This window comes from Carcharodon carcharias, chromosome 4 (genome assembly GCF_017639515.1).
Source record: "Carcharodon carcharias isolate sCarCar2 chromosome 4, sCarCar2.pri, whole genome shotgun sequence".
Classification (NCBI taxonomy): Eukaryota; Metazoa; Chordata; class Chondrichthyes; order Lamniformes; family Lamnidae; genus Carcharodon; species Carcharodon carcharias.
In genome coordinates, this window is record NC_054470.1 from 190074461 (window position 1) to 190146549 (window position 72089).

Consider the following 72089-nt stretch of genomic DNA (forward strand, 5'->3'; position numbering starts at 1 on the left):
ATCTGAGAATAACAAGGTCAAAAACGAGTGGACTGGGGCTAAATTAAACAGGAAAAATGACGCTTGTGATGTTATAAAACTTTGCAGCATTCAAACACCACCCGAATGAGATGTGTTCAGTGGTCCGAGTCTCTGTTCTCTGAAGGAAAGCTGGCTGATTGAAGCCTGCTGATCATAGTGTACCCCAGACATTCCACAAACTTTGCTTTAATGTTGGAAATTGAAGCCTGTTCCCAAGTGATTTCTATAAGTGCATATATTTCAGGTTATCCATTTATGTTTGCCTGTCCACATGGTCAGTATTAGGACCACTGCTCTGCTGATTTTAATATCCCTTACAAATTTATTTTCATCATCCTTTTTTGGCTCTCATTATCTGTTTTGTTTTGTCACCCTTTGCTGCAAGAACAGCAAACAGTATTTTTTCCATTCCCAGGATCTGTGCTAATTTTTTGCGTTTTTGCATGTATTTTCTTTTATCTCTTATCTCTTTAGTCATCCACGGCTGGGTTTTTTTGGCAAACGGAGCTTTCGCCCCTTAGGGATATAAATCAGAAGCACATTTTTTTCCCGAAAGTATACTTTATTCATAAAATCTCTAAAAGTACATTCCAAAATATTTCAAATGGGATATTACAGAAAGTACAATAAAATTCAACTTCACAGCATAAATGGATAACCTGAAATATACGCACTCCAAGGTGTCTCAGAGCAATTGCAATCCACGTGATACTTACTATATACATGCAATGTCAAGCGTATGGCCCGAGGGGTTCTACACAGTTTCCGGCCCCTCGATTTACTATGGCTGAAAGGCCTTGGATAGTGGCATGTCCCCATTGCGCCTTTGCAGTGGCTGCTCTAAGCTTTTGTGCATCCTTCAGTACATAGTCCTGGATCGTGGAATGTGCTGGTTTGCAACACTTGGTTGTGGACAACTCTTTGCAGTAGGAGTTCAACAAGTCTTGGGCAGACCAAAGAGTGTCTTTCACTGAGTTGAGGACCCTCCAGCAGCAGTTGATGTTTGTCTCCATCTGTGTGCCTGGAAATAGCCTGTAGAGCACAGAATTCTGTCATTTTTTTTATCATCTCCCACTCACCTTCTTTCTATTCACTCATTAATAGATTTTCCCAGTTTACTGGGGACAGCCTTTATCCCATCACATTGAAGTCAATCTTACATAAGTCTAGAAACTGTATAGCTTTTTCACGTTTCTCCCTTGCAAATATTACATTGAGCTGATCTTATCATGAAGGGACCGCCTGAAAGGAGACATATTCAATAGTGACTTTCAAAAAAGATTTGGATAAACATGGGGAGAAGACAGGGGAGTGGGACTAATTGAATAGTCCTTTCAAAGAATCAGCACAGTGGGTAGAATAGCCTCCTTTATTTTTCAATTCATTCTTAGGATGTGGGTGTCCCCAGCCTGGCCAGTGCTTATTGCATATCTCTATTGCCCATGAGAAGGTGGTGATGAGCTGCCTTCTTGAACCCCTGCTGTGTATCTGATGTTTGACTTTTCTGTAATGGTTTGGTATAACTGAGCAGATTGCCAGGCCCATTTCAGAGGGCAATTAAGAGTCAACCACATTGCTGTGGGTCTGGAGTCACATGTAGGCCAGACCAGGTAGGGATGGTAGGTTTCCCTTCCTAAAGGACATTAATGAACCAGATGAGCTTTATTGACAAAGCAGTAGCTTCATTATTAATAAAACTAGTATTCTATTCCAGAATTTTTATTAATTGAATTTAAATTCCATTAGCTGCTGTAGTGAGATTTGAACTCGTGTCTCCAGAGGTCTAGACCTCCGGATTACTAGTCCAGTAATATAATCAGCATGTTACCATTCAGGTGTGGCATATAATTCTGATATTGTCTATTCAGATGTATGTCTTTTTTTTCAGATGTATGTGTTTTTTTTCTTCTCCGCCGATGCTGCCAGACCTGCTGAGTTTTTCCAGGTAATTCTGTTTTTGTTTTGGATTTCCAGCATTCGTTGTTTTTTGTTTTTTGTTTTTATCAGATGTATGTCATGTCTGTTAGGTATGCACATCACTCCTTTTACACAAACAACATTGTATATTTCTAACTATAGAAACTGTTTGCAGATTCTTCCTGTAAATCTTAGAATGCAAATCTCCATTGTCTCACATAGATTTTAAAATATGAGGATCTTCCTGGTCCAAGGCTGATCTGCCTTTTATGGAGGAGAGCAGTGAAAAGTGCATTAATTTAGTAACTTGGTGGATTCTCCAACTAGCAGTGGGCAGCGATCTTTCTTTTCAAAAAGTGGCGAAGAAACGAAGGCAGCAAAGGGCTCAGAGACAGAGTGTGTGTTTACACTATACAGCGTTGAGGGAATGCTTTTGCAGGCTGCATCAAAAGGAGGACCCAGACAGCCAGAGGCACGAGCATCCAGGGATTAGGGGTGTGTTCACAAAAACTCACCATAATCTCCAGGGATGATCATAACGCTGTGAATGAATTGTAAGGCCAGCCCAGCTGATTTCTCCAGTGGCAAAAATCATGTCAGTTCCACCAGCTTGCATTTCTGTATCACCTTTTACAACCTCATGATGTCCCAAAGCACTTAGAGAATCATGAATCTTACAGCACAGGAGACCATTAGGTCTGTCATGCTGGCTTCTTGAAAGGGCTCTCCAATTAAGTACTTTTCAAATATTGTCACTATTGTGATGTTGGAAATGCGACAGGCAGTGCGTGCACAGCAAGCTCCCACTAACAGCATTGAGACAATGACCAGATAATCAGTTTTAATGATATTTATTGAGGGTTAAAAACTGTCCAGGGCACTGAGGAGACTGCTCTCCCTTCTCTTCTTTGAAATAACGCCATGTGATATTTTATGTTTTATTTTATGTTCGCCCAAGAGGGCAGTTATAGCAACATTGTATTCAGTGGTGGACTAGTATTCTATTCCAGTATTTTTATTAATTGAATTTAAATTCCTGTCAAAAGGGTTGGGATTTTTTATTAGAGGGCCATTAACAATCCAACAGCATGGGACCATTCATGGGGAAACTCAGACAAATCTCCAAATTCCCACAAGTCAGTTCATTCCCACCCGGGTTCATCCGAAGGATGGTCTCTCTCTGGCAATGCAACACTCCCTCAGCACTGCATCAGCTTAGGTAATGGGCTCACATCCTGGTTTGGGGTTCAGTTTGTTTGTACTGGTTAAGATGTCAACCCGCTGATTTCCTCTTCTGTGACTATGCCCACTTCCCATAGCTACTCCTTGTAGCCCCTACACCTTACCCAGGGTTCAATCTAGCCACCCATCGCTGAACAATCTGCAAAAACCAAGATATCTAATTTAGAATGAGAGAGGAGGTTTTGATGTGGATGCAAATATAAGATAGTCACCAATAAATCCAATAATGCATTCAGGAGAAACTTTTTCGCCCAGAGTAAAACAATACAAGAACAAGGTATATTGAACTTGTATATGACATTAGTTTGGTCTCAGCTGTCCCGTTCTGGGCCCAACACTTTCGGAAAGATGTGGAGGGAGTCCAGAAAAGATTCACAAGAATGGTTTTGGGGATGAGGAACTTCAGTTATGAAGATAGATTGGAGGAGTTAGGACTGTTTTTCTTGAAGAAGGCTGAGAGGAGTTCTGATAGAGGTATTCAAAGTCATGAGAGGTCTTGTTCCCACTCATGAAAGGATAGAGAACAGGAGGGTACAAATTTAAGGTAATTTACACCAGAAGCAAAAGCGATATAAGGAAAGATTTTTTTCAAGTAGCGAGTGGTTAACATCTGGAATTGCAGGGGGGGGGGTGGCAGCAGGTTCAATCGAAGGATTTAAGAGGGAGTTAGACTGTTATTTGAAAAAGAATGTGCAGGGTTACAGGGGGAGGATGGCAAAATGGCACAAAGTCAATTGCTCATTCGGAGAGCTGGTGCAGACACGATGGGCCGAATGGCCTTCTGCACTGTAACAATTCTGTGATTCTGAATGGTTAGAATGTGGAACTCACCACCACAGGGGGTTGTTATGAAAGGTTACCCACCTGAAATATTAAGGCAGGTGTTGCCTGGCCTGCTGAGCGTTTGCTTTCTGCTTCCTCTTTTTAACTCACCACCACCTGGAATAGTTGAGTCGAATAGCAGGGATGCATTTAAGGGTGAAGCTAGATAAACACACAAGGAGAAAGGAAATGAAGGATATGCCGATAGAGTGAGATGAGGGGGCTCATGCGAAGCAGAAATACCGGTTGGACAGAATGGCCTGTTTCTGTGCTATAAACTCCATGTAAGAATTATAACCAGGTTTCCATGGGGGCAGATCAATGCTTAAAAAGAAACCTCAGTAGATGGTTATGTATGTATCACTTCCTGGAATTGATCAATGAGAGAGAGAGAAAAAAGTACGCAAGTAAATCAAATGATTCTAATACAAATACTTTTGAGAAACTTTTTCGAGTCGGCGGGTTTATTTACATGTCATTCCAGTAAAATTTGCTTGCAACCAGCCCGTTCACAATCCCACCCTCCCACTGCTCGTTCATTTCCCAGGAGATGTCTCATTGTCCGCTGTGTTTGCAACCTTTTTCGCATGAAACCGAAATGAAATGAAATGAACACAAGGACGAAACGGATGTTGCCGTAACAACAGCCAGCCCACGCCTCCAGGGGCCAAGAAATAATGTACGATGGAGATAAATATATATTTATAACTTTTTTTTCTGAAAGAGTAAGGAACCAGGCTAAAGATTGTAAATCCCATGCCTAAAATTAAAAAAAAAGAAAAAGGTTAATCCTATTTGCGGGGCCAGAACAGGAAACGTCAGAACGTCAGACGAAAAGCGTCCGTGAATGAAATAGTTCCTTCTAGTCAGACACGAGTAAATTTTTTTATAAGTGTGGGTGCCTTTGTCTTTTTAGATCATAAAAATGACTTTACTGGAGCTGATGATGAGAAAGCATTAATCAGAGCAAGACAGACACGTGCGGGTGAAGCGGAGCAAAAGCTGGACTCTTTTTTTTTTAAAGAGAGAGAAAAGTACGAGAAAAATCCGTAGAGACGGAGAAGGAGGGGAATCCCCCGGAGAGGAAATTCCCTCCTGGATGGAAACACGCCGATTGCGAAATGACATGGAGCGGACGGAATGGATACAGTCAGTCAGTCACTGGCCCATGAGGAGGGGGGGGTGACAAGGGTTGATCCTCTCCCAGTCTGCTCAACTGCCTCCTTCGGTTAGAAAAACAAAGCCTTCAGCAGCCTCACTGAGAGATTTTAAGACACAGGGTCTTTTAAAGGCTGCGCGGAAGCAGTTTGTTATTGCAATTTTTAAAAAGAAATATAAAAGGATTGAAACTTTTATCTCGGCTGAATCAAGATTATAAAACATTGTATCAAGAGGGGAGATTAATTCATAAGTTCAAAGTCTGTGCTTTTTTAGGCAACATTTTTAAAAAATTCGACATTTTACACAATGTCCTGATCAAGATAATTTTCTCCCACTTCTTGTTCAGCTTTTAGTAGACTTTTTTTTAAAAGGCCTGCTGATTATTTTATATTTTTCGAGGGGGAAAGCGGGGGTTTAAAGATAACTTGACGCTCTGGTACGATGTCTGTGGATTGCGACGAGAATGCGGAGAGGCTGGTGCTGAGTTTCACCCAGTTGCAGGACCTGGTGGGTCGGCTCCAGAAGGAGAACCGGCTCCTGAAGAGCCGGCTGAAAAGCTACCACACCATCGGCACCTTCTACCACGAAGCCCAGCAGGAGGTGGGCAACCTGAGCCGGCAGCTGGCCCTGAAGGACGGCCTGGTCAAGGAGCTGCAGGCTCGTCTGGCCGCCCACGAGGGCGGCGCGGTCAGCTTGGGCCAAGAGCCCTCGGTCAGCTTCGGCCCCTCCGGCTCCCTGGTGGACTGTCTGCTCCAGGAGGTGGGCAAAGTGAAAAAGGAGCTGGCGGATTCGGCGAAGAGCTGGCAACAGGAGAATGACAAGTTGAAAGAGGTAAGAGAGGGGTTAGGGGAGAGGGGGTAGGGGGGAGAGTGGGTGGGGGGGGGGGGTGGTAGAGGGGAAGAAATCTTTCTTTTGTATCAAAATTATAACCCGGTTTGATTGGCAAGTTTTAAAAGAACAGGACGAGGAATGATCCTGCTCAGAAACAGGAGAATCTGTAACTTTGAGAGGGAGATGAAATCAGTCTGTGATCCCCACCCCCCCAAAAAAAAACCAAAGGTGACTGAGCGGACAAAGAGCCAGCACAGGCTGGATGGGTCAAATGGCCTCCGAAATTTAATGTTTTTTTCCAGAAAACGCGGGAGGGGGACAACATTACAGAATTTGATTCCCCCAAAATGCTAGGAAAAAAATCTGAAATGTACCTTAAAGCAGGTTGTGTGGCTCCAGGGGTGATGTCTGTCCGGCGGGGCCTCGGTAACCACTTTACATAATTAACTGTACGTGTACGTAAATCACTTGGAGATCAAGACGCCATCTAAATATGTAAGGCAACAATCCCCCAGCTGGTTCCTTGAGGGAAGAAAACCGGCCCCCTTCCCGGACTGGGCTGTGGGCCTCCAGTTCCCCACCAATGCGCTTGACTCTTAATTGACCCCTGAAGTGATTGGCAAAGTTACTCCGTTGTATCTAATCGCTACCAGCAATTTACGAAAAAGACCCACCACTACCTTCTCAAAGATGGGCAGTAAGTGCCAACCTTGCCAGTGACGCCCACCTCACGAGGAGGAAGGAACATTAAGTATCTTTATTCTAAGGCACATTAAAACAGAAGCTGTTGCATTTTTTCTTCCTTATTTAAATGTCAGCTAGATTAAAGTTCGTACTAAAGGAATTATATTTTTATTACATGGTTTTGCTCATTGGTGGGGAGGGGGGGGGGGGGCAAAAAAAACTTGCATTTATATGGCGCCTTTCACCCTCTTGTCCCAGAGCACATCACAGCTACTGAAATGCCATCACTGATGTAATATAGACAATGCAGCAATGCCTCTGTGAAATTTGTGCAGAGCAAGCTCCCATAAACAGCAATGTGATAATGATCAGAGTCTGTTTTAATAATATTGGTTGAGGGATAAATAATTGACCAGGACACCAGGGAAAATTTCCCCTACTCCTCTTCAAAATAGTGCCGTGAGAGCTTTTATGTCTGCCTGAGAGGGCAGACAGGGCCTTGGTTTAACGTCTGATCTGAAAGATGGTGTCTCCGATTGCGCGGCACTCCCTGGGTACTGAGAGTGTCGGCCTATACTCTGTGCTCGAATCTCTGGAGTGGGTGAACCTAGAGGTGAGAGCTAGTGCTGAGCCACAGCTGACAGTTCAATGGGAGCATGTGGCAGCTGGGCCCCATTATATATGGTTCACTGAGGTTTATAGCATCATCCATCATGCAGAATCCTTGCTGATGTATATAATTAATCTGAACACCGGTTGTACGAATCCCAAAGGCTCAATTTGTTCCCTGAAGCCTTTGATGTCAGGGAAACCCAGCAATTGCATTTTCCTAAATTCCACAGTAGTGCTCTGTGTTCCCTCCCAATCCCCACTCAACCACCCATTCTATCCTCAGTGGAACCAACAAATAGAGAAGTAACATGTACTGGGATAAAAAGCAAAATACTTTGGATGCTGGAAATCTGAAATAAAAACAGAAAGTGCTGGACAAGCTCAGCAGGTCTGGCAGCATCTGTGGAGAGAGAAACAGAATTAACAGTTTGGGTCTGTATGCCTCTTCAGAGCTAAAGAGAAGTAGAAATTTTGATGGATATTAAACTGTTTAAGAGGGGGTGGAGCAAAATGAAAGGTCAGGGATAGGTGGGAGTTCAGGAGAGATTGACGAATTGGTGGTGTTAATGGGGAAGCAATTCATAAAATTTTATATCACAGAAGGAGGCCATTCAGCCCATCTTCCCTGTGGTAGTGATGAGTTGAGTGCACCACAAGAATTGTATTAGCTTATGAACTTTGTTTTCTGTGGTGCATTGGAAAAAACATGTCAAGTAAGCCCAGATATTACATAGATATTTAATTAGGAAAGTACTGTCTGCCTGCCTATCAATTCATGAAATGAAATCAAATTGCCAGAGGAAAGGATGGGAACAAAGGGGGGAAGATACTAGATACTAAAACATTGAAGTTATAGACTAGAAACAGGTCATTGAGCCTAAATGGACTGAGCCATTGTTTGTGTTCCATACAAACCTCCTCCTATTCCTCTTCACCTCACCTAATCAGCATAACTTATCCCTGTCTCCCTCTTGTGTTTGTCTAGCTTCCCTGAAATGTACCTATGTTATTTGCCTCAGCTACTCCTTGTGGTAGGTAGTGAATTCCACTTTCAAACTGTTCTCTGGGTAAAGACTTGTATTTATAAAGCACCTTTCACAGCCTCAGGACATCCCAAATAGCTTTACAGCCAAAGAAACACTTTTGATGCGTAGTCATTATTGTAATGTGGGGAACACAATAGTCAGTTTATGCACAGGAAGCTCCCACAAATGACAATATGATAATGACCAGAAGGTTTTTTTTTTCTTGTCATGTTGATTGAGGGATGAACTGGGCACTAGGTAAGCTGTTCCTTCAGAGAGCTGGCACAGATATGACAGGCCAAATGGCCTCCTCCTGTGCTGTAACAATTCTGAGATTTTTGCAAGACATTTCTCATGAATTTCCTATTCTATTAAGAAGTGACTATCTTACATTTATGCCCCTAATTTTGGTCCCTCCTACAAGTGGAAATATCATCTTCAAATCTACCCAGACCTCAATTTGGTTACCCTTTATTTTTCCAGTGAAAAGAGCCACAGCCTGTTTGAGAGAGGATTGCCTACCTCAGTAAGGCCAAGGGTGAGACATCTTCCTTAGGGGAAGGGATGGGAACAAGAGGGACAGACAACTGAGAACGGGCCACCCTGTACCCAACCCCTGCCCAAGTCACATATCTGGAAGTGAGTTCCTGCTTTGTCAGGGGAATGATGTTGAGCAACAACATTACCTGAGAGTGAATACTATTCAGGGTCATTTTATCTCATGACTAATATCAGGTGAAGGCACTCATCTTCTGGTAAACAGCCATTCATTATTACTTGCTACAATTCTAGTCATATCAACTTAACTGACCATAAATACCACAAGACCTCATCATAGCTCATTTCCTTCTGTTACCATTCACAGTCAATGTCAGGTTTTCTCATATGAAGAAAGAGCAAATTTGCATTTATAGAGCACATTTCATGACCTCAGGACATCCCAAAGCACTTTGAAGTTCTTTTGAAGTTTTTTCACCTGTAATGTAGGAAACACAGCAGCCAATTTTCACACAGCAAGCTCCCTTGATCAACAATGAGGTGATGGCTAGATAATTTACTTTATTTATTCCTCAACCAACATCACTATTGTCCAGGACACCAGGGAGAACTCCCTTGTTCTCCTTCAAAGAGTGGCCCTGGAATCTCCTATGTCCACCCGAGAAGACAACTGACACTCTGCACCCTCTGTGCCCAGAATGTCTGACAAAAATTAACTGCACCGCTTTTAAAAAATTATTCACCCTGGGATCACTGGCAAAGCTGGCATTTTAATGGCCATCACAAGTTGACCTGAGAAGGTGGAGCTGGGCCACTTTCTTGACATTGGTGGTTTAATACAACTGAGTGGCTACTTCATGGGGAAGTTAAAAGCCAAACATTGTTTGGTCATGTCTCAAATATGCGATGTGATATAAAAACAGAAAACACAAAATATAGAGCAGGTGAGAATACACTATGGCCTCTCCAAACCATGTCCTTTTGAACTGAGAGCTGGGGAGTATACCAGCATATTGGTTATGTTAGTAAACTAATGATCCTGAGTTCATATTCCAGCATGACAGCTGGAAAATTTTAATTCCAGATTTATTTAATTAAGTAAATTTAAAGCTAGTTTCAGTCATTATGACCATGAAATTACTGGGTTGTTACTTAAACATCTGGTTACAAATATCCTTTAGGATTCGGCCACCCTTATCCAGTCTGGACTGAAGGCAGCAAGGCAACTGACTTTCATGCCCTCAGAAATGTTCAGATAAGACACTCAGTTGAATAGGGATGTGAATGCTAGCCTTGCCAGAAATGCCCACTTCCTCTTGAATGAATAACAAAATATGAATTCATCATCCAAAATTGGATTGTGTCTACAGAGATTCTGGTTCATTCCAAAGTCAATTCGTGGCTGCCTCAGATGGACTTCCCCCACCCACCAGATCTCTGTTCCTACCCATGCGTAAATCAGACTGATCTATTAATACTTCTGCAGGACTCAGGTAGATCGCTAGGGTAGGGTAGAGCAGTGGTGGAGCAACTTGAGATATTATGCAGGAAACGCACTGGCAAATTGAAGACTCTTAATTTAAAGTTGACTAACTCAAATGACCTGAAGAACACTTCTTTTTTCTATCACTCCGTTACCCACAGAGTGGTTAGAATGTAGAACTCACTCTCACAAGACATGGCTGAGGTGAATTGTACTGAAGGGGAAGCTAGATAAACACACAAGGAAGGAAAGAACAGAAGGATATACTGAGAAGATTAGATGAAGTAAGGAGGGTCAAGTGGACCACAAACACTGGCACAGACCAGTTGGGCCAGATAGCCTGCTTTTGTGCTGTAAATATATTTACAAACATCACTTAATTCTAATTATTGGATAATTCAATTATTCCATGGCCTTTGAATTCAGCAGTTCGTACTGGGTCAGCTCTGCTCACTGGTAGCACACTCACTTCTCAGTCAGCAGGCCGTGGGTTCAAGCTCTGCCTATGAGCGTGAGCAGGTTATCTCAGCTGCTACTCCACTGCGGACCTGAGGGGGCGCTGGACCTTCAGACCTTTGGTAAGATATTAAACCAAGGCTGCTCTTGAGTGGATGGAAAGGATCCCACAGTGTTGTTTCGAAAAAACTGAGAGAGTTCCTAGATATCCTGGTCAGTATTTTATCCCGCTACCAACTGCCGTTGGTGGGAGCTTGCTGTGTGCAAATTGGCTGCCCTACAAAACATTAGGGGCTACATTTTAATCGATTGGCTGAAAGGCGCTTCAGGGCATCCTGAGGATGTGAATTATGTTGTTTAAATGCAAATTTGTTCTTTATTGGCTCAAGTGCTTTTTATCCAATACATTAACTAGCTGGTGACAGTGCTTACCCTGCTGCCCACAGGTCTTGAGAAACTTTCTATAAAATACCAACAGTGATGAAGCAGATTCTTAGCCATGAGTAATTCAATTAACGTTGAAGTCAGACAAGTGAAACTACATAAGATAATGATTTAAAAAACTTACTGACAACAGAGGGAAAAGGATTGCTCCAAATAAATGTGTTACACAGGGTGGAGAAAGAAAGCTAGGTTAGGACATGTATTGACAGTGCAGTGAGAAGTATAGGGAAGGGCTTGATATGAGTGACAGCTCAAGGCTGCAACATTGAAGGCTGAGGACAGTCTGGAGCTTTGGAAGTTGCTGAACATGGTATCTGATCAAAATGTTTTAATTAGTTCATTCCTGGAATGTGGGTGTTGCCAGCAACACTTATTACCCATCCCAACTGTCCTTGAGAATGTGGTGGCGGGTTGGCTTCTTAAACCACTGCAATCCATGTGGTGTAGGCACACCTGCAGTGCTATTAGGAAGAGAGTTCTAGGTTTGTGACCAAGTAACAGCAGCAAAGGGTGAAAAAAAGAAAGTTGCATTTCTATAGTGCCTTTCTTAAACACAGGACAACCCAAAGTACTTTACAGCCAATGAAGTACTTTTGAAGTGTGACTGCTTGTAATGTGGGAAACAGCAGCCAATTTACACACAGCAAGCTCCATAGCTAACTGATAATCGAGATATTTAATGATGTTGGTTGAGGGATAAATATTGACCAGGTGCTGGGGAAAACTCCCCTGCTTTCCTTTGAAATAGTGGCTTAATGGGATCTTTTACATCCAAAGGAGGGTCAGCCTGAGCCTCCATTTCACTTCTCATCCAAAGTATGGCACCTTGAAGAGTGCAGCGCTCCCTGATTACTGCATTGGGAGTGTCAGCCTAGATGATGTGCCCAGGTTTCTGGAGTGGGAATTGAACGTGTGACATAGTGACAGCAAGGCGAGAGTGCTACCTACTGTGTCACCTGGTCAGTTATTAAATGAAACTAATTGGCTTGTTCTTAATCCTCCCTCCATTTCACTGAAGGATCTACAGATGATTCAGCTGCGGCTGAGGGAGAAGGAACGAGAAGTGGAACAGATAGTGGGCAGCCCGCAACACGAGAAGGACGGTGAGATCGTCAGGCTGCGCCAAGCCCTTCAGGATAAGGACAGGCTTAACGCCACCCAGGAGCTGTGGTGCCGCTCATTGGCGGGTGAGACAGAACAGCTACAGCTGCGTCTAGCCAGCACTGCCGACATGTGCCAGCAGCTGTCCCGACAGCTGGAGGAGCAGCGGGCAAACAATGGGCATGGGGTGGAGAAGCAACTGAGTGCCATGAAGCAGAACATTAAGGTATTATTACATCCTTGATGAGTTCCAATCACCCAATGGGAGGGAGGTTCAGTCGCTGAACATCACAAAATGGGGGAGGGGGGGAATCTGAGCCCCAGCCCAACTGAGAGCCAGCCATTCAGATCGGTATCGAAGTCCAGATAGGTTCATTCAGACTTTCACTGAAGCCTAGCCATAGCTCGCCTGCATACACCCCTGTCAGTAAACACGTGGGTCCAAACAGATCAAAGGTCAAGAGTATGCTAATTTATCATGGAGGGAAGGGAATGTTCGTATCTTTATCAGCAGCACACCTGTCATCTCCTGATAATAGTATGGTTAGGGGAAGACAAAACTCAACAATCCCTCTCCCCTTAGAGCGTGAACTTGAAAAAATATATCCCATCCCCCATTTGAGTGGGAAGTTGAAAGACTGCTCCCTAATTTGTGTTGTTTCTTTCTTTGTCTCGCTGTCTTTCTCTCCCTATCCATGTCTTTTTTTCTCTCTTTCTTTCTCTTTCTTCTGTTTCTCCCTCTCTCTCTCTCACACACACACACACACACACACACACACACACACACACACACACACACACACACACACACACACACACACACAGTGAGTGTTAACCATTTAACAATCCCCCTTAACTCCCTGTCTCAGGCTAATGTAAAGAATAGGATTATTGTGTCTCAGCATTGGTGTGAGGTGGCAGCTCCTTCTGTTCCCAGGATGAGAGCCTTGTTGAAGGGTGCTTTGGTGAGTGTTTGTGAAATGGAAAAAATCCTTAGATTTCTGATTTCAAGGTTCCTGGTCTGAAATGCTGTAACATTCATGAACCCCACATCCAGTAGCCCCAGACACCAGTCAGACCCACAGACTGGTATACAGACGCTAACCCTAAAACATTCACACTCCAGCTGCACGTATCTCCTGGACTTTCTCAACTGTTTGAACTTGAGCAACTTTTTGTAATCTTTGAAAGGGTAAATTAGTGGTCAGCAAAAGAGTCACCTGGAAAATATGTTTCCCAAGGGATAGTTTGAAATTTCCCAGGCACGGGTGGATGAGACTTATTTCCAATGATCTGCTGTTGGAGGTTAACTCACAATGTTCAGTGTGGACTTTCCCATCCTCGATCTTATCTGATTTGATTAATGTTGGGACTTTCCAACAACAGAGAAAGGTTATACAAAGATTGTTATAAATGTAGCTGTAGCACATGCACCAGGTTATTGTTAACCTTCCGAACGACACAGTTTCAGTCACATCTGCATTCTGCTCCTTTTAGCCGAATTTGTTTCTTCATGAGAACCTTTTACTTTTTCTAAGTTTATTTATAACTATATTGTGTAAACTTCCGATAGATGTGAAAGAGAGGATCAGACAGAGAGAAGGACGCTATGGCGCCTAGTGCCAAGTTCAGTTCAGAGACGTTAATCTGCATTCTGCATCTCCAGGTAAACTGGGCCATTCCCATTATATCCAGAGAAAGCGACTTGTCCATTTAAGCCAATGGGAAAGCGAATGGACTCTGCATTACCTGATTGGATAATGCACTCAATAGTTATCATTTTTTTTATATAAACAAAAATGTTCAAATAATATATATCTTTTGAAAGCACTTCTTTTTAACACTCTTGGATTTGGGCAGTTGTGTCCGAGAGATGAATCTTAAATTCCTGGAGACTCTTGGACACCCCTGGAGGGCTGGTCATCCAAACTCCCTCACCGACAAATCATTTAGAATGAGCATTGCCGGGAGAAAGAAGAAAAATGACTTAACGGCGTGTTTCCGTAGCAACGTCAGCACTTAGCCCAAGGTTCAGGATCTAATTCGCTCTGGTACGGAAGTCCAAACAAACGCCTCACAATGTAACCTTTCCCTCAACAGCCGCATCAGACAGATTCACCAGAGACCAACACGTACAAACTGCAAGAGGAGAACCAAACTCTGAAACAGAAAGTCATTTACGTGAGTATGTTCAACATGCTCCTTCTCCCTGGGGTAAATAAAGTCTGCCTTTTTAAAAAAAAATTCTCATCTTTTTCAGAACCTCCCCCTGCCCGTATGGTTGCACCCCTTCTTATCTTCTCTGGTCCTACAACCCTCTCCAATCTCCGCATTCCTTCAATTCTGGCCTCCCCAGTTTTCTTCACTTCACCATTGGTCGCTGTGGCTCTGTCTTCAGCTGCCTTGCTCCTTGCATACAGCAACTCCCACAAATAGCAATGAGATAAATTGCCAGAAAATTTGTTTTTGTGATGTCGATTGAGTGTGGGAGGAAATATTGGCCAGGACATCACAGAATTGCGACAGTGTAGAGGGAGGCCATTTGACCAGCCGTGTCTCTGCTAGCTCTCCAAATGAGCAATTCATCTAGTACCACTCCCTCGCCTTGTCTCCGTAACCTTGCACATCTTCCTTCTCAGATAATAATCTAATTCCCTTTTGAATGCTTCAATTGCTGCCTCCACCACATTCTCAGGCAGTGCATTCCAGGCCCTAACCACTCGCTGTGTGAAAAAGAGTTTCCTTCTGTCGCTTTTACTCCATTTGCCTTTTTATCTGTGCCCTCTCATTCTCGATCCTTTCACAAGTGGGAACAGTTTCTCCCTGTCTATTCTGTCCAGACCACTCTCAATTTTGAATACCTTTATCAAATCTCATCTCAGTCTTTTCTTCAAGGTAAACAGTCCCAACTTCTTCAATCTATCTTTGTAGCTGAAGTTCCTCATCCTGGAACCATTCTCTCTCCAATGTTTCCTGCAGTGCAGCACTCAGAAGTGGATGAAATCCTCCATCTCAGGCCGAACTAGTATACAAGTTCAACATCACCTCCTTGCCCTTGTACTCTGTGCCCCTATGATACTGTATGTGTTATCAACTGCTCTTGCAACCTGTCCTGACATCTTTAATGACCTATGTACATTTACATGCCTCTGCTCCTGCACCACCTTTAGAGTTGTATCCTTTATTTTATATTGTCTCTCCATGTTCTTCCTACAAAAATGATTCACTTTACATTTCTCTGCATTGAACTTCATCTGCCACCTGTCTGCCCATTTCACCAATTTGTCTATGTCCTTTTGAAGTTGTACATTATCCTCCTCACAGTTCACAAAGCTTCCAAGTTTTGTATCGTCTGCAAATTTTGAAATTGTGCCCTGTACACCAATGTCTAGGTCACTATTATACATCAGGAAAAGCAACACTGACCTCTAGGGAACTCCGTTCAAACCTTCCTCCAACCCTAAAAGCATCCGTTAACTACTACGCTCTGTTACAGCCAATTTCATATCCATATTAATAAAAGCAAAATACTGCAGATGCTGGAAATCTGAAATAAAGACAGAAAATGCTGGAAAAACTCAGCAGGTCTGGCAGCATCTGTGGAGAGAGAAACAAAAAGTAACGGTTAGAGTCTGTATGACTCTGAAGAAGAGTTGTCTTGATATCCAGGTTGCTACTGTCCCTTTTATTTCATGTGATATAACTTTGCTCACAGGTCTGTGTGACACTGTATTAAATACCTTTTGGAAGTCCATATACACCACATCAACAGCACTGCCCTCATTAGCCCCCTCTGTTACCTCTTCAAAAAATTCCAGCAAGTTATTTAAACACTATTTTCTCATTCACAAATCTGTGCTAGCTTTCCTTAGTTAACCCACATTTGTCAATGTGACTATTAGTTTAGTCCCAAATTATTATTTCTTGACGTTTCCCCACCACTAAGGTTAAACTGACTGGCCTGTAGTTACTGGGCTTATCTTACACTCTTTTAGAACAAGGCAGTAATGTTTGCAATTCTCCAGTCCTCTGGCAGCACCCTAGAATCTAAGGAAGACTGGAAAATTATGGCCAGTGTCTCTGCAATTTCCGCTCTCATTTCCCTCAGTATCCTTGGATGCATCTCATTCGATCCTGGTGCTTTATCAACTTTTAAGTATGGACATCCTACCTAATACTTTTTTTTATCAATTTTAAATCCTTCTGTTGTATTAATTACCTCCTCTTTCACCATGATCTGAGTAGCATCTTCTTCCTTGGTAAAGATAGATGCAAAGTATTAATTTAATACTTCATCTATGTCCTCTACCTCCCTTGGAAATCCTCTTTCTTTGGTCTCTAATCGGCCCTACTCCTTTTACCACCCTTTTACTATTCACATACAAACATACAAAATAGGAGCAGAAGATTATTTGGCCCATCGAGCCTGCTCTGCCATTCAATCAGATCATAGCTGATCTGTTTCCTTTTCGTATTCCACATTCCCATCTATCCCTGATAGCCTTTGATTCCCTTGCCGAACAAGAATCTATCACCTCTGCCTTAAAAATATTCAGTGACCCCTACCTCCACTTCCTTCTGAGGCAGAGAATTCCAAAGTTGCACAAACATCTGAGATAAAAAATTTCTCCTCGTCTCTGTCCTAAAAGGATGACCCGTAATTTTAACAGTGCCCCCCTAGTTCTGGACTCATCCACAAGAGGAAACATTCTTTCCACAGCCACCTTGTCAAGACCATTCAGGATCTTGTATACTTCAATCAAATCACCCATCGCTCTTCTAAACTCCAGTGGAAACAAGCCCAGTCTATCCAACCTTTCCTCATAAGACAACCCACTCATTCCGGGTATCAATCTAGTAAACCTCCTTTGAACCGTCTCCAACACATTTACATCCTTCCTTAAATAAAGAGACCAAAACTGCACACAGTATTCAAGATATGGTCTTGCCAATGCCCCATATAACTGAAGCATAACATCCTTACTTTTATGTTCAATTCCTCTCATAATAAAGGATAAGATTCCACGAGCCACCTTAATTACTTGCTGTACCTACACACTAACTTTTTGTAACTCATGCACTAGAGCACCCAGATCCCTCTGCACCTCGGAATTCTGCAGCCATTCTCTGTTTATATAATACTCTGCTTTTTTATTCTTCCTGTCAAAGTGAGCAACGTCACATTTTCCCACATTATAATCCATTTGCCAGATCTTTGCCCACTCACTCAACCTATCTATATCCATCTGCAACCCTCTTATGTCCTCTTCGCAATAGGGCACCCCTTTATCTCCAGCACATGTTGCTTATTTAAAGAACTGCAATAAATTGATTAAACATGATTTCCCTTTCTCAAAACCATGCTGACTCTTGCCGATTACTTTTTCTCTAAGTGCCCAGCCATAACCTTCTTAATGATCGATTTTAACACCTTTCTCACAAGTCTCCAGCTCCTGATGGACTTCATCCTTGGGCCTTAAAAGAGGTGGCTAATGAGGTGGTAGTTAAAAGGCTAATGTTGGTAATTTTCCAAAATTCACTAGATTCTGGAAAGGTTCCATCAGACTGGAAATATAACCCCTCTAGTTAAGCTAACTGGCGTGTATAGTTTACTGTTTTCTGTCTCCCTCCTTTTTTGAATAGAAGGGTTACATTTGCTTCTCTTTTAAGACCCTAGGATGTAGTCCATCAGGACTCAGTACTGGAAACGTAAGTCTAGGTTTTTTTGCTCAAGTCCTGGAGTTGGACTTGAACCCACGGCCTTCTGACTCAGAGAAACAAGCATTACCCAGTGAGCAAGAGGGCACCAGGAGTCAACCACGTAATGTGTGGAACTAGAGCCATTTATTAGCCAGAAAAGGTGGGGAATGTACGTCCCCTGCTTCTAAAATTTGGTCTTCTGAAATTTTATTTTTGCATTGCGAGCATTGCTGGCATTTATTGCCCATTTCTAGTTGCCCTCGGGTATCTGGTAGGCTTTCTTCTTGAAAGATGCTGCTAGCGCAGGGAAGAAAGACCAATACCATATATACAACACTGATTTGTAAGACCCAAGGCACAGGCACTGTTTGATGGTTGCTTTTTAATTCCTTGCAGGTGGAAGACCTTAATGCTAAATGGCAAAAATATGATGTCAGCCGAGAGGAGTACGTTAAAAACCTTCACCAGCAGCTGAAGGATCTGAAGTCCAGGGTTGACCGGCTGTCTAGACTCGGTCCCTCTCAGGCCAACGAGAACGTCCTGCGGCAGGAGATCCTGCGGCTGAATCGGTTGCTGGAGGAGAAGATGAAGGACTGCAGCCGCCTGGCGAGTTACAGGGATGGGTTGGGGAAAGAGAGGGCGATGATACAGCAGTACCGTGATGAGCTCCAGGTCGCCCAGGCAGCTGCAGCAGCTGCCAGAGAGAGAGTGCAGATGCTAGAGCAACAGGTACTGAGAGGAAAAACTCATGTTTCTACAGTGTCTTTCGCAACCTCAGGACACCCTAAAGCACTTTTTAACCTACAGTTTTGAAGTGTAGTCACTTTTGTAGCATAGGAAACATGGCAGCCAGTTTGTGCACAGCAAGATCCCACAAGCAGAAATGTGATAATGGCCAGATTGGCCAGGATATCTTCAATATTGCGTCATTGCTTCTACCAAAATACATCATTTCACATTTCTCTACATTACACTTTATCTTCCACGTGTCTGCCCTTTTCACCACTCTCTGTCCTTCTGAAGTTGGTTACTATGGTTTTTTTATTCGTTCATGGTAAATGGGCATTGCTGGCTATGCCAGCATTTATTGCCCATCCCTAATTGCTTTTGAGATGGTGGTGGTGAGCTGCCTTCTTGATCTGCTGCAGCCTATGTCCTCCTCATTATTTACTACATTGTCAAGTTTCATATCATCTGCAAACTATGAAACTACGGCCTGTATATTCAAATCAAGAGAAATGCAGAGCAGAGAACGATTAATGTCCGTGTGTATGAAGATGAAGGCCGAATGAAAGACCATTAAGCCCATCAAGCATGTCCAAGGCAGTTACTAATGCAGCTTTAATCCCACCCCAACCTAGGGGAGACAACTGCCAATTTAGGAAAATCTCTGGAAAATTCCTTTCCAATCCCCTTAGGCTCCAGGAAATGATGGAGGCTCATGAGTCATCACAGTCACAATTAGCTAGTGATCGGAAATATCCTCTTCTGTCAGGAACTTGGCAACTTCCTTTTTATCAAAAACACTGAAATTAAACACCATACATCTTGGCACTTTGTTCCAATGGCTTCTCTGTGAAAAGGGATACTTCCTACCATTGAATCTCAGCTTTACCCCATAGTTAGCATGGATGTGTTGTCCAACGCTACGGATAAAAACTTTAAGAATTGTTTTTATATGGACTGACAAGAGTCACTGTGGCACAGCAGGCCATTCAGCCAATTAAGTCCATTCTGGCCCTCTGTAGAGCAATCCAATCAGTATATGGTGCATTTCACCGTCTCAGGGCCTCCCAAATATGCTTCACAATGAAGGAGTTTTTTGGAGTGCAGTAATGTAGGAAACACAACAGCTAGTCCTTGCACATCAAGATCCTGCAAATAGCAACCTAGTAATTTTTTTTTTAAAGTGATATTGCTCGAGGGGTAAATATTGGCCGGGACACCAGAGAGAACTGCCCCTGCTCTTCTTTGAAATAGTGCTTTGTCTACCCAAGGGGTCAGAGGGGGCCTTTGCTGAAACATGTAGTGCTCCCAGGTTTCATTCTTGAAAGGAATTTCAAGGCTGTAATCTCATCCAATATGTTGGGATTTCTTTGTTAATCCACAACCACTGTGGTGGTTTCACTATTCTACCTGAATGGGTGCCCTGTTCCTTTGGAGGAGATTGGGGCTTTGAGTCCTGTGTGTGTTCTCTCGGGCGCTGCTGGGCAGAAGGAAAATTTGTAGACAACTCTGGTTCAGTTTGGTCATCATCTGGAACTCTTAATAAACTTAGCATCTGTGGTCTGTTTGGTTTGGTAGATGACTGCTTTGACTATGTAGGAGTTTGCTTCTATATGGCAACTTGTGCTCATCTGTTCTGTCTCACAGTACCATTTTTGTCTTGAATGAGGTAGGACTGTGGATGTGTTGTCTGTTCAAGTACTTGTCCATAGCGAGCTTGGTTTCGGATCCAAACTTACTTTCCTGGTTGGAGGTCTGGCAGGTTACATGCTTTGTGATGTTTGGCATAGTTCCACATCTGGCTGCAACAATACTCATCCCCCCTCCCTCTCACTTGTTCAAGTCACCAGCTTGTACACCCAGCATGTGCGTGGATGGGAGAGTAGGAAGTTGAGTCCTTAATCATTTTGCCATTAGGAGTTCACATGGTGTTAAACCATTGTGGAGTGGAATTGAATGAAAGCTTAGAAGTGTAAGTCGGATGTTATCGTTCTTCTTTAGCAGGCACTCTTGCAGCTTCACCATTGGCTAGCGGGGGTATCTTGGTGAGCTGTAAGTATGGATAACTCCATACGATGCTGAGAACTCTTGAAATATTTATTGGCAAACCATGGTACGTTGTCTGAAATTACAATGTCTGGGATTCCATGTTTGCAAATAAACTCCTTCAGCAATTTAATCGCTGGCTCAGAAGTGTGACCCTGCAGTTGCTTAACTTCTGGCTGTCTGGAGTAGTAGTCTACTACAATCAAGAACATCTTACCTCTGTTCAAAGAGATCCATCCCAAGATGTTCCCATGGTCTTGATGGAAAGGAAAGGTTCTCTCGTCTCCTAACGATGGATAGCATGATTAATACAGTTTGATATCATCCCTCCCAACTTTGAGAGACTGGCCACTAAACAGAATACCTTGCTGTGGCTTGACATTTTGTGATGCCCAATGTCCTTGGCACAATCTTTGCAGTGTATCAAGTCTGAGAACTCTCGGAATGACCACACTCACGTCATAGTATAAGTTGATGATTTACTAACTGAGGTGTCCTCTCCGTTCATAGTACTCTGAGAATGGGATTGTGTGGCATGTATGCTGGCTATCTTTTGACACGGGATTCTCTGACCTGAGCACATTCTTCATCAGCTTTCTGTGCATCTGATCTCATTCAGTTGCTGAGTTGTTGCTGGTAGAGTTATGGTTGTTGTCGATGCAAAGGTTTCTACCTCTTAAACAAGGTGATATTTTGCCACTGGGATACTAGACAATGCATCCACTGTTTTCCAAAGCATACTCTGTCTTTGCATCAAACCTCATTATCCTTTGTCTGAATTAATGTGCTCATGGAGGCATATCTCCTTAGGATTTAAGAGTGTCACTAAAGGTTTATAGTCTGTCTCTATCTTCAAGTGGAGACCAAGAACATAATTTGCAAACTTTTAGCAGCTAATGCTTCTTTCTTTATCACTGATTATCACTCTCCAGTCTCTGTCAGTGAATGGGATGCATAGTAAACTGGTCTACTCTTTCCATCTGTTTGTATCTGAAAGAGTACAGCTCCCAATCCTGTAGAAGATGATAGTGGGTAGCTCTGGGTCATAGTGGAATAAAATATCAGGGGATATTGGTATTTCTTTGATTTTCTCAAAAGATTTCTATTGTGCTTCCTCCCAGTACCATGTGTATTGTCTTGTAACAGCTGCTGTAGTGGCTCGTTGACAACATTGTGGTTGGGCAAGAACTTTCCAGCTTGGTTTACCACACCCATGAATCTCTGGAGCTCAGTCACATTTTGAGAAGCTGGAAACTCCTTGGTTGCTCTTCCGTGGATCAACTTTGACACTGACACATCCAAAATATGCCCAAGGGACTTGACAGTCAGCTACAAGAATTCGCATTTGTTGTTGAGTGTAAGTCCTGCTTCCTGTAGACGTTGCAGCACAGCTTGCAGTCTCGTGTCATGTTCTGTCTGAGTGAATCCTTGGATCAGGACATCATCCATGTGACACACGACTCCACCCAGTCCTTCTAGGGTACTTGACATTGCCCCTGAAAGATTTCTGGCGCTGAAGGGTAATCTGTTGAAACAAAACCTCCCAAATGGAGTAATGAAGATTGTGAGCAACTTGGACTCTTCATCGAGGGGTGGTTGCCAAAAAATCACCATCTGCATCTAGCTTTGTGAAGATTGAACTCTTTCCCAATTTTGCTAAGCTTTTCTCTACAGAAGATGCAGGGTGAATTTGCTATTCAACTGCTTGTTCAGCTGGGGAAGATCTACACAAATTCTGATGGATCTGTTGGGTTTTGGTACTTGGACCATCCTTGAGCACTAGATTGTTGGTTTTGTCAGAGGTGAAATGACACCTTGTTCAATGTAGAGTCAAGTTCCTTCTTCACCTTTGTCAAGAATGGATGAGGAATTTATCCAGGTGCAAACGGACTACGCTGGCTCTATTTCAGGACATAGAGTGCTGTGGTACGCTGCCTTCAGCTTTCTAGTCCTGTGAACAGCTGTAGAAATTCAGTGTAGGTTGATATTCTTGGCTTCTCAGTTCCTCTAATCTTCAAATCAGATGTAAGTTGGTGCAGGTTTTCCTGCTAAGAGTGAACAGCTTTGGCTTCAGTGATTTTTCTTCCTCTATATTGAAGGGTTGCATTCAGTTGTCCTATGACCTTGAGTTCTGTACCTCCTGGCCTGTGTAGCCTTTTGCATGATGGCTGAAGCGAACTTTTCTCCAACCATGGTTTAACATTAGAAAGAACTAAAACTGCGACATCTATGTTCTTGTTTCCCTTTACTAGGACATCGGCACTCCAGTAGCTCCTGCTTGGTTCCTAGCTCTCTCCAAGGAAAGATATTTCAATATCATTTGACATCCTCTGTTTCATGGATCTTGTCACCTTTCAAAGGCTTCTCCTTTTTTGCTTATTCTGTACAAGCTTCTTGCTGCGACACGCAGCCTGGAAGTGCACCTTCTTTCTGCAAAAATAGCGTTTAGCCTCTTTGGCGGGATCATTTTCACAACAGATTTTTTTCCCACCACACCGATTACAGTTAGCTGGGGTGGCAAATAGACCTTCTTCCTGCCTCCCCTACTTCTGTGTAGCCACGCTCTGCTTTTAAATTAAACATACTCCACTGAGTCTGTCGTTCTCCCAGCCACCTCGAATCACCAATTGATTTTGCTTCCTGACCTCAGCTTTTCTGCTCAGTTGCATACTCACTGCTCTCCTTGGCTACGAGGCCTGATGAGGTATAATTTCTGGTAAAACCTGTTGTCACTTCAGCCACACTTCTGGCTGGTTGAGGCCTGCGACCTGCTCAAAACTTTCCGCTAATAGCAGAGGCTTTTTTCCATACTTGTTCTTTTGCTCACTGCCACCATATAATATTCCTGGTCTTGTTGTGCTAACACAGAATGTTTGCAGAGTCTGCTGAGGTAAGGAAAAGTTAACTTTATTAAGAAAGAAGTTACTGTGGCTTCCTCTACCCATGAGTTCTACAAGACAGAGCAAGATCATGAGATGTTGCATCACTTCTTGTGATGATGTATACTGTCTCATTAGCATATTATTTAGAATTAATCCCTTTATACTACACCCCCTCTTCCCTCTCAATTCCTCCCCCTCCCCTCTTCCTTTCTTTCTCTTACCCTCTGCTGATGGATTTGCTGTGCACTGCTGGTGTTTTCTGTTGTTTTTTTTGTTTATTTTCTTCTTGTAGTTGAACCCTGAGCTATCCATATCTCCTAACCAACATTGCCTTGTTTCTAGGTTCTCGTCTACAAAGATGATTTCAAATCAGAACGGGAGGACCGAGAGCGGGCTCAAAGCCGGATTCAGGAGCTGGAGGAAGATTTGGCTCGTCTGAGGCTGCAGTTGCCAAGGAAACAGGTAAAAAAAAAAGATGGATGGTGGAAAATACACCACGACCAAGCAGTGTGTGCACAGCAACTCTCTGTACTCTGGATATCGGCGTAGCTCAGTAGCATACTTGCCTCTGAGTTAGAGGTTTGTGGGTTCTCAAGTCCCACTCCGGAGACTTGAGCACAAGATCTAGGCTGACGCTCTCAGTGCAGTACTCAGTGAGTGCTGCACTGTCAGAGGTGACATCTTTCTGATGTGACGTGAAGGTGAAGCCCTCTCTGGCGGACATAAATGATCCTGTGGTACGGATTCAAGGAAGAGCAGGTCAGTTCTCCCCGGTGTCCTGGCCAATATTTATCCCTCGCCCAACATCACCACTCAAACAGATAATGCTGTTTGTGGGAGTTTGCTTCTCACTAATGGGCACTGGCACATTTCCTAGAGTGAGCGCACTTTAGACAGCACTGTCTGTAAAGTGGATTGGGATGTCCTGAGGCGATGAAATGCAAGTCTTTCTTTCAATAATGCCTTGCCAGAATCACCACTTCCCAATGGTAATAAAAGAAAATACTACTACGAAATTATGAGTTAGGAGCAGGAGTAGGCCACTTGGCCCTTCCAGCCTGCTCCACCATTCAATAAGATCATGGCTGATCTGACTGTAACTTCCCACCTACCGCCGACAATCCTTCATCACCTTGTTTATCCATCTACCTCTGCCTTGAAAATATTCAAAGACTCTGCTTCCACTGCCTTCTGAGGAAGGGGGTTCCAAAGACTCATGACCCTCTGAAAGAAAAAATTTCTTCTCATGTCTATCTTAAAGGGGCAACCCCTTATTTTTAAAGAGTCATAGAGTCAGGGTCAAAGAGGGCTGCAGCACAGAAAAAAGCCCTTCGACCCATTGAGATCCCAACAATGATCCCCTAGTTCTAGGTTCTCTACAAGAGGAATGTTGGTCCTATAGAGAGAGAGAGAGAGAGAGAGAGAGAGAGTCTGGGGAATTAATAATGGAAAATAAAGAAATGGCAGATGAATTGAACAGATAATTTGTATTGGTCTCCACTATAGAGGAGACAAGCAACATCCCAGAAATAGCTGAAAATCAGGAATTGGAAGGAAGGGTGGAACTCAGGAAAATTACAATAACCAGGGATGTGGTATTGAGCAAATTGTTGGACCTGCAGACTGACAAATCCCCGGGTCCTGATGGACTTCATCCTAGGGTCTTAAAAGAAGCGGCTCATGAAATAGTTGATGTGTTGGTTTTAATTTTCCAAAATTCCTTGGATTTGGGGAAGGTTCCATTAGATTGGAAAATAGCCAATGTAACTCTTTTATTCATAAAGGGAGGGAGACAGAAAGCAGGAAACTACAGGCCAATTAGCTTAATATCGGTCATAGGGAAAATCTTAGAAGCCACTATTAAAGATGTTATAGCAGGGCACTTAGAAAAATTCAAGGCAAATACTGTTTGTGAGATCTTGCTATGCCTTCAAATTTGCCTACATCAACAAATTCAGTTTCTTTGAGGTTTGTGATAAAAGAAAGAATTACATTTGTATAACAGCCTTCACCAGCTTGGAACACCCCAAATCGCTTTATTGCCAATGAATTCAAGTCATTGGGATGAGAAAATTGTCCCATGAGGAAAGACTGAGCAGATTCGGCCTAGATTCCTTGGAGTTTAGAAGAATGAGAGGTGATCTAATTGAAACATAAAATTCTTAAGAGGCTTGAAAGGAGAGATGCTGAGAAAATCTTTCCTGTGGTTGGAGGATCTAGAGAGTCTCAGAATAAGGAGTTGGCCATTTAGGACTAAGATGAGGAGAAATGCCTTTCACTCAAAAGTTTGTGGATCTTTAGTATTCTCTACCCCAGAATAATGTGGATGCCCCATTGTTGTGTATATTCAAGAAAGAATGGCTAGATTTTTGAGCATGAAGGGTTGTGGGGATGGTGCAGGGAGGTGTAGTTGAGGTAGTTCAACCATGCTCTTATTGAATAGCAGAGCAGGCTGGAAGGGCTGAATGGCCTATTGCTACTTCTATTTTTTTATTTCTACATTACTGCTGCACTGCACATTTGATGAGGATGTTGTAATATACAAGGCTGAGTCAAGTCACCAAACAGGCACTAATTGAGCTTTTTGCTTTGCAGGAACACCGGGACCCAGCTGCCCTTCACCAAGGCAGGGTGAGCCCCTACTACCTGGAGACTGACATCCCTGCACCATTGCTTGGTCACGGCACAGACCCACTGGTGGAGATCTCCCGTCCGTTATTGCCCAGTGGGAGCCCAGGAGTAGAGGCCAGGCAGCAAGGACTTCTGCAGTGTCCCAAATGCATGAGGCTCTTTAATGATGAGGTCAGCGACGAGTGCCTCAGACACATCTCTGAGTGCTGCCAATGAACCTGACTGAACTCTTGGATTAAACCTACAATCACCAGCAGCAAACTCTGTGTAGGACATGGCTCCACCCACAAGACTTTCCAGTGTCCCAGAACAGGCAGCACACATCTGGGATGGATTGAAGCTTTGTGGTGGGTAAAGAAAGGAGCAGGAACTATATTAAAACAATTCTTGTTCTTGGGTGGAAAAGAGAAATATGTCTGGGTTGGCATATTAGTGCAGTGCTGAGGGAGTGCCGCACTGCCAGAGGTGCCACCTTTTATGTGAGATATTAACCCGAGGCCTGATCAGCCCTTTCAGGTGGACATAAGAGATCCTAATGCCACTATTTCAAAAAAGAGCAGGGGAGCTCTCCCTAGTGTCTTGGCCAATATTTATCCCTCATCCAACATCACTAAAAGCAGATTTTCTGGTCATTATCACATTGATGTTTGTGGGAGCTTTCTGGATGCTATGTTTCCTACAGTACAACAGTGACAGTGCTTCAAATGTACCTCATTGGCTGCATCACACTTTGGGACATTCTGAGGTTGTAAAAAGCACTATATAAATGCAAGTTTTCTTGCAAGATGTTAAGAAAGTAACACTGGGGGAAAACTCTTCTTCATCAGTAGTCACATGGTTGTTGGTGCCCAGAACATACAGTAGGTCCTAGCACGAGTACGGTGACTCTCCGACCACACGCAGTAGGTTACTCGGGGCTGAATTATATCACCGTAATTCAAAATATGGAACTGGATAGGAAGGTGGGGGGGGTGGGGGTGGGGGGAGGTGAGAGAGAGCTTAAAACAGTGAGAAGAAGGGAGAGGGGAAACAAGATAGAAGGGAATGCCAGGGATGAGAGTGATGGAGTTTAGATCAAGGAATGAGGAGTGTGAGGGGAGAGAGAGGCTAAGAAAAAGAGAATGTGAAACAAAGTCGAAAGAATATTGTACAAACAACTGATAACAAGGGTAAGGAAGTGATTTTTGAATTGTAACCAAGAGAAATTAATGATTAACATTTGCGAACCTGGAAGTGTATGACAGGTTAAAGGATGATAGTAACCAGGGTACTGTGCAGAGTGGCACCAACTGGGTGATATCCCTTTTATTTCAATTCTATCTCCGCCTCCCTTCATGGATCTATTGTGGGCTCTAAGCAATTGCCGACAAAACCAAGGCTCATCGAGGTTGCTTTCTACCATACTGGCAGTCACGTGATACAACAATAATTGATTGAGTTGTTGACTAATCAACAATGAATCTCAATCAGTAATCTATGTCAGGCCCAGTGGTGGAAAGCTTTGGGAACCATAGGCCTAAAGTCACCTTTTTTCCACAAGCTTGTTACACTCGCCACAAGTCATGTCTGTAATTACTCATATACTGGATTCCAAAATGTAATTCTCTAAAACAGGCACCTCCCATTGTTTCCAATATCTGGGCCACTGTGTGAACAAGTAGCTTCCCTCTCACTGAAGAGATCAAGTGGCAAATACTGTTAACTGCTGCTGGAACCGGGAAACTGTGACAGGGCCTAACGCATGGCACAGCCCTGGGTGAAGGCAGAACCTGGGGCCAGCTGTCCATCATCACATGCCCCAAAATTATCATCGAACTGGGATTACCTCACCAGTGCAGACTTGAGCGTGTTGCACCTGGAAACTGTGGTTACCCTTAAGTATAACTCTAAAATATTGGGGAAATTCCACAGTAAAAATGCATAAACCAAGGTCGTAGATTTTAAATAGGTATTTATTGAGCTATTTAAACATGTTTAACATTATTACACAGTCTGGGGTTAAGGCTCATTGAAAACTCATGTTAGTTTAAGCTGATATTCAAAGCTTGAGCCTGTTTCCTTTCCTCGACATAATATGTTCCGTATCTGTACTTATCCAGTGTTATTTCGCAGGAGACGCTTGCCTGATCAACCTTATGACATTGCTGAAAGTCTTTGTTCTAAAACACTTAGCTCCTGTGTGGGGTTCCCCAGTTTGAAGGACTATCTAAAACTGTTCTACCAGGCAGTACAATGGGCCTTCCAGCACCCCAACCTGCTGGGTAAAGCATGCTGGAAGCAACCCACATTTTTCTTGGAATGGGTGTAGGTCATTCAGCCCCTCTGTCATGTTCTTCCACTCAGTGAGACCATGGCTGATCTGTGCCTCAACTCTATTTATCTGCCTTTGTTTTGTTTGTGATGCCCTTACCTAAAAAAAAAAGTGATTTCAGGTTTAAAAGCTCCAATTGACTCAAGTTTTTTGGGGAGTGAGCTTTAGATTTCCACTAGCCTATGTGAAAAATGCTTCATGATCTCGTTCCAGATTGGCCTGGCTCTGATTTTAAAATTACATCCTCTCATTCTGAGTTCTTCCGCTAGAGAAAATAGTTTCTCTCTTTAGCTCTGAAAAGGGAAATGGATAATTGCTTGAAGGAAGAGAGAGAGAGGGATTAATTGGCTTGCTCTTTGAGAGAGCGGGCACAGACATGATGGGACAAATGGCCTTCTTTCTATGTTGTACTGTTCTACGATCCTGTATCTACCATGTCAAATCCTAAATACCTCAATGGGACTATCCCTCAACATTCTAAACTTGAAGGAAAACACAAGCCAGATTTATTCAACCCGTCCCCATAATAGAAGCTTTTAAGCCCAGGTGTCATTCTGACAAATCTCCCTTCAGTGGCTTTACTCAACTGCAGTGCCCTGAACTGAAGACAATTACTCCAGATGGGGCCTGACCAAGCCTCTGTACAACTGCAACAGCATTTCCCCACCTTTGTAATTCAGCCATCATGATTTAATGCTTCTCTTTTCTGTGGTAATTGTCTGAGATCACAGGCCAGCACACTGACTGACAAGGCAATTGAGAGACTAGGGAATATATTTTCATTTTTTTTAAACTCTTCTGTGGGATACTCATGGTCAATGGAATGAGGGTGAGTCTACTTGGCTGCTGGTGTTGCTTTATGTCAGTAGCTTCAGATGAAAATATTAAGCCCCAAGACTGGCCTGCAAACATTTCAATACCCCACTCCTCCTCCACCTGGATTCAGCTCCCTCCAGCCCACCCCTCCCCAAGCCTCAACAGCTTTTCTAAGGGAGGAGAGTTGCAGATTTTCACTACCCTTTGTATGAAGAAGTGCTTCCTGACATCACCTCTGAACTGCCTAGCTCTAACTTTAAAGGTATAGTCGTTTTATTATGGACTCCCCTGACTACTCCCTCCACCCCCAGCAGAGGAAATAGTTTCCATCCAACCGTGTGACTCGTTTAATCATCTTTAATACTTCGGCCGGGTATGAGGGAAGTAAAATACTTTATAAGAATTCTGGAAATTCCAATCTTGTTTCCAAAATTTTATGTATGAAAACAAGAGAGAGCGGACAGTTTGTAAACAACTGCTCAAGACACAAATTGGTCCATTTAATAGTTGCAGCATCAGTTGCTACATTGGAGACCACACTGTGTGCCGGTCCAGTGATTGTGCAATATAGAACAAAGTCAGGTTCTATTTTAATATTGTCCTAACTTTGTTATTCGAGTTGTATTTCTCACACCCTTTTTGTATTTTCCATTTGTTTCATTGCATTTGTACTTGTTGAAATTCCTGCAATTTTTTTGTGTTAAGTAACTATTATTCTCTTAAATATGTTTAAATTATTTTTATATTAAAAAGTTCTGTCATGTAGAGATGTTGTACCACCCACTACTTCACCAGTTCAAGAGAAACACCAAAACTGTACAGCACTGGAGGAGGCTATTCGGTCATTAGGCCTGTCCCTCCTTCTGATTCTGAGACAAAATACTGCAGATGCTGGAAATCAGAAACACAACCAGAAAATGTTGGGAATACTCAGCAGGTCTGACAGCATCTGGAGAGAGAGAGAGAGAGAAACAGAGTTAATGTTTCAGATCGGTGATCTTTTGTCAGAACTGGAAAATGTTAACAGTTTTTAAGCAAGTACAGAGCTTTATGAGGGTAATGACCATCTCCAATAAGACAGAGTCTAACCACCTTCCCTTGACATTCAGTGGCATTACTATTGCTGAATCGCCTGCCATCAATATCCTTGGGATGCTCCGTTGGAAATAGTAATGCCATTAAATGTCAAGGGGCTGGATTCTCTCTTATTGGGGATGGTCATTGCCTGACACTTGTGTGGCGCAAATGTTACTTGCCACTTGTCAGCCCAAGCCTGGATATTGTCCAGGTCTTGCTGCATTTGGACATGGACTGCTTCAGTATCTGAGGGGTCATGAATGATGCTGAACATTGTGCAAATCATCAGCGAACATCCCCACTTCTGACCTTATGATGGAACGAAGGTCATTGATAAAGCAGCTGAAGATGGTTGGGCCGAAGACACTACCCTGTGATAACATGGCAAAACTACAACAGGAAAAGCAGTGCAACCGTGGCTAACAAAAGGAATTAAGGGTAGTCTGAGATCCAAAGAGGAGTCATATAAAGTTACTAGAAAAAGTAGCAAGCCTGAGGATTGAGAGCAGTTTGGAATTCAGCAAAGAAGGACCAAGAGATAGAACCATGGAAAAGTTACAGTGCAGAAAGAGGCCATTCGGCCCAACGTGTCTATGCCAGCCAAAAAGAGAAAAAACTCACTGCTCATTTTAATCCCACTTTCCAGCACCTGGTCCATAGCCTTGCAGGTTACAGCACTTCAGATGTAAATCCAGGTGCTTTTTTAATAAGTTGAGCATTTCAGCTTCAACCACCAACTTAGGAAGTGAATTCCAGGTGCCCACCCCCCTCTGGGTGAAAAAGTTTTTCCTCATGTCCCCTGTACTCATTCTACCAATCACCTTAAATCTATTCCCCCGGTAATTGACCCCCCTCCCCCCCCCCACCCCCCACAGCTAGGGGAAACAAATTTTTCCTGTCTACCCTATCTAGGCTGATCATAATTTTGTTACACCTCAAGTAGGTCACCTCTTAGCCTCTTCTGTTCGAAGGAAAACAACCCTAGCCTATCCAATCTCTCATAGCTGCATTATCAAGCCCTGGCAACATTCTTGTAAATCTCCTGTGCATTCTCCAGAGCAATTATGTCTTTCTGTACACAAAATTCCAGCTGTGGCCTAACCAGCATTTTTTACAGTTCCATTACATCCCTGATTTTTGTATTCAATACCTCGCCCAATAAAAGGAAAGTATTCCATATGCTTTCTTGACCAACTTGTCCACCTGTCTTGCTGCTGTCAAGGACCTGTGGACATGCACTCCAAGGTCTCTCACTTCCTCAACCCTTCTCAATAACTTCCAGTTTATTGAGTATCCCCTTGCTTTGTTTGCCCTCCCCAAATGCATTACCTCACACTTTTCCAGATTGAATTGCATTTGCCACTTCTCTGCCCACTAAACCAAAGCATTGATATCATTCTGAAATCGACAGCTCTTCATTGTCAACTACACAGCCAATTTTTGTGTCAGCTGCAAATTTCCGAATTATGTCTAAATCATTAATATATACAACATACAGCAAGGGCTCCAACACTGAGCCCTGTGGAACGCCATTGGAAACCATTTTTTCATTTGTAAAAACTTCCATCAACCATTACACTTTGTTTCCTGTCACTGAGACAACTTTGGATCCAACCTGCCACCTTCCCCTGTATCCTATGAGACCTCAGTTTCCTGACCAGTTTTCCATGCGGGATCTTGTCAAATTCCTTTCTGAAATCCATATAGACAACATCCACTGCACTACCCTCATCAATCCTCCTTGTTACTTCCGCAAAAATTTCTATCACATTAGAAAAACAGGATCTTACCCTGACAAAACCATGCTGACTATCCCTGATCAATCCGTTCCATTCTAAGTGACAGCTTATCCTGTCTCTCAGAATTGTTTCTAATAATTTACTCACCACTGAAGTCAGAGTGACCAACCTATAATTTTCTGGCCTTTTTAAATAATGGCACAATGTTCACAAACCTCCAATCTGCTGAGACATCTCGCATGTATCCAGTGAGGATTGGAAAATGATCCTTAGAGCATCCGTTATTTCCTCACAGGCTTCCTTCAACAGCCTGGGACATAATCCATCCGTCCCTGGTGACTTATCCACCTTCAAAGATGCCAGTCCCTCCAGCATATCCTCCCTCACTATGCTTGTTGTACATAATATTTCATACTCCTCCTCTTTTAACTAGAATGTCTGCATCATCCCTCTCCTTAATGAAGACAGAGACAAAGTACTCATTGAGAACCCTGCTCACATCATCTGCATCAACACACAAGTTACCACGTACATCTCTGATAGGCCCTACCTTTTCCTTAGCTATTCTCTTACTCTTAAGGTACTGGTAAAACATCTTAGGATTTTCTTTGATTTTACCGGCCAAAATTTTTAAATACCCTTTCTTTGCTTTCCTAATTTCCATTTTTACTTCCCCCTGTACTTTCTAAATTCCTCTGGGCTTTCTATTGTATTAAGATTAATTAAGAGGGAAATAATAAAGTATGAGAATAAACTTGCAAGGAACATAAAAGTGGATTGTTAAAGCTTCTATAAGTATGTAAAAAGAGAAAGATTTGTGAAGACCAATATAGGTCCCTTACAATTTGACATGGGAAAATTTATAATAGAGAACAAGGAAATGACAGAGCAATTAAACAACTATGTTAGTTCTGTATTCACAGAGGAAGACACAAATAACTTCCCAGAAATACTAGGAAACCATGGGTCTAGTGAGGCGGAATTGAAGAAAATTATTACTTAAAAAAGTGCTGAAGAAATTAATGGGACTGAAAGCCGATAAATCCCCAGGGCCTGATAATCTACATCCCAGGGTACTAAAGGAAATGGCCATGGAAGTAAGAACATAAGAAATAGGAACAGGAGTAGACCATTCGGCCCATTGAGCCTGATCCGCCATTCAATAAGATCATGGCTGATCTTCTTGTGTTTCGATTTCCACATTCCTATCTAATTCCAATAACCTTTGATTCCTTTGCCTAACAAGAATCTATCTACCTCTGCCTTAAAAATATTCAATGACCCCACCTCCGCCATATTTCTAAGTCGCACAACCCTCAGAGAAAAGAATTCTCCTCATCTCTGTCCTAAAAGGGCGACACCTAATTTTAACACAGTGCCCCTAAACCGGGACTTGTCCACAAGAGTAAACATCCTTTCGTCTACCTTGTCAAGGTCATTCAGGATCTTGAGGGATCAAATCACCCCTTGCTCTTCTAAACTTCAGTGGAAACAAGCCCAGTCTGTCCAACCTTTCCTCATAAAACAACCTGCTCATTCCAGATAGCAATCTAGTAAACCTCCTCCAACATATTTACATCCTTCCTTAAATAAGGAGACCAAAACTGCACACATTATTTGAGGTGCAGTCTCACCAATGCCCTGCATAACTGAAGCATAACATCCTTATTTTTATGTTCAATCCCTCTCGCAATAAAGGCTAGCATTCCATTAGCCTTCTTAATTATTTGCTGTACCTGCATAAAAACTTTTTGTGACCCAGGTACCAGAACACCTAGATCCCTCTGCAACTCAGAATTATGCAGCTGTTCTCCATTTAAGTAAAACTCTGCATTTTCGCTCTTCCTGCCAAAGAGAACAGCTTCACATTTTCCCACATTAAACTCCATTTACCAAATCTTTGTCTACTCACTCAATCTATCTAAATCCATCTGCAACCTTATGTCCGCTTCACAACATACTTTCCTACCTATCTTTCTGTCATCTGAAAATTTCGCTACCATGTTTTCACTCCCCTCATCTAAGTCATTGTTGTAAATTGCAAAATGTTGAGGCCCCAGTACAGACCCCTGTGGGATGCCACTCGTCACATCCTGCCAATCAGAACAAGAAGCCAGCCAATCTTCTATCCATGCTAATATGTTACCCCCTATACTATGTGCTTTTATTTTTTGGAATAATCTTTGATGTGGCACCTTATCAAATGCCTTCTGGAGATCCAAGTACAGTAAGTCTACAGGCTCCCCTTTATCGACTGCGCGTGTTACTCCTTCAAAAAACTCAATAAATTGGTTAAATATGATTATCCTTTCACAAAACCATGCTGACTTTTTCCGATTGTCTTGAGCTCTAAGTGCCCCTTAATGATTGAGTCTGATAACTTCTTCATGGACAGCTGCAAATCAGGAGGTGAATGGGAGAGAGGAACTTGGTGAAATTGAAGTCACTAGGGAAACGGTATTGAGCAAATTGATGGAGCTGCAGGTTGGGCAGGTCTTCAGGTCCTGATGGACAACATCCAAGCATCTTAAAAGAGGTGGCTAATGAAGTAATCAATGCGCTGGTGTTAATTTCCCAAAATTCGCTGGATCCTGGAAAGGTTCCATCAGATTGGAAAGTACCAAATATAACCCCTCTATTCAAGAAGGGAGGGAGGCAGGAAAAAGGAAATTATAGGCCAGTTAGCTTGACATCAATCATGGGGACGTTATTAGAATTGATCATTAATGAGCTTATAGCTGGGCACTTAGAAGAGCTCAAGGAAATTGGGAAGAGTCAGCATGGTTTTGTGAAAGGAAAATCATGGTTAACAAATTTATTGGAGTTTTTTGAGTGAATAACATGTACAGTGGATAAAGGGAACCCTGTAGACATATTGTACTTGGATTTCCAGAAGGCATTTGATAAGGTGCCACATCAAAGCTTATTACGGAAGATAAAAGCGTATAGTGTAGGGGGTAACATATTAGCATGGATAGAAGATTGGCTGGCTGGCAGAAAGCAGAGAGTATTCTGATTGGCAGGATATGAGTGGAGTCCCACAGGGGTCTGTACTGGGGCCTCAACTTTTTATGATTTACAACAATGACTTAGATGAGGGGAGTGAAGACATGGTAGCTAAATTTACAGATGGCAAAAAGATAGGCAGGAAAGTATGTTGTGAAGAGATCATGAGGAGGTTGCAGATGGATACAGATAGGTTGAGTGAGTGGCAAAGATCTAGCAAATGGAGTTTAATGTGGGAAATTGTGAAGTTATTCACTTTGGCAGGAAGAACAAAAAAAGCACTAATTAAATGGAGAACAGCTGCATAATTCTGAGGTGCAGAGGGATCTAGGTGTCCTAGTACATGAGTCATAAAGAGTTAGTATCCAGGTACAGCAAGTAATTAAGAAGGCTAATGGAATGCTATCCTTTAATATGAGGGGGATAGAACATAAAATAAGAATGTTATGCTTCAGTTATACAGGGCATTGGTGAAACCGCATCTCGAATAGTGTGTGCAGTTTTGGTCTCATTATTTAAGGAAGGATGTTAATGCATTGGAGGCAGTTCAAAGGAGGTTTACTAGATTGATATCTGGAATGAATGAGTTGTCTTATGAGGAAAGGTTGGACAGACTGGGCTTGTTTCCACTGGAGTTTAGAAGAGTGAGGTATGATTTGATTGAAGTATACAAGTTCCTGAATGACCTTGACAAGGAAAATGTCGAAAGGATGTTTCCTCTTGTGGGTGAGTCCAGAACTAGAGGGCACTGGTTTAAAATTAGGTGTCGCCCTTTTAGGACAGAGATGAAGAGAAATTTTTTCTCTCAGAGGGTTGTGCGACTTTGGAATTCTCTGCCTCAGAAGGTGGTGGAGGTGGGGTCATTGAATGGCCAGGTTTGATTTGTCCTGCTTTTTGTGTACAAGGCATACCTGGGCAATTTTCCATATTGCCGGGTAGATGCCTGTGTTGTTGTTGTTTTGGAACAGCTTGACTAGGGGCATGGCAAGTTCTGGAGCACCCGTCTTCAGTACTATTGCCAGAATATTTTCAGGGCCCATAGCCTTTGCAGTATCCAGTGCCTTCAGCCGTTTCTTGATATCATGAGCAGTGAATCGAAATGGCTGAAGAATGGCATCTGATGCTGGGGACCTTCGGAGGAGGCCGAGATGGATCATCCACTTGGCACTTCTGGCTGAAGATATAGCAAATGCTTCAGCTTTATTTTTTACACTGATGTGCTGGGCTTCCCCATCATTGAGAATAGGGATATTTGGGGAGCTTTCTCCTTCAGTGAGTTGTTTAATTGTCCACCACCATTCACAACTGTGGCAGGATTGTGGAGCTTGGATCTGATCCGTTGGTTGTGGAATCGCTTAGCTCTGTTGTTTGAAATTGTGAAATCCAATCTGAGAACACTGGTACAAAGTTGTGAAATCTTACGTAACAGCAGAATTTGACATGTTCAATTTTATAACACAGTGGCCTTTATATTGTACTTGATGTGTCAGCTGTAGTTCCGTTGGTAGCACTCTCTCCTCTGAGTCAGAAGGCCGTGGGTTCAAGTACCACTCCACAAACTTGAATGCAGACTTCAGGCTGACACTTGCAATGTGACATTGTGAGAGTGCTGTCCTGTCAGGGGTGTCACCTTGTGGATAGGACATGAAACTATGCTGCTGTCTACCCTCTCAAGTAAATGTAGTGAAAGGGTCTGGGGTGGGGTTCTATGTACCCAATCAAGGGCCTAGGACAGGATGGCCGGCAGGAGAGGGGTTATACCATGAAGCTGAAGACAGTTCTGGCCACCATGTTAAGGATCCCTTCCCTTTCTCTCTCTCTCCTTGTTACATCAGCCTATAAAAACTGAATAAAGTCCACTACCAGCCAAACGCTCTGACCTTCAGCAGCAGACTCTGCTGCCACATGCAGCCATGGTCCCGTTTGCAGGCCTTTTCATCCTCCCTAGTGCTGCCCCCTACATCCCCCCCCACCACCATACCTGACCTGACTCTCACCCAACATTTTTCCTGTGTGACTAGTGAGAAAGAGGGTGGCAATGGAAAATTGCCATCCTTTGGATTTTCAACAAGCCGAATAGCTTATAATTGGTCTCTTCGAAATTGTGGGCGGGCTTCCAATTTGAGCACCTGCTGGCCTTCCATAGCTTCCCATGTTGTCGGAGATTGGCACGGTGACATCAGAGTGCCAACCCAATATCATCACACCATATTTTCCGTGAGTGGGACGGGTGTGCCCAATTTACAACCGTAAAATCCCGCCCTACATTTAATTGGTTTTCGATGTCCTGTGGTTATGAAAGGTGCTGGATGTATGCAAATTCCTTCTTTTATAATGCATCTCAGAAACAACTTGAACGCATCACTTACAGTACACCGATTGCTGTTATAACAGTAAACATAGCAGCTAGTTTCCACACAGCATGATCCCACAAATTTTGGATGTTGCATTAACCTAACTGGCCTGGGATCAGATCAAGGCTTAATTGCTGAAGTTGGTAGAAAGTAGAGGCTGCTGTTGGTGCAAAATAGGCGACCAATCCAATTCTGTCCATTTCATGCCAGGCCTGTTTGGGTAAAGTTCGCCCTAGGTTTGTGTTTCAGTAGCAAGGAAGGAATTTTGGCCAGAGCACCAGGAAGAACATCCCGGGCTCTTCCAGTTGTGCTGTGGGATCTTTCACATCCTCTTGGAGCAGACGGTTTAAAGTCTCACCTCAAGGCCACAATAGTTGTGTATGCCCACCACCACCACCAACCATTATATATGTAACTCCAGACCCACAGTAATGCGGTTGACTTTCAGCTGCCCTCTGAAATGGCCTAACAAGCTACTCAGTTGGCAAGAAGGCAGATCACCACCACTGTTCTCTCTCTTAAGGTACCATGCCATAAGAGGGCTTTGGCAACCATGGACTTCCATGTGTTGGCCCCTGGTTATGCTTGGCAACAAACGACAGTGTTTTGCAATTGATTCTGCAGGTTCTGGCTGAGCAGGACACTCTCTTGCTTTTACCATCTGCCATAAGCATATCAGAAGGATTTACTGGTTGACAGTCAACTTACTTGGCCACACTGCTTAATGTACATTCCGTGGCCATCAAGTCCTGGGTTGGGACTCGAATCCAGAGCTCTTGGCTCAGAGGTAGGGATGTTACCCATTGCGCCACAAGACCTCCTAATAGATGCTCCAGTATGAAGTAACAAACACCTCAGAAACTGAGGCAGGATAAGTGTCAAACCCATGCATACAAAGTACAACGGATTAGTAATCCAACTCCTTAACCTCCTGGCCACTTCCTCATCACCTGAATTCTACCAGCTGCTATGGTGGAATCTGTGTCCCCAGCGCATTAACCTTGGCTTTGGGATTACGAGTCAACTGACATTACCACTATGCTACCGTCTCTCCCCCACCACTGTTCTTAAGGGCAATTACGATAACCAATAAATGCTGACTTTGCCAACACTGCCCACATCCTGTGAATGAATAAGAAAAAAACCCTAGCAGAAATTGGTTAACTCACCACAGGCAAACTTTTAATATTTGAATAAGATGTGCTTATGAGTGAACAGCTCGCAGGTGTATTCTTAAAGATGAGGCCAGGGATTTCCCCGCCTACCACACTGAAGTTAGCTGTACCTACTACACCAGACCACATGTAACTACCTCTTCAACTCCCTGATGTCCTCCCCCTCCATCATTCTTCATTGAAGGATTACACTCAAATATCCCCTGCTTCTTAAGAATGACAGTCGTCCTACTTGAAAGGTCTGCTGGAAAGAGATAGTCATTGTGGTTTGTGTTAGTGGAGAGACTGGTGAAGCCTGGGTTGTACTCCTTACAGCAGAGAAGATTCAGGGGAGATTTAATAGATGCTTTCAAAATTATGAATGATTTTCATAATGTAAATAAGGAGAAATGGGTTCCAGTGCCAAGAGTGTCGATAACCAGAGGACACAGACATATGAGAGGGGAGATAAAAAGAATTTTATTTTTAAATGCAGCCAATTGTACTGATCTGGAATGCCCTGCCCAAAAGCATGGCAGCAGCAGATTCAATAGTATCTTTCAAAAGAGAATTGGACACAAACTTGAAAAGGAAAAATTCGCAAGGCTATGGGGAAAGAGCAGGGGAGCTGGGACTAACCTGATAACTCTTTCAAAGAGCCAGCAAAGGCATGATAGGGTGAATGGCCTCCTTCTGTGCTATGTGATTCTACGGTACTATGATGTCCAACCAAGACATTTAAAGACATTAGTGTTTGTTTTAACCTAAATTGTATATTCCTAGCTCGACATGCTAACACTTTGTTACCCTTTACTGTAGCCTTGTGACACTAATCTTGAACCTTTGAAAACAGTGCCTATCAGCAGCAACAGAATTGTACTCAAACACAATCTGTAACCCCATGGCCCAGCATATTCCCCACTCTACCATTACCGCCAAGCCATGGGATCAGCACTGGTTCAATGAAGAGTGCAGGAGGGCATGCCAGGAGCAGTACCAGGCAGACCTAAAAATGAGGTGTCAACCTGGTGAAGCTATAACACAGGACCACTTGCATGCCAAACAGCATAAGCAGCAAGTGATAGACAGAGCTAAGTGATCCCACAACCAATGGATCAGATCTAAGTTCTGCAGTCCTGCCATATCCAGTTATGAATGGTGGTGGACAATTAAACAACTCACTGGAGGAGGAGGCTCCACAAATATCCCCATTCTCAGCACATCAGTGAAGCATTTGCAACAATCTTCAGCCAGAAGTGCTGAGTGGATGATCCATCTTCCTCAGGTCCCCAGCATCACCGATTCCAGCCTCAACACAATTCGATTCACTCCATGTGATATCAAGAAACAGCTGAAGGCACTGGATACTGCAAAAGCTATGGGTCCTGACAATATTCTGGCAATAGTGCTGAAGACTTGTGCTCCAGAACTTGCCGTGCCCCTAGCCAAGCTGTTCCAGTAAAGCTACAACCCAGCTATGTGGAAAATTGCCCAGGTATGTCTGTACACAAAAAGCAGGACAAATCCAACCTGGCCAATTACTGCCCCATCAATCTACTCTCCATCATCAGTAAATAATGGAAGGGGTCATCAACAGTGCTATCAAGCGGCACTTGCTTAGCAATAAACTGCTCACTGACGCCTAGTTTGTGTTCCACCAGGGCCACTCAACTCCTGACCTCATTACAATTTTGCTTCAAATACAGACAAAGAGCTGAACTCCCAAGGTGAGGTAAGAGTGACTGCCCTTGACATCAAGGCCGCATTTGAATGAGTGTGGCATCAAGGAGCCCTAGCAAACTGGAGTCAATGAGAATTGGGGGAAAGCTCTCCAATAATTGGAACCATACCTAGCATAAAGGAAGATGGTTGTGGTTGTTGGAGGTCAGTCATCTCAGCTCCAGGACATCACTGCAGGAGTTCCTCAGGGTAGTGTCCTCGGCCCAACCATCTTCAGCTGCTTCATCAATGACCTTCCCTCCATCATAAGGTTGGCAATGGGGATGTTCGCTGATGATTGCACAATGTTCAGCACCATTCATGACTCCTCAGATACTGAAGCAGTCCATGTCCAAATGCAGCAAGACCTGGACAATATCCAGGGTTGGGCTGACAAGCAGCAAGTAACATTTGCGCCAAGTGTCAGGCAATGACCATCTCCACCAAGAGAGGATCCAACCATCTCCCCTTGATGTTCAATGGCATTACCACCACTGAATACCCCACTATCAACATCCTGGGGATTAACGTTGACCAGAAACTGAACTGGACTAGCCATATAAATAGTGTGGCTGCAAGAGCAGGTCAGGGGCCTGGGATCCTGCAACAAGTAACCCACCTCCTGACTCCCCAAAGCCTGTCCACCATCCACAAGGCACAAGTCAGGAGTGTGCCCTTTTTTTTAAATTCGTCATGGGATGTGGGCATCACTGGCTAGGCCAGCACTTATTAGCCCTTGTTCAGAGAGCAATTAAGAATCAACCACCATGCTGTGGGTCTGGAGTCACATGTAGGCCAGACCAGGTAAGGCAGCAGATTTCCTTCCCTACAGGGTATTAGCAAACCAGATGGGTTTTTACAACAATCGACAATGGAAAATGGTTTCATGGTCATCATCTGGCTTTTTATTGAATTCAAATTTCACCATCTGCCATGGTGGGATTCGAATCCAGCCCCCGAGACCAATACCCACTATGCCACCACCTCCCCTTCAGAATACTCCCCGCTAGCCTGGATGATATATTTCCAAGGCTTCTGCTCAAACCAGCTATTCCCAAACAGGTAACCTATTAAGGCTTTCTCTTAGCATTCAGCAGGCACCTGCACTCTCTTTGTCCACTGACCTCACTGCAATGTACTCGTATCCACTGTCTCACCAATTGCAGATTCAACCTCTTACATATTGTGTAAAATACAGGCAGCGTCAGCATCTGGGCTGGTGGCCTTGAGTTTGAAATAAAGCAATGGTGTATCTACATCATCAATCTCTTCTTGTTCTTCCTCCACTTCCTGACCAGGTTATAGTTCTTGGGTAGCTCAAAGGTAAAAGACACAAGGGTAACGTTGTCGTGAGGGGGGCTGTGGGATTGAAGTAAAAGGTAAAATGCTTACACCCACACACAGCTTATAAATCAGAATTGATGACAGGATGAGAGGGAAGTGAGATGTGAGAAGGAGATTAGATATGAGGGTATCGTCATCTTCAATATTTTAACACACGCCACTGGCCACAAGCCACAAGAATGACCATTCCAATAATGGTCTGCACCATCTTCTCCATGTGGGGGGTGGGGGTTACAACATGCAGCCACAACTTTCCCCAGTGAAACTGCTGTGGGTTTGGAGGCACATGTCAGGTAAGACCAAGTAAGGATGGCAGATTTCCTTCCATAAAGGGCGGTAATGAATCAAATGAGTTTTTACAAAAATCAACAACGGTTTCATGGTCACCCTTACTGAGATTAATTCAATATTCCAGATTTTATTAATTGAAATTCCACCAGCTGCCTTGGTGGGATTTGAACCCACGTCCACAGGGCATTAGCCTGGGCCGCTAGATTACTAGTCCAGTGACATTACCACTACACCACCATCTCTTCCAAAGGACAATCCAGTTAGCCCCCACTCCTCTGCTCTTCCCTTTATCCCTGAAATATTTTGAGTTCTGCAGGATGCTCTCTGCTCTGAGCAGTTAACAAAGCCTGGCAATTTGATTGTAGGTGGCAGCGCAGCCTAGCCCAATTCGATTCTACCCTCATTCCACCCCTCAATACATTTAAAATGGAAGACTTGTTTCAGGCTCAGTGCAGCAAGGGCCAGACATAACCCCAAGGGATGCTGCTAGCCATCAGTGAGCTTGCACACGAGCAGGGGAGAGACCTCATCCTGAGTGAGACACAGTCAGAGTGAGTGTGGGAATTCAGTGCAGGGGGGAAGAGGTGCTCTTTGCTATCCAACTTCTTAAATTTTCAGAGAGTGGTCTTGCCCTGGCTGCAGCAGTAGAGGCTATAAGGGAGAGAAATTACTGGTAAGCAGTGGGTATGGTTGGGAAGTATTTACTCCTTTTATCGTTTATAGTTTAAGGTCTTTTTTGTGGTTTATAGTTTGTATATTCTGTAGTAATAAGGATCAGGAAAGAAGGGCCCTACAGTAATTGACTTATAAGGTTTAATTGAAAGGGATAAGTCATGGCAGGAGAGCTCAAAGCCATGGGGTGCTCCTCGTGCTCCATGTGGGAAGCCAGGAACATTTCCAGTGCCGGGGACCAACATGTGTGCAGGAAGTGTGTCCAGCTGCAGCTTCTGGAAGCTCGGATTTCAGAGCTGGAACGGCGGCTGGAGAAACTGTGGAGCATCCACGAGTCTGAGAGCATCATGGATAGAACGTTTAGATAAGTGGTCACACCGCAGCTGAAGGGACTTGAGGAAGGAAGGGAATGGGTGACCACCAGGCAGTCCAAGAGAAACAGGCAGGTAGTTGAGGAGTCCCCTGGGCTCCCGCTCGCAAATCGGTATTCCATTTTGGAGGCTGGTTCCTCCAGGGAGGACAGACAGAGCCAAGCTTCTGGCACCACAAACAGCCTGTCTGTACAGTCGGGGAGAAAGAGAGGAAGAGCAATAGTAATAGGGGATTCTAGAGTCAGGGGAACAGATAAGCGCTACTGTGGTCATCAATGTGACTCCAGGATGGTGTGTTGCCTCCTTGGTGCCAGGATCCGGGATGTCACTGAACAGCTGCAGGGCATCCTGAAGGGGGAGGGTGATAAGAAAGAGGTCATGGTACATGTTGGTACTATGTCATTGGACATAGGTAGAAAGAGGGATGAGGTCTTGCATCAAGAATTCAGGGAGTTAGGCAGTAGACTGAAAAGCAGGACCTCTCGGGTTGTAATCTCTGGATTACTCACAGTGCCACGTGCTAGCAAGCACAGAAATAGGAGAATAGCGCAAATGAATATGTGACTTAAGAGTTGGCGCAGGAGGGAGGGTTTTAGATTCCTGGATCACTGGGACCGTTTCTGGGGAAGGTGGGACCTGTACAAATGGGACGGTCTACATCTGAACCAGAGCGGGACTAACATCCTAGCGGGCGGGTTTGCTGGTGCTGTTGGGACGAGTTTAAACTAATTCGGCAGGGGGAGGGGACACAATGTTAGCAGAATAGGGACACATCATAATACAGTAAAACAATCAAGTCAGAGGGAGTACAGCTGCATTAAGTTTCAAGGGAGTAAGGCAAGGCTGGATGGCTTCTACTTTAATGCCAGGAATATTACAGGTAAAATGGAAGAGTTAAGGGTGAGGATTGACATGTGGAGTTGTGATATAATAGCCATCACAGAGACGTGGTTGAGGGAGGGGCAGAATTGGCAGCTCAACATTCCGGGATATAGAATCTTCAGGCGAGACAGGGGAGGGGCTAAAAGAGGAGGAGGCACTGCATTATTAGTTAAGGAGTCAGTTACTGCGGTAAGGAGAAGTGATATCTTGGAGGGGGCATCGAATGAAACTTTGTGGGTAGAGCATAGGAATAAAAAAGGGGCAGCCACATTGTTAGGTGTTTATTATAGACCCCCAGATAGTCAGTGGGAAATTGAGGAGCAAAAATGTGCAAAATTTGTGGAGGTGTGTAAAAACAATAACAAGAGGGTAATATATTAGGTGATTTCAACTTTCCCAACATTAATTGGGATAGACATAGTGTTAAGGGTTTGGATGGAGTGGATTTCTTGAAATGTGTACAGGGGAACTTTTTACAATATGTAGAGGATCCAACAAGGATGGCGCAATGCTGGACCTAATTCTGGGGAATGAAGCCGGACAGGTGGCTGAGGTGGTGGTGGGGGAGCATTTTAGTGATAGCGACCACAACATGGTACAATTTAAGCTTGTTAATGGACAAAGAAATAGACAAGTTGCAAAAGAATGTTTTGGATTCGTGAACAGTGGCTTTTAGTAAAATAAGGCAGGATCTGGCCAAGGTAAACTGAGAACAGCTACTTGTGGGGAAATCTACAGAAGAGCAGTGGGGGGTGTTCAAAAAGAAAATGGGGAGGGTACAGGCTCAACATGTTCCCTCTAGGGTGATAGGAAGGAGTAACAAGCCCAGAGAACCATGGATTACCAGAGATATTCAGGTTACAATGAGAAAGAAAAGAGAGGCTTTTAGCCGGTACAAGGGAAGCAAATCAGCAGAGGCATTAGTGGAGTACAGAGAGTGCAGGGTGGAGCTAAAGAAAGTAATTAGGAGAGCAAAGAGGGGGATATGAGAAAGCTCTGGCTGGTAAAATTAGGGAAAATCCCAAGATATTATATAAGTATATCAATGGGAAGAGGATAACCAGGGAAAGAATAGGGCCCATTAAGGACCAAGGGGACAATCTATGGGTGGAGGCAGAGGACACCAGTGGAGTGTTGAACGAATACTTCACAGCCGTCTTCACCCAAGAGAATAAGGATGAAGGTATGGAACTTGGGGAGAGAGACTGCGAGGTTCTTGAGCAAATTGATATAGGGAGTGACAAGGTATTGGAGGTGTTGGCAGGCTTAAAAGTGGACAAATCTCCAGGTCCGGATGATTTGTGTCCCAGACTGCTGAGGGAGGCAAGGGAGGAGATCGCAGGGGCTCTGGCCCAAATTTTTAATTCCGCAATGGCCATGGAGGAGTTGCCAGAGGACTGGAGAACAGCTAATGTGGTTCTGCTATTTAAGAAGGGTTGTAGAGATAAGCCAGGGAACTACAGACCAGTGAGTCTCACGTCAGTGGTAGGGAAACTATTGGAGAAAATTCTGAAGGAGAATCTATCTCCATTTGGAGAGGCAAGGTTTGATCAGGGATAGTCAGCATGGCTTTGTCAGAGGGAGGTCATGCCTAACAAATTTGATTGAATTTTTTGAGGTGTCCAGGTGTGTAGATGAGGGTAGTGCAGTTGATGTAGTTTATATGGATATCAGCAAAGCCTTCGACAAGGTCCCACATGGGAGACTTATAAAGAAGGCAAATGCACATGGGATACAGGGTCATTTGATAAGGTGGATTCAAAATTGGCTTAGTTGTAGGAGGCAGAGGGTGATGACAGAAGGATGCTTTAGTGACTGGAAGCCAGTGTCCAGTGGCATACCACAGGGATCTGTGCTGGGTCCCCTATTATTCGTCATTTACATAAACGACATAGATGACTATGTGGGGAGCAGGATTAGTAAGTTTACGGATGACACAAAGATTGGCCAGATGGTTAACAGTGAGGTTGAGTGTCTTGGGCTACAGGAAGAAATAGACGGGATGGTCAAATGGGCAGATAAGTGGCAGATGGAATTTAACCCTGAAAAGTGTGAGGTGATACACTTTGGAAGGAGTAATTTGACAAGGAAGTATTCAATGAATGGCATGGCACTAGGAAGTTCTGAGGAACAAAGCGACCTTGGCGTGTGTGTCCATAGATCTCTGAAGGCGGAGGGGCATGTTAATGGGGTGGTGCAAAAGGAACACTTGCCTTTATCAACTGAGGCATAGATTACAAAAGTAGGGAGGTCATATTGGAGTTGTATAGAACCTTGGTGAGGCCACAGCTGGAGTACTGTGTACAGTTCTGGTTGCCACATTATAGGAAGGATGTGATTGCACTGGAGGGGGTGCAGAGGAGATTCACGAGGATGTTGCCTGGGATGAAACATTTAAGTTATGAAGAGAGGTTGGATAGACTTAGGTTGTTTTTGTTGGAGCAGAGAAGACTGAGGGGTGACCTGATGGAGGTGTACAAGATTATGAGGGGCATGGACAGGGTGGATAGGGAGCAGCTGTTCCCCTTAGTTGAAGGGTCAGTCACAAGGGGACACAAGTTCAAGGTGAGGGGCAGGAGGTTTAGGGGGGATGTGAGGAAAAACTTTTTTACCCAGAGGGTGGTGACGGTCTGGAATACATTGCCTGGGAGGGTGGTGGAGGCGGGTTGCCTCACATCCATTAAAAAGTACCTGGATGAACACTGAGCCTTGAATGTTATGACGTGCCATGGGCCAAGTGCTGGTAAATGGGATTAGGTCAGGTCTTTCTCACATGTCTCGATGGGCTGAAGGGCCTCTTCTACACTCAGATTCTGTGATCTCACTGCCATGATTGATCAGTGAAGTTCACTATTAATCATCAAGCAATTAGAAGTTTGAGATTACTCAATAGATTTTTTGTTAAATCTCCATTTTTAAAAATTACATTCTCGAACATTTGTAGTTCATGCCAGTTGTAGCACCTTCTTTTCTCTCTGAGTCAGTCAGTTAAGGGTTCAGTCGCCACTGCAGGCGGGCATTTCCAGTGCTGTATGAGGGAGTGCTGCACTGTTCAAGATGCCATTTTTTGGATGAGATGTTAAACCGAGGTTCTGTTTGCCCTTTCAGTTGGGCATAAAAGATCCCATGAAATTACTTCGAAGAGTAGCCGTGGAGATTCTCCTTGGTATCCTGGCCAATTTTTATCCCTCAACCTACATTGTGTTTCCTACATTACAACAGTGACCACACTTCAACAAAGTATTTCATTGGCTGTGTAGCATTTTGGGATGTCCTGAGATTATGAAAGGTGCCATTGAAATGCCAGTCACTCTTATCAACATTTCTGAGGGCTACACTTTCTTTCCAGGGCCCGTAGAATCTGCATCCCTAACCAAATTACCTGAGGAACTCAATCCCCTGAATGAGATTTTGACAAAATGCACGGTGATTTATGATTGAAACATTTGAGCATTGGAACATAGGCCTTAGGAGGTGTAGGCCATTCGGCTCTTCAAACCTACTCCACCATTCGATAAGATCATGGCTGATTGTGGCTTCAACTCACCCTCCTGCCCATCTCCCATAATCCTTGACTCCCTTTGTCTGTCAAAAATCTGTCTAACTCTGCCTTGAATAAATTCAATGACCCAGCCTCCACTGCTTTCTGGGGAAGAGAATTCTACAGGCTGACAACCCTCTGAAAGGAAAAATTTCTACTCATCTTAGTCGCAGAAGGGAGACCTCTTACTCTTAAAATTAATACCCTAGTTCTCATAAAGGGAAACATCCTCTCAGCAACACTCTGTCAAGTCCCTTTACGGTTTCATACGTTTCAATAAATCACCTCTCATTCTTCTGAACCCCAAAGGGCATAGGCCCAATTTGTCCAATCTTTCTTAAGATAACCCCTTCATCCCAGGAATGAGTTGAGTAGCAGGAAAGACAGTGGAACAACAATGGCAGGAGTTTCTGGGAGTAATTTGGGAGACACAGCAAAAGTTCATCCCTAGGAAGAAGCAGCACACTAAAGGGAGGACGAGACAACCATGGCTGACAAGGGAAGTCAGGGACAGCATAAAAGCTAAAGAGAAAGCATACAATGCGGCGAAGAGCAGTGGGAAACCAGGGGATTGGGAAGCCTACAAAGACCAACAGAGGACAACTAAAAAAGAAATAAGGAGGGAGAAGATTAAATATGAGGGTAAACTAGCCAGTAATATAAAAGAAGATTGCAAGAGTTTTTTTTTTAGATATATAAAGGGTAAGAGAGATGCAAAAGTGGACATTGGGCTGCTGAAAAATGACGCTGGAGAAGTAGTAGTGGGGAACAAAGAAATGGCAGAGGAACTGAATAAATACTTTGCGTCAGTCTTCACGGTGGAAGACACGAGTAACATCCTCAAAGTTCAAGAGAGTCGGGGGGCAGAGGTGAGTATGGTGGCCATTACCAAGGAGAAGGTGCTAGGAAAACTGAAAGGTCTGAAGGTGGATAAATCACCTGGACCAGATAGATTACACCCCAGAGTTCTGAAGGAGATAGCTGAAGAGATAGTGGAGGCATTAGTGGTGATCTTTCAGGAATCACTCGAGTCAGGGAGGGTCCCAGAGGACTGGAAAATCACTAATGTAACCCCCTGTTTAAGAAGGGAGTGAGGCAAAAGACAGGAAATTACAGGCCGATTAGCCTGACCTCGGTCGTTGGGAAGATTTTAGAGTCCATTATTAAGGATGAGATTTCAGAATACTTGGAAGTGCATGGTAAAATAGGGCAAAGTCAGCATGGTTTCATCAAGGGGAGGTCATGCCTGATAAATCTGTTAGGATTCTTTGAGGAGGTAACGAATAGGTTAGACAAAGGAGAGCCAATGGATGTTATCTACTTGGACTTCCAGAAGGCCTTTGACAAGGTGCCGCATAGGAGGCTGCTCAGTAAGATAAGAGCCCATGGTGTTAGAGACAAGGTACTAGCATGGATCGAAGATTGGCTGTCTGGCAGGAGGCAGAGAGTGGGGATAAGGGGGTCCTTCTCAGGATGGCAGCCGGTGACTAGTGGAGCTCGGCAGGGGTCAGTGTTGGGACCACAACTTTTCACTTTATACATTAATGATCTAGATGAAGGAACTGAGGGCATCCTGGCTAAGTTTGCAGATGATACAAAGATAAATGGAGGGACAGGTAGTATTGAGGAGGCGGGGAGGCTGCAGAAGGATTTGGACAGGTTAGGAGAATTGGCAAAGAAGTGGCAGATGGAATACAACGTGGGGAAGTATGAGGTCATGCACTTTGGTAGGAAGAACAGAGGCATAAACTATTTTCTAAATGGGGAGAGAATTCAGAAATCTGGAGTGCAAAGGGACTTGGGAGTCCTAGTCCAGGATTCTCTTAAGATTAACTTGCAGGTTGAGTTGGTAGTTAGGAAGGCAAATGCAATGTTGGCATTTATTTCTAGAGGACTAGAATATAAAAGCAGGGATTTGCTGCTGAGGCTTTATAAGGCTCTGGTCAGACTACATTTAGAATATTGTGAGCAATTTTGGGCCCCGTATCTCAGGAAGGATGTTCTGGCCCTGGAGAGGGTCCAGAGGAGGTTCATGAGAACGATCCCAGGAATGAAAGGCTTAACATATGAGGAACGTTGAGGACTCTGGGTCTATACTTGATGGAGTTTAGAAGGATGAGGGGGGATCTGATTGAAACTTACAGAATACTGAAAGGCCTGGATAGAGTGGACGTGGGGAAGATGTTTCCATTAGTAGGAGAGACTAGGACCCGAGGGCATAGTCTCAGAGTAAAGGGAAGACCTCTTAGAACAGAGATGAGGAGAAACTTCTTTAGCCAGAGAGTGGTGAATCTATGGAATTCATTGCCACAGAAGGCTGTGGAGGCCAGGTCATTGAGCGTATTTAAGACCAAGGTAGATAGGTTCTTGATTGGTAAGGGGATCAAATTTTACAGGGAGAAGGCAGGAGAATGGGGTTGAGAAACATCAGCCATGATTGAATGGTGGAGCAGACTCGATAGGCCAAATGGCCTAATTTCTGCTCCTATGTCTTATGGTCTTATGAAGTGAACCTTCTTGGAACTACTTCTAATGTAATTATATCCTTTTTCAAATGAAGGGGCCAAAACTGGACACAGTTAGCGGGGGTGGTCTCTCCAAGGCCCTCTATAGATTGAGTTATCCCCCTCACACTGTGTTCTTGCCTTGTTGTTATCTGTCCCCCTATACTGTTACAGCAAATTCGAACCTCTGCTAGACATCCTGCCCTTTCATGATGATAAATATCTTGACCAATATGACCTCAATCTTCTCTGTTCCGCCAACAATTTTATAATCCTTCTTTTGATTTTACATTTCCTCGTACCAGACAGAAACCTACTGAATCAATGACGCCTCTTCTTTTCAAAATATTCTTTCATAGGATGACAGTGTCACTTCGAGGTTTTCCACCCACGGTGGTTGATAAGGCCCTCAACTGTGTCCGGCCCATCTCCCGCGCATCCGCCCTCAAACTTCCCTCTCCCTCCCAGAACCAATGATAGGGTCCTCCTTGTCCTCACTTATCACCCCACCAGCCTCCGCATTCAAAGGATCATCCTCCGCCATTTCTGCCAACTCCAGCATGATGCCACCAACAAACACATCTTCCCTCCACCCCCCCAGCAGCATTCCACAGGGATCGTTCCCTCCGGGACACCCTGGTCCACTCCTCCATCACCACCTACTCCTTGAGCCCTCCCATGGCACCTTCCCATGCAACCTCAGAAGGTGCAACATCTGCCCTTTTACTTCCCCCCTCCTCACCGTCCAAGGGCCCAAACACTCCTTTCAAGTGAAGCAGCACTTAACTTGCACTTCTCTCAAGTTAGTCTACTGCATTCGCTGCTCCGAGTGCGGTTTCCTCTACATTTGAGAGACCAAAAGCAGACTGGGTGACCGCTTTGTGGAACACCTTCGGTCTGTCCGCAAGCATGATCCAGACCTCCCTGTTGCTTGCCATTTCAACCCTCCACCCTGATCTCATGCCCACATGTCCGTCCTTGGCCTGCTGCAATGTTCCAGTGAAGCTCAACGCAAACTGGAGGAACAGCACCTCATCTTCCGACTAGGCACTTTACAGCCTTCCGGACTTAATATTGAGTTCAATAATTTCAGATCATGAACTCTCTCCTCCACCCCCACCCTCTTTCCGATCCCCCTTTTTCCAATAATTTATAAAATTTTTTTTTTACAATTATATTTTTTTCTTTTCCCTCCTATTTTTAAATTTATTTCCATCTATTGTTTCATCTCCGCCTTTTAGCCCATTTTGATCCTTTTCCCCCACCCCACCTGCACTAGGGCCATCTGCCACTAACTTGTCCTGCTTTCTACTCTTAACGTCCCCATTAGCACATCCTTTAGATAATATCACAACATCAACACCCCTTTGTCCTTTTGTCTATGACATCTTTGGCAGTCTCTTCTTGGCCTCCACCTATCACTGGCCCTCTATCCAGCTCTCCTGTCCCATCCCCTTTCTACCAGCTTATATTTCATCTCATTTCTATATGTCTTAGTTCTGATGAAGGGTCATATGGACTCGAAACGTTAACTGTATCCCTCTCCGCAAATGCTGTCAGACCTGAGTTTTTCCAAGTATTTTTGTTTTTGTTCTAGATTTCCAGCATCCGCAGTATTTTGCTTTTATCACAAGGGGTTGGGGTATAAAAGTAAGGAAGTTTGCTAAAATGATATGGGGCAGTGATGTGACCTGGAATACTGTGTACAGTTTTACTCTCCTTAGCTAAGGAAGGATATACTGGCCTTGGAGAAGATGCATCAAAAGCTCACCAGGCCGAATCCTGGGATGATAGGTCTGTCCTACAAGGAGAGATTGAGAAATTCTTGGAGGTCTTGACAGAAAGGCTGTTTTCCCTTGGCCGGTGAGTCTAGATCTAGGGGACATTGTCACAGAAGTCATTTAGGATGGTGAAGAGGAGAAATATCTTCACTCAAAGAGCCATGAGTTCTCAAACTTCTCTTCCCCAGAGAGATGTCGAGGCTGAATGACAATATCAAGACTGAGATTACTGTTTTTGGGCAGTAAGGAATATGGAGATAGGGCAGAAGGTGATGATTCTATTGAATGGTGGAGCAGGCTTGAGGGGCCATGTGACATAATCCTGCTCCTGCTCTGTTACCCATGTTCTTAACTCAGTTGGTACAATTTCATGGATGCTGTCAAACTCTAGGGATAATTTTCCAGGGCAGGTTTTTCATTTCCATTAGTTGCAGTGGGCCACTAGATGAAAAATGATAATCATAGGTGACCAACTGTTAAAGGCATTGATAGTGTAGCTACAGAGAAATTTTTCTTCAGGTAAGGAGTCCAGAACAAGGAGGAATAATTTCGAAATTAGAGCTAATACGTTCTTGGGTGATGTTAGGAAGCACTTCTTCACAAAAAGGGTAATGGAAATCTGGAAAGCTTTCATCCCAAAACAGCTGTCAACATAGAAACTCGGAGCAGGAGTAGGCCATTCGGCCCTTCGAGCCTGCTCCGCCATTCATTATGATCATGGCTGATTATCCAACTCAATAACCTGCTCCCGCTTTCTACCCATACCCTTTGATCCCTTTCGCCCCAAGAGCTTTATCTAACTCCTTCTTGAAAACAAGAACAAAGGGGAGCTTCCTTCCAGCATCCACCTTGTCAAGTTCCCTCAGAATCAATGTTGGAGTTTGGAAGTCCAAGGGGCCCTGATGCCAGTTGTATAGGCATCCGCCGGGAAGAAGGCCCCAACAAATTTGGCAGTGAAACCTGTACCTGTGCAGTTCAGGTCACCCCACTGCGAAATTGGTGCGCTCTGTGTCTGTTTTAGGTTTAAAAAAATGGATACAGTGTGTACCAAATCCTACCCTATAAGCTGCCAAGAGGGATCTAATTGATATCTCAAATTATAAAATGCCCGAGTTGTTCTGTGGTGACTCAGGGGTACAGCAGCTAAGGATCTAACTGGAGTTCTTAGGATCAAAGCCCTATTAGCTGGCAAAAGATAAAGAAAAGCCAAAAGCAAAATATTTGCTGAGAACAAGTGGAGTGGGAATTGAAATAGAGAATTGTTGAGAGTTTCACATCGTTTGATGGGTTGTTTACTGATTATAGGGCACTCATGTTGGAACATGAGCGATTCAGATGGAGATAGAATCAATTGGAAAACACAATAATAGCAAATAAATTCCTTTTGGGGCCCAGTTTGGGGAAGAACAGAAAGATGGAAAGAGTTGTAACTTTTTAAAGTTTTACCTGGATGTATAAATTTGTCTTTGTTACTTAAAGTTAAGATTGAGGGGGGTGGTGGAAATCACTTTCTGTGCTGTTTAATTAAATTGCTTAGGATGGGAGGTAAGCCAGTCAGCCCCTTAAGCTTGTTCCACCACTCAATGAGGTCTCGGCTGATCTTCCACCTACGTCCAAATACCCATCTGTGTCTCATCTTCCTTAATACCTTTGGTTAACAAAAATCTATCAATCTGATTTAAAAATCACAATTGATTTAGCATCAATTGCTGTTCTTGGAAAAGTTCCAAATTTCTAACCCCCTTCAGGCTTTTTCCTTATTCAATTGTTTATAAATAATAGAGACAGGTTGAGTAAGCGGGCAACAAGATGGCAGATGGAGCATTATGTGGGGAACTGTGAAGTTATTCACTTTGATCGTAAGAATAGAAAAGCAGGACTTTTTTTTGAAAAGATGTGAAACTTGTAAATGTTGATGTTCAAAGAGACTTGGGTGTGCTTGTACAGGGAATGCAGAAAGTTAACTTGCAGATGCAGCAAGCAATGACGGAGGCAAATAGCATGTTGGCCGTAATGCATGGGGATTGGAGGACAACTGTACAGGGTTTCGGTGAGGCCACATCTGGAATATTGAGAGATGTTTTGGTCTCCACATTTAAGAAAGGATATACTTGTATTGGAGGGGGTACAGCAAAGGTTCACTAAATTGCTTCCTGGGATGAGGGAGTCGTCTAAATTCTGGAGTTTAGAAGAATGAGAGGCGATCTCATTGAAACCTACAAAGTGCTGAGGGGACTTGATGGGGTTGGCGCTGAGAGATTGTTGCTGCTGGCTGGGGAATCTAAAACACAGGGGCGCAGCCTCAAGATATGAGAGTATATGTATTTATCTGCCTGCATGCTGCACATGTGTGTATGTACAAGGATTTGTGTGCATGATATGAATGTCTTATGTGTGAATATGTGTGTTTTTTTTATTCACTCATGGGACATGGGCATCACTGGCTCGGCCAGCATATATTGCCCAAGCCTAATTGCCCGTGAGAAGGTGGTGGTGAACTGCATTGTTGAACCGCTGCAGTCCCTGTGGTGCAGGTACAATGTGACTTGCCACTTGTCAGACAAAGCCTGGATTTTGTACTGGAGTTGCCACATTTGAACATGGACAGTATCAGTATCGGAGGAGTTGTGAATGGTGCTGAACATAATTGTGCAATCATCAGCGAACATCTCCACTTCTGACCTTATGATGGAAGGAAGGTCATTGCTGAAGCAGCTGAAGATGTTTGGGCCGAGGACACTACCCTGAGGAACTCCTGCAGTGATGTCCTGGAGCTGAGATGACTGACCTCCAACAACCACAACCATCTTCCTTTGTGCTAGTTACCACTCAAACCAGTGGAGAGTTTTTTTTCCCTAATTCCCAATGACTCTAGCTTTGCTAAGGCTCCTTGATGCCACACTCAGTCAAATGCTGCCTTGATATCAAGGGCAGTCACTCTCATTTCACCTCTGGTGTTCAACTCTTTTGTCTGTTTGAGCCAAGGCTGTAATGAGGTCAGGAGCTGAGTGGCCCTGGCAGAACACAAACTGGGGGTCACTGAGCAGGTTATTGCTAAGCAAGTGCCGCTTGATATCACCATTGATGACCCCCTCCTTCACTTTACTGATGGAGAGTAGACCGATGGGGTAGTAATTTGCCGGGTTGGATTTGTCCTGCTTTTTGGGTACATGACACATCTGGGCAATTTTCCACATTGCAGGCTAGATGCTGTGTTGTAGCTTGGCTCGGGGCATGGGGATCTATGGAGCACAAGTCTTCAGTACTATTGCCGGAATATTGTCAGGGCCCATAGCCTTTGCAGTATCCAGTGCCTCCAGCCGTTTCTTGATATCACGTGGAGTGAATCAAATTGGCTGAAGACTGGCATCTGTGATGTTGGGGACCTCTGGAGGAAGCCGAGATGGATCATCCAATCAGCAGTTCTGGCTGAAGATTGTAGCAAATGCTTCAGTCTCACCTTTGGCACTGATGTGCTGGGCTCCCTCATCATTGAGGATGGGGATATTTGTGGGGCCCCCACCTCCAGTGAATTGTTTAACTATCCACCACCATTCACGACTGGATGCGGCAGGACTGCAGAGTTTAGATCTGATCTGTTGCTTACGGTATCATTTAGCTGTGTCGATCAGCTGCTGCTTTCACAGTTTGGCAAGCAAGTAGCCCTGAGGTGTTGCTTCATACTTTATTTTTAGGTATACCTGGTGCTGCTTTTCGCATGCTCTCCTGTTATCTTCATTGAACCAGGGCTGAGCCCCTGGCTTGGTGGTAATGGTAGGGTGGGGGACATGTCAGGCCATGAGGTGACAGATAGTGGTTCAGTGCAATTCTGCTGCTGCTGATGGTCCACAGCACCTCATGGTTGTTCACGGGTATGCGACTTTTCGAAAGGACAGGTAGGAAGGAAAGTACGAGATGGAATAAGTGTGATAACAAGAAATAATCTCGGATTGGAAGATGTGGAATCCATATGGGTGGAGGTAAGAAATAACAAGGGAAAGGAGGCACTGGTGGGAGTAGTCTTTGACTCCCTAACAGTAGCTATGTTGTAGGACAGACAATAAATCAGGAGAAAATGAGGGCATGTAAAAAAGGCAGTACATTAATCATGGACCATTTTAGTCTTCATGTGGATTGGGAAAATCAAATTGACAGAGGTAGCCATGAGCAAGAATTCATAGAATGTATTTGGGACTGTTTCCTAGAACAATATGTTACGGATCTAACCAGGGATATTTTGGATCTGTTAATGTGTAATGAGGCAGGTTTAATAAGTGATCTCTGAGTAAAAGATAACCTAGTAAACAGTGACCATAACATGGTGGGATTTAGCATTCAGCTTGAGAGTGAGAAACTTAGTTTGGAAACAACTGTGCTAAACTTAAATAAGTTTAATTACAAAGGAATGAGGGCAGAGTTGGCTGGAGTGGACTGGGAAAGGAGTTCAGCAGAAAAGATGGTTGATGAACAATAGCAAACATTTAAGAAAATAGTTCATGACTCTCAACAAAGATATATCCCAGTGAGGAAGAAGGATTGTAGGAAAGGGATATACCAACCATGGTTAGCCAAGGGAGTTAAGGATAATATCAAAGTGAAAGAAAAAACATACAATGTGGCAAAGATTAGTGGTAAGCCAGAGGATTGGGAAAGTTTTAAACACCAACAGAAGGTGACCAAAAAAAAAAGAGGGAGAAAATAAACTTTGAGGGTAAACTAGCAAGTAATATAAAAACGGTCAGTAAGAGCTTCTTCAAATGTATAAAAAGGAAGAGAGGGGCCAAAGTCAATCTAGGCCCCTTAGAGAATGAGGCTGGGGAAATAATAATGGGGAACCAGGAAATGGCAGAGGAGTTGAAAAAATACTTCACATTAGCCTTCACGGTAGAAGACACTAATAGCATTCCAAAAATACTAAATAATCATGGGGCCAAAGGTGAGGGGGGAAAATAAATACAATAACTATCACTGGAGAAAAAGTACTAGCGAAACTAATGGGGCTAAAGGCTGATAAGTCCCCTGGACCTGATGGGTTGCATCCTAGGATATTAAAGGAAGTAGCTGCAGAGATAGTGAATGCACTGGTAGTAATCTTCCAAGAGTCCTTAGATTCTGGAAAAGTCCCAGAGGATTGGAAAACTGCCAATGTAACACCCTTATTCAAAAAGGGAGGGAGACAAAAAACAGGCAACTATAGGCCAGTTAGCTTAACATCTGTCACTGTGAAAACGTTAGAGTCTATTATAAAGGATGTAATAGCAGACCATTTATAAATGCATAATATAATCAAGCAGAGTCAGCATGGCTTCATGAAGGGGAAATCATGCCTGGCAAATTTATTAGAATTCTTTGAGGAGGTAACAAGCAGGGTAGAAAAAGGGTAACTAGTAGATGTAATATATTTGAGTTCCAAAAAGCGCCAAATAAGGTACCACACATAGAAACTAGAAGCAGGAGTAGGCCATTCAGCCCTTCAAGCCTGCTCCGCCATTCATTACGATCATGGCTGATCATCCAACTCAATAGCCTGCTCCCACTTTCTCGCCACACCCTTTGATCCCTTTTGCCCCAAGAGCTATATCTAACTCCTTCTTGAAAACATACAATGTTTTGGTCTCAACTGCTTTCTGTGGTAGTGAATTCCATAGGCTCATCACTCTCTGGGTGAAGAAATTTCTCCTTATTTCAGTCCTAAACGGTCTACCTCATATCCTCAGACTATGACTCCTGGTTCTGGACTCCCCCACCATCGGGAACATCCTTCCTGCATCCACCCTGTCTAGTCCTGTTAGAATTTTGTAGGTTTCTATGAGATCCCCCCTCATTCTTCTGAACTCCAGCGAATATATCCTAATCGACTCAATCTCTCCTCATATGTCAGTCCCGCCATCCCAGGAATCAGTATGGTAAACCTTTGCTGCACTCCCTCTATAGCAAGTACATCCTTCCTCAGATAAGGAGACCAAAACTGCACACAATATTCCACGTGTGGTCTCACCAAGCTCCTGTACAATTGCAGCCAGACATCCCTAATTCTGTACTCTAATCCTTTGGCTACGAAGGCCAACATACCATTTGCCTTCTTTACCGCCTGCTGCACCTGCATGCTTACCTTCAGTGACTGGTGTACAAGGACACCCAGGTCTCGTTGCACATTCCCCTCTCTCAATTTATAGCCATTCAGATAATAATCTGCCTTCCTGTTTTTGCTATCAAAATGGATAATCTCACATTTATCCACATTATACTGCATCTGCCATGCATTTGCCCACTCACTCAGCTTGTCCAAATCACACTGAAGCATCTCTGCATCCTCCTCACAGCTCACCCTCCCACCCAGCTTTGTGTCATCTGCAAATTTGGAGATATTACATTTAGTTCCCTCATCTAAATCATTAATATATATTGTGAATAACTGGGGTCCCAGCACCGATCCCTGTGGTACCCCACTAGTCACTCACTGCCATCCGGAAAAAGACCCGTTTATTCCTACTCTTTGTTTCCTGTCTGCCAACCAGTTTTCTATCCATCTCAATACACTACCCCCAATCCCATGCACTTTAATTTTACACGCCAATTTCTTATGTGGGAATTTGTCGAAAGCCTTCTGAAAGTCCAAATAAACCACATCCACTGGCTCCGCCTCATCAACTCTACTAGTTACATCCTCGAAAAATTCCAGTAGATTTGTTGAGCATGATTTCCCTTTCATAAATCCATGCTGACATACGGCTACTTAATAAGATAAGAGCCCATGGGTGTGTTGGGGTAGTGTATTAGCATGGATAAGGGGTTGGCTAACTAATAGAAGACAGAGAGTTGGGATAAGGGGGGCATTTTCAGGATAGCAACCTGGAATGCCACAGGGGTCAGTGCTGGGGCCACAATTATTTACAATATATATTAATGACTTTGATGAGGGAAATGAATGTACTTTCGCCATGTTTACAAATGACATAAAAATAGGTGGGAAGGCAAGTGGTGAGGGTGACACAAAGAGCCTACAGAGGGATATAGACAGGTTAAGTGAGTGGGCAAACATGTGGCAGATGGAATATAATGCGGGAAAATCTGAGGTTCTGCACTTTGGCAGGAAGAATAGAGGAGCTGAATATTACTTAAATGGAGAAAGACTGAAGAAAGCTGCAGCACAGAGTGATTTGGGGGTCCTTGTGCATGAATCACAAGAAGCTAGCATTCAAGTTCAGCAAGTAATAGGTGATGCAAATTGAATGTTGGCCTTTATTTCAAAGGGAATGGGGTATAAAAATGTCTTGCTAAAACTATACAAGGGACTAATTAGACCACACCTAGAATATTGTGAGTAGTTTTGGTTTCCTTATCTAAGGAAATAAATGCTGGCATTGGAGGCAGTCCAGAGAGGTTCACTAGGTCGATCCCAGGAATGGAGGGGTTTTCTTATGAGGAGAGGTTGAGGAGATTGGGCCTGCACTCATTGGAGTTTAGAAGAATGAAAAGCGACCTTATTGAAACATATAAAGTTCTTAAGGGTCTTGACAGGGTTGCTCCTGAGAGGTTGTTTCCCCTTGTGGGAGAGCCTAGGACCAGAGGGCATAATCTCAGAGTAAGGGGGTCGCCCATTTAAAACAGAGGTGAGGAGGAATTTCTTCTCTCAGAGGGTAGTCAATCTGTGGAATTCTTTACTGCAGAGGGCTGTAGAAGCTGGGTTGTTAAGTATATTCAAAGCAGAGAGAGATAGATTTTTAATCAGTAAGGGAATCAAGGGGTATGGGAAAGCGGAGTTGAGAATTATCAGATCAGCCATGATCTCATTGAATGACAGAGCAGACTCCATCGGTGAATGGCCTACTTCAGCTCTCACGTCTTATGGTCGGTCTTAAGTTGGTAGATCTGTTAGAAGTCTAATCCAGTTAGCACGGTGGCAGTGCCACACAACAGGGAGGGTATCCTCAAGGCGGAGACAGGACTGCATCGCCACAAGGACTATGTGGTGGTCATTCCTACCGATACTGTCATGGGCAGATGTGTCTGTGGCAGGTGGATTGTTGAGGATCAGGTGAGGAAGCAGTCCATGTCCAAATGCAGCAAGACCTGGACAATATCCAGGCTTGGACTGACAAGTGGAAAGTAGCATTCACACCACACAAGTGCCAAGTAATGACCATTTCCAACAAGAGAGAATCTAACCACCCCCTCTTGATGTCCAATGGTATTACCATCACTGAATCCCCCACTAACAACATCCTGGAGGTTACCATTGACCTGAAACTGAACTGGACTAGCTATGTAAATACTGTGACTACAAGAGCAGGTCAGAGGCTGTAACGAGTAACTCACCTCCTGACTCTCCAAAGCCTTTCCACCATCTACAAGGCACAAATCAGGAATACTTCCAACTTGCCTGGATGAGTGCAGCTCCCATAACACTCAAGAAGCTTGACACCATCCAGTACAATGCAACCCACTTTTTTGGCACCACATCCACAAACATTCACTCCCTCCACCGCTGACGCACAGTGGCAGCAGAGTGTACCATCTACAAGAGGCACTGCAGGAATTCAGCAAGGCTCCTTAGACAGCACCTTCCAAACCCATGACCTTCTAGAAGGACAAGGACATGGACAAGACAGACAGGAACACCACACCACCTGGAAGTTCCCTTCCAAGTCACTCACCATCCCGACTTGGAAGTATGTCGCCATTCCTTCACTGTTGCTGTGTCAAAATCCTGGAATTCCCTCCCTAACAGCACTGTGGGTGTACCAACACCACATGGACTGCAGCGGTTCAAGGTGGCAGCTCACCACCTTCTCAAGGACAGCTGGGGATGGGTAATAATGCTGGACCAGCCAGCAAAGCCCACATCTCGTGAATGAATAAAAAAAATTAGGTTTTTCCCTCTTGTTGGATCCCTCGCCACCTACCACTGACCCAGCCTAGCAGCTATGTTCCTTAGGACTTGGCCAGCTCGGTCAGTCGTGGTGTTACCAAGCCACTCTTGGTAATAGGTATTGAAACTCCCCCAGCCAGGGTACATTCTGCGCCCTTGCCACCCTCAGTGCTTCCTTTAACTGGTGTTCAACATGGAGGAGCACTGATTCATCAGCTGAGATGAGAGGAGGGACTACCTGGTAATCAGCAGGAGGTTTCCTTGCCCATGTTTGACCTGATGCCATGAAACTTCACGGGGGCCTGAGTTGATGTTGAATACTCTCAGGGCAACTCCCTCCCAACTGTATACCACTGCGCTGCCACCTCTGCTGGGTCTGCCCTGCTGGTGGGACAGGAAATACCCAGGGTGACTATGTCAGGCTGTTGCTTGACTAATCTGTGAGACAGCTCTCCCAATTTTGGCACAAACCCCCAGATGTTAGTAAGGAGGACTTTGCAGGGTCAACAGGGTTTAGTTTGCCGTTTTCGTTTCTGGTGCCTAAGTCGATGTCGAGTGGTTGGTCTGGTTTCATTCCTTCTGGACTTTGTAGCAGTTTACACAACTGAGTGACTTGCTAGACTATTTCAGAGGGTATTTAAGAGGTTTGCGTGCGTGCGACAATACTGAGCGTCTGTGCAAGTGACTGTTATGTGGACGTGTTGGATATGCGCGTGTAGTTGTGTGCACATTGTGTATGCATGTCTCTGTGTTGTCAGAATGTTTGTGATTATATAGGTGTGTGCATGCCTGTTGTGTATAAGAGTGTATTTGTGTTGTGTTTGTGTGCATGTAATTATGTGTGTGTGTGTTTGAGCCTCATTCCTTTAGTTCACAATAGATTGCCTTAAGACAGAGGGGGAGGGGGGGGGGGTCATGAGCCATTTGAACTTCAGCAGTGGCAGATTTACAGATAACTTATCTATAAACGAAAGTTCTCATGTTGAAAGCCACTGACAGCCCACGGAAAGAGGATGCCCATAATGGGCCCAGTCTGGGTGTGGGGGAGGGGGTTGGGGAATTCCTAATTTAGCCAACATGAAAGTGAGCTGTGGGATAGAGATCAGAGCCTAGCCCACCATTACTCAAAAGTGTGAGGGGAATTTACTAAAATGATCTGGGGATGTGGTGATAGTCGGGGGTGGGCAATTTCTGTTTCGAACAAATGGGCATAGGGGTTATTTTATAAACTCGAACACAATTGGGTTGTGCTTTATTTTTCCTTTATCAGCAGGACAGCCCCACCATATATCAGCCAGCTTACTGATATCGGGATAGATCTGAACTCTTACCGACTTATGAGAAGCAAATGGCTTCAGTGGGAGGTCAATCTTTAAAATTCTTTCCTTGTAGATCTTCAAACCTCTCTGACCCTCAAGTTTTGTGGACTGGCCGGAGGTCACCATTAGCAAGTTCAATAGTTATGCAGGCTCATCAATGTACCTTAATACGTGCACTCCAACCACAGCAAGGAATGTTAGCTGTTGGAAATGTATGTCAGCAAGATTAATAAGTTGCTAGACAGGGACTTGTGCTGATAAGTATTCAGCTATGAGCTAATGATCACCACCTCGAGGGATACATCTGCACAAGCCTAACGAGTCAAAACAAGGATAACTAGTCTTGGGCTCTGGTTGCTGCCTCCAGTTAAATGGATTGATTAAAGTTCAGTCAATGTTGGCTTGGGGAGCCATCCTTGTGAAAACGGAAGTCCAGCTAATCGGATGAGGTGGTACTTTGAAGCGTGCAGATTCTCACAAAGTGAAAGAAAAGTTTAAAGAGAGGGGATTTAGAACAGGTATTTCAGAATTAGAGAAAGCATTGATAGGAAGGATTTGAGCAGATTGGGCCTCTACTCATTACATATGGGACATACAAATTAGGAGCAGGGGTAGGCCGCTCAGCCCCTCGAGCCTGCTCCACCGTTCAATAAGATCATGGCTGACCTGACTGTAACTTCAACTCCACATTCCCATAAGACCATAAGACATAGGAGCAGAAATTAGGCCATTCTGCCCATCGAGCCTGCTCCGCCATTCAATCATGGCTGATAAGTTTCTCAACCCCATTCTCCCACCTTCTCCCCGTAACCCTTGATCCCCTTACCAATCAAGAACCTATCTATCTCCGTCTTAAATACACTCAATGACCTGGCCTCCACAGCCTTCTGTGGCAATGAATTCTACCCCAATAACCTTTCACCTCTTTGCTCATCAAGAATCTAGCTGTTTCTGCCTTAAAAATATTCAAAGACTCTGCTTCCACCGCTTTGAGGAAGAGTGCTCCAAAGACTCGCGGCCCTCAGAAAATATTTCTCCTCATCCCTGTCTTAAATGTTTATTTTTAAACAGTGACCCCGAGTTCCAGAATCTCCCACAAGAGGAAACATACTCTCCGCAACCACCCTGTCAAGACCCCTCAAGATCTTATATGTTTCAATCAAGTCGCCATTTACTCTTCTAAACTCCAGTGGATCCAAGCCTTACCTTTTAACCTTTGTCCAACCTTTCCTCATAAGACAACCTGCCCAATCCAAGTGTTAGTCCAGTAAACCTTCGATGAACTGTTTCTAATGCATTTACATCCTTCCTTAAATAAGGAGCCCGGTACAGATGTGGTCTCACCAATGCCCTGTATAACTGAAGCGCTACTTATGTATTCAATTCCCCTTGCAATAAACGATAACATTCTATTAGCTTTCCTAATTACTTGCTGTACCTGCATACTAGCCTTTTGTGATTCATGCAGTAGGATCCCTCAATCTCACAGCTCTGCAATCTCTCACCATTTAGATAATATGCTTTTTTATCCTTCCTGCCAAAATGGACGATTTCACATTTTCCACACATTATACTCCATTTGTCAGATCTTTGCCCACGCACTGATCTCTGTGGCGCACCACTCGTTACATCTTGCCAACCAGGAGTTGGAGTTTAGAAGAATGAGAGGTGATCTTATTGAAACATACAAGATTCTGAGGGGGGGCTTGACAGGGTAGATGCTGAAAGGATGCTTCCTCCTGTGGAGGAATCTAGAACTGGGAGGCACAGTTTAAAGACAAGGGGTCTCCTATTTAAAACAGAGATGGGGAGGAATTTCTTCTCTCAAAGCATCGTTAGTCTTTGGAATTCCTTTCCACAGAGAGCGGCGGAAGCTAGGTCATTGAATCTAGACGACGTTGAGTTACACAGATTTTTCATTGACAAGGGAGTCAAGGGTTATGGGGGACAGGCAAGAAACTGCTGTTCAATAAGCCACGATCTTATTGAATGGCGGAACAGAATTGATGGGCTGAACGGGCTATTCCTGCTCCTATTTCTATGTTCTTTAGGAAGAGGACTCAATAACCAGGCGCCACAGATTGAAAGTAATTAATGAAAGGATTAGAGAGGAGTCGAGGAGAATATTTTTACCCAGATGGTGGTAGGAGGCTGGATTGCTCTGCCTGAAAACATGTTAGAGGCAGCCACCCTCATCACATCTCATCACTTGGGCACTATATTGCCATAATCTGTAGGGATTAGGCTGAATGGTTCTTTCTTGGCTGGGACAGACAGTATGGGCTGAATGGCTTCTGCTTTTTTTTGTAAATTTCACTGATTCATAAAATTTTAGGATATTGTGACCAGTGGTATTGCAGTTTAGGGAAGTGCACAAAACGAGCTCTAAACTGTACTGAGGCGATGAGGGGGAGGGAGTGGGAGGAGATGACAAAGAAAAGGATGGGGATCGGAAAGTGAGAGAGGGGGTGAATAAAAGGGGTTGACAAGAGAGGGAAAGAGAGAGACAGACAGAATGACACCAAATTACTCTGCTCCAGGATTACACACTTCAAAATCTCCCTCATCTATTTCTCACACTGTACAAACAGACTCACTTCTAAATTGTGCCTTTTAAGGACCATCTTAGCCAGTAACTTCCCTTTTAGGCTGCAAGGAAGTGGTTAGACACTAAATCTGATGCATAACTTGTTAATAACGTAACTACTGAACTTCCCATGGATTCATAGGGAGATTTTCTCAGTCTGGCTATCTCAGCTGGAGGTCAGAGGGTGAGGAAGGACCAGGATAGGGAACAAAGTCGAGATGCTCTTCATCCACAAAAAGGCCAATATGGTCAGCAACAGCAAAGGAACGACAATAAATTTCCAAGTCAGGATGGTGAGTTGGAGGGGAACTTCTACATGCTGGTTTTCCCATCTATCTGCTGCCCTTGTCCTTCTAGATGGTAATGGTCACGGGTTTGGAAGGTGCTGTCTAAGGAGCCTTGGTGAATTTCTGTAGTGCATATTATAGGTGGTATACACTGCTGCTACTGTGCGTCAGTGGTGGAGAGAATGAATGTTTATGGATGTGGTGCCAATCAAGCGGGCTGCTTTGTCCTGGATGGTGTCAAGCTTCTTGAGTGTTGTGGGAGCTGCACTCATCCAGGCAAGTGGGGAGTATTCCATCACACTCCTGACTTGTGCCTTGTAGATGGTGGACAGGCTTTGGGGAGTCAGGAGGTGGGTTATTGTCGCACTATTCCTAGCCTCTGACTTGCACTTGTAGCCACAGTATTTACATGGCTATTCCATTTCAGTTTCAGTCAAGGGTAATCCCCAGGATGTTGATAGTGGGGGATTCAGTAATAGTAATGCCATTGAACATCAAGGGGGGATGGTTAGATTCTCTCTTGTTGGAGATGGTCATTGTCTGACACTTGCATGGTGTGAATGTTATTTGTCGCTCGTCAGCCCAAGCTTGGATATTGTCCAGGTCTTGTGGCATTTGGACATGAACTGCTTCAGTATCTGAGTAGTCGCGAATGGTGCTGAACATTGGGCAATCATCAGAGAACATCTCCACTTCTGACCTTATGATGGAAGAAAGGTCACTGATGAAGCAGCTGAAGATGGTTGGGCCAAGGACACTACTCTGAGGAACTCCTGCAGTGATGTCCTGAAGCTGAGATGACTGACCTCCAACAAGCACAATCATCTCCCTTTGTGCTCGGTATGACTCCAACCAGCGGAGAGTTTCCCCCCAATTGCCATTGACCACAGTTTTGCTAGGGCTCCTTGATGCCACACTCGATCAAATGCTGCCTTGATGTCAAGGGCAGTCATTCCCACCTCACCTCGGGAGTTCAGCTCTTTTGTCCATGTTTGAACTAAGGCTGTAATGAGGTCAGGAGCTGAGTGACACTGGCAGAACCCAAACTGGCCGTCAGTGATCAGGTTATTGCTAAGCAAGTGCTGCTCGATGCACTGTTGATGACCCCTTCCATTAGAACAAAGAACAAAGAAATGTACAGCACAGGAACAGGTCCTTTGGCCCTCCAAGCCTGCGCCGATCATATTGCCTGTCAACTAAAACATTTTGCACTTCCAGGGTCCATATCCCTCTATTCCCATTTTATTCATTTATTTGTCAAGCTGCCTTTTAAACACCACTATCGTACCTGCTTCCACCACCTCCTCTGGCAGTGAATTCCAGACACTCACTACCCTCTGCGTAAAAAACTTGGCCCGCACATCTCTATAGTTTTCTCCTCTCACCTTAAATCTATGTCCCCTGGTAATTGACTCTTCCACCCTGGGAAAAAGCTTCTATCTACTCTGTCCATGCCACTCATAATTTTGTAAACTTCTATCAAGTCGCCCCTCAATCTCCATCGCTCTAGTGAGAACAATCCTAGTTTCTCTAACCTCTCCTCATAGCTAATAACCTCCAGACCAGGCGGCATTCTGGTAAACCTCCTCTGCACCTTCTCCTTCGCCTCCATATCCTTCTGGTAATGTGGCAACCAGAATTGTATGCAATATTCCAAGTGTGGCCTAACCAAGGTTCTATACAGCTGCAGCATGACCTCCCAGCTTTTATACTCAGTACCACTGCCAATGAAGGCAAGCATGCCATATGTCTTCCTGATTACCTTATCCACCTGCGTTGCCATTGTCAGTGACCTGAGGACCTGTACACCCAGATCCCTCTGCCCGTCGATGCATTTAAGGGTTCTGCCATTTACTGTATAATTCCTGCCTGTATTAGACCTTCCAAAATGCATTACCTCGCATTTGTCCAGATTAAACTCCATCTGCTATTTCTCCGCCCAAGTCTCCAACTGATCTATATCCCGTTGTATCCTTTGACAATCCTCTTCACTATCTGCAACTCCTCCAACCTTAGTGTCGTCTGCAAACTTACTAATTAGCTCAGTTACATTTTCCTCCAAATCATTTATGTATACTACAAACAGCAAAGGTCCCAGCACTGATCTCTGCGGAACTCCACTAGTCACAGCTCTCCATTCAGAAAAGCACCCTTCCACTGCTACCCTCTGTCTTCTATGACCAAGCCAATTCTGTATCCATCTTGCCAGCTCACCTCTGATCCCGTGCGACTTTACCTTCTGTACCAGTCTGCCATGGGGGACCTTGTCAAAGGCCTTACTGAAATCCATGTAGATAACATCCACTGCCCTTCCATCATCGATCATCTTTGTCACTTCCTTGAAAACTCGATCAAGTTAGTGAGACACGACCTCCCCTTCGCAAAACCATGCTGCCTCTCACTAATACACCCATTTGCTTCCAAATGGTAGTAAATCCTGTCACGAAGAATCTTCTCCAATAATTTCCCTACCACTGACGTAAGGCTCACTGTAATTTCCTGGATTATCCCTGTTACCCTCTTAAACAATGGAACAACATTACTTTACTCAAGAGTAAATGTGATAGACAGAGTTAGCGATCCCATTATTAACGGATCAGATCTAAGCTCTGCAGTCCTGCCACATCCAATTGTGAATAGCGTTGGACAATTAAACAAGTAACTGGAGGAGGAGGCTCCACAAATATCCTCATCCTCAATGGTGGAGGAGGCCAGCACATCAGTACAAAGGTCAGGGCTAAAGCACTTGCAAAGACCTTCTGTCTGAAGCGCTGAGCAGATGATCTATCTCAACCTCCAGCTGAGGTCTCCACTATCACAGATGCTAGTCTTCAGTCAATTCGATTCACTCCATGTGGTATCACAACAAACAACTGAAGGCACTGGATCCTGCAAAGGCTGTGGGCCTTGACAACACTCCAGAAATAATACTGAAGATTTGTGCCCCAGAACTGGCTGCGCCCATAGCTAAGCATTTCCAGTACAGTTACAACTCTGGCATCTACCCGGCTTTGTGGAAAATTGCCCAGGTATGACCTTGTCTGAAGCTATTAATATATATAATATTTTGGAAAATACTTTTAAACTAGAGGTTATGTCCATGTATATAACATCCACTGCCCTTCCATCATCGATCATCTTTGTCACTTCCTTGAAAACTCGATCAAGTTAGTGAGACACGACCTCCCCTTCGCAAAACCATGCTGCCTCTCACTAATACACCCATTTGCTTCCAAATGGTAGTAAATCCTGTCACGAAGAATCTTCTCCAATAATTTCCCTACCACTGACGTAAGGCTCACTGTAATTTCCTGGATTATCCCTGTTACCCTCTTAAACAATGGAACAACATTACTTTACTCAAGAGTAAATGTGATAGACAGAGTTAGCGATCCCATTATTAACGGATCAGATCTAAGCTCTGCAGTCCTGCCACATCCAATTGTGAATAGCGTTGGACAATTAAACAAGTAACATACCCATAATTATGTGGGTATGTCATAATTGGATTAAAGCCAGCTAGTCTGGATGCTTTGATATGTATTAGTTTTTGATATGTAAGAGAGATAAGCGTGCATTTGCATTTTTTGAATCGACCATTCAAGAAGTGGGGTGAAAACTTGATGCCTTTCTAGCAGCTACCAAGCAATATGTTTATATTACTAATAAAATTGGTACAATGAGTGGGGTTTTATTGTTAAAAGGTAAAGTTCAAACAGACTGGTGAGACAATGAGAATTTGAAATTAGTGGTGGTAGGTATAACTTCAGTAGTTTTCGGGTGTGCTGTGCAGAGGCAACGTAAGATCAAAAGGCAGCCGCAAACCTCCAACTGGCTCCACAGTGAAAAGAACCTCATTTTGAATTCGTACAGTGAAAATGCTTTGCCTGGTGTCTGGTTAAGTCTATGAGTTGTTGTTGCCTTAATGGAAATTAGTTTGGGAATTTGTTAAAGGTTATGATAGTAGTAATTTGTAGCCATGTGTATATATATATATTTTTGACCTGTGTAAATTACTAAAATGTTTCAATTAGTTTAATGTAAAACCTCAGGAACTGAATCCTGAATTTAGAGTTGCGTCTCAAACATAACACTTAAAATAGGTTATGACAGTTGTTTAAAGTTTCCCTCTGGGATTTTTAAATAACTCCACTTTACCAACTGCATCAATCATAACAGTCCTGTCCACAAAAAGCAGGACAAGTCTAACCCGGCCAATTACGGTCTCATCAGTCCACTCTTGATCAACAGTAAAGTGGTGGAAGGGGTCGTCAACAGTGCAATCAAGTGGTATTTGCTTCGCAATAACCTGCTCACTGATGCCTACTTTGAGTTTCACAAGGGACACTTAGCTTCCAATTTCATTATAGCCCTGGTTCAAACATGGACAATAGAGCTGAACTCCCAAGATGAGGAGAGTGACTGCCCTTGACATCAAGGCTGCATTTGATCGAGTGTGACATCTGGAAACTGGAGTCAATGGGAGTCAGGGGGGAAACTATCCACTGGCTGGAGTGATACTTAGCACAAAGGTTGTGGATATTGGAGGTCAGTCATCTCAGTCCCAGGGCATCACTGCTGTTGTTCCTCAGGGTAGTGTCCTCAGCCCAACCATCTTCAGCTGCTTCATCAATGACCTTTCCTCCATCATAAGGTGTTCGCTGATGATTGTACAACGTTCAGCACCATTTGCGACTCCTCAGATACTGAAGCAATCCGTGCCCATATGCAGCAAAACCAGGACAACATTCAGACTGGGGCTGCAAAGTAACAAGTAACTTTCGTTTTACACAAGTGCTAGGCAATGACCTTCTTCAATGAGAGAGAATCTAACCATTGCCCCTTGACATTGTGGGGAGGCAATGGCGAAGTAATATTATTGCTAGACTAGTAATCCAGAGACACAGGGTGATGCTCCGGGGATCCGGGATCAAATCCCACCATGGCAGGTGGTGGAATTTGAATTAAATAAAAATCTGGAATTAATAGTCTAATGATGACTTAGTAATCAATTATTGTAAAAACCCATCTGGTTCACTAATACCCTTTAGGGAAGGAAATCCGGCCAACGTGACTGTATGACTCCAGACTCACAGCAATGTAGTGAACTCTTGAATGCACTCCTAAATGCCCGAGCAAGCTCAGTTGTATCAAACTGCTACAAAGTCACAAAAAAGGGATGAAACTAGACGGATCACCCGGCATCGACCTAGGCACCAAAAATGACAACGGCAATCTCAGCCCTGCAAAGTCCTGCTTATTAACATAGAACCATAGAAAAGTTACAGCACAGGAGGCCATTCAGCCCAACTTGTCCATGCCAGTCCGAGGACACCCAGGTTCCCTTTCTAATCCCACCTTCCTGCACCCGGCACATAGCCCTGCAGCTTACAGCATTTAAGGTGCAGATCCAGGTACTTTTTTATTTAAAAGATTTTAGAGTTCCTGCCTCTACCACCAACTTAGGCAGCGAATTCCAGACATCCACTACCCTCTGCATAAAAATGTTTTTCCTTATGTCCCCCCTACACCCTCTGCCACTTATCTTGAATCCATGTCCCCTGGTTCTAGAATTCTTCATCAAGGGAAACAATTTTATCCTGTCCACTCTTATCTATTCCTCTCATAATTTTGTACACCTCAATCAAGTCACCTCTTAGCCTTCTTTGTTCTGAGGAAAATAACCCCAACCTATCCAATCTCTCCTCGTAGCTACACTTTTCTAACCCTGGCAACATTTTTGAAAACCTCCTCTGCATTCTCTCCACCACATTACAGGAAGGACGTAATAGCTCTCACCAGAACTGCACACAATACTCCAGTTGTGGCCTCACCAGTGTTTGAAACAATTCCAACATTATATCCTTACTTTTATATTCTATACCTCTGCCAATGAGGGAGAGCATTCCATATGTCTTCTTTACAACCTTGTCTACTTGAACTGCTGCCTTCAGGGACCTGTGTACTTGTACGCCAAAATCTCTCACTTCATCTACCCCTCTTAGTATATTCCCATTTATTGTGTAATCCTTGTAACTGTTTGACCTCCCGAAATGTATGACCTCACACTTCTCTATGTTAAAATCCAGCTGCCTCTTTACCACCCACTCCACCAACCCATCTATATTGTTTTGGAGATTGTGGCTATCTTCTAAACTATCCACTACTCGGCCAATCTTTGTGTCATCTGCAAATTTCTCAATCGTGCCCCCCACATTCATGTCCAAATCGTTAATATATAATACAAACAGCAAGGGTCCCAACACCGAGCCACTTGAGACAACTTTCCATTCGCAAGGGCATCCATTGAACATTACCCTTTGTTTCCTGTTACAAAGCCAACCTTTTATCCAGTTTGCCACGTTACCCTGAATCCCATGGGCTTTTACTTTCCTGACCAATCTGCCATCTGGGACCTTGTCAAATGCCTTGCTAAAATCCATGTACACAACATCCACTGTACTACCTTCATCAATCCTTCTTGTCACTTCATCAAGGAATTCAATCAAATTTGAGGCAAGACCTTCCTTTAACAAATCCATGTTGACCATCCCTGACTAGTCCATAACAAAAACAGAATTACCTGGAAAAACTCAGCAGGTCTGGCAGCATCGGCGGAGAAGAAAAGAGTTGACGTTTCGAGTCCTCATGACCCTTCGACAGAACTTGAGTTCGAGTCCAGGAAAGAGCTGAAATATAAGCTGGTTTAAGGTGTGTGTGTGGGGGGCGGAGAGATAGAGAGACAGAGAGGTGGAGGGGGTTGGTGTGGTTGTAGCGACAAACAAGCAGTGATAGAAGCAGATCATCAAAAGATGTCAACAACAATAGTACAATAGAACACATAGGTGTTAAAGTTAAAGTTGGTGATATTATCTAAACGAATGTGCTAATTAAGAATGGATGGTAGGGCACTCAAGGTATAGCTCTAGTGGGTTTTTTTTTTTATTTTATATAATGGAAATAGGTGGGAAAAGGAAAATCTTTATAATTTATTGGGAAAAAAAAGAAGGGGGAAACAGAAAGGGGGTGGGGATGGGGGAGGGGACTCACGACCTAAAGTTGTTGAATTCAATATTCAGTCCGGAAGGCTGTAAAGTCCCTAGTCGGAAGATGAGGTGTTGTTCCTCCAGTTTGCGTTGGGCTTCACTGGAACAATGCAGCAAGCCAAGGACAGACATGT

The 72089-nt window shown here is 43.9% G+C and overlaps 1 protein-coding gene and 1 long non-coding RNA gene across 2 annotated transcripts; one reads left to right on the forward strand and one right to left on the reverse strand.

Annotated features, from left to right (window-relative positions):
• Positions 1 to 659: 659 nt before the first annotated feature.
• On the reverse strand, positions 660 to 6567 carry LOC121277263. Its single transcript, XR_005942843.1, has 3 exons — positions 6369 to 6567; positions 4045 to 4164; positions 660 to 1053 (listed from the first exon to the last, which is right to left on the reverse strand). It is a non-coding gene; the product is annotated as an uncharacterized LOC121277263 (long non-coding RNA).
• On the forward strand, positions 4796 to 27082 carry tnip2 (TNFAIP3 interacting protein 2). Its single transcript, XM_041186514.1, has 6 exons — positions 4796 to 5994; positions 12215 to 12523; positions 14398 to 14478; positions 18394 to 18726; positions 23994 to 24113; positions 26247 to 27082. The coding sequence occupies exons 1-6, from the start codon at positions 5605 to 5607 to the stop codon at positions 26496 to 26498; spliced, it is 1485 nt and encodes a 494-aa protein (XP_041042448.1). The 5' UTR covers positions 4796 to 5604; the 3' UTR covers positions 26499 to 27082.
• The last annotated feature ends 45007 nt before the right edge of the window (positions 27083 to 72089 follow it).

Bases quoted from the DNA above. Each gene is read 5' to 3' on its own strand.
- tnip2 (XM_041186514.1), top strand. From the start codon at position 5,605: ATGTCTGTGGATTGCGACGAGAATGCGGAGAGGCTGGTGCTGAGTTTC. The intron at 12,524-14,397 runs GTATTATTACAT...TTCCCTCAACAG, and splicing joins CCATGAAGCAGAACATTAAG to CCGCATCAGACAGATTCACC. The intron at 14,479-18,393 runs GTGAGTATGTTC...AATTCCTTGCAG, and splicing joins TGAAACAGAAAGTCATTTAC to GTGGAAGACCTTAATGCTAA.